General features: G+C 38.0%; 2 protein-coding genes, 1 long non-coding RNA gene and 1 other non-coding gene across 5 annotated transcripts; 2 read left to right on the top strand and 2 right to left on the bottom strand.

The window, feature by feature from the left end:
- Positions 1-16,285: 16,285 nt before the first annotated feature.
- Positions 16,286-19,175, bottom strand: LOC114307580 (uncharacterized). The gene is made up of 3 exons (XR_014362269.1): positions 18,816-19,175; positions 17,756-18,095; positions 16,286-16,948 (listed from the first exon to the last, which is right to left on the bottom strand). It is a non-coding gene; the product is annotated as an uncharacterized LOC114307580 (transcript).
- Positions 19,176-19,178: 3 nt separating this feature from the next.
- On the bottom strand, positions 19,179-64,476 carry LOC114307581 (T-complex protein 1 subunit alpha). The gene is made up of 11 exons (XM_082913332.1): positions 64,097-64,476; positions 62,084-62,173; positions 61,889-61,975; positions 61,697-61,756; positions 61,520-61,570; positions 60,851-60,920; positions 55,979-56,043; positions 53,222-53,287; positions 46,503-46,589; positions 19,408-19,599; positions 19,179-19,310 (listed from the first exon to the last, which is right to left on the bottom strand). The coding sequence occupies exons 1-11, from the start codon at positions 64,265-64,267 to the stop codon at positions 19,179-19,181; spliced, it is 1,071 nt and encodes a 356-aa protein (XP_082769458.1). The 5' UTR covers positions 64,268-64,476.
- Positions 30,711-33,169, top strand: LOC145819778 (uncharacterized). Of its 2 annotated transcripts, XR_014360552.1 has the most exons (3): positions 30,711-30,979; positions 31,835-31,927; positions 33,048-33,169. It is a non-coding gene; the product is annotated as an uncharacterized LOC145819778 (long non-coding RNA). The 2 variants fall into 2 exon arrangements; XR_014360553.1 differs by lacking the exons at positions 30,711-30,979; positions 31,835-31,927 and adding an exon at positions 32,207-32,587 and having other exon boundaries at positions 33,048-33,156.
- On the top strand, positions 47,887-50,665 carry LOC145820537 (uncharacterized). The gene is made up of 2 exons (XM_082916553.1): positions 47,887-49,249; positions 49,564-50,665. The coding sequence occupies exons 1-2, from the start codon at positions 48,235-48,237 to the stop codon at positions 49,596-49,598; spliced, it is 1,050 nt and encodes a 349-aa protein (XP_082772679.1). The 5' UTR covers positions 47,887-48,234; the 3' UTR covers positions 49,599-50,665.
- Positions 64,477-72,089: the final 7,613 nt, after the last annotated feature.

Below are 72,089 nucleotides of genomic sequence, written 5' to 3'. Positions count from 1 at the left end.
ATCTAACCCTAACCCTAGAACTCAAACCCTAACAATGGCTGTCTAAGCTCTCCAAAATATCTCAAGTGTCTAACCTTAGCAACAAGAGAGAGCCCCTCTCTATATAGAAGCTTTTTTGTCTTGTAAAGCTTACAAGACAAGCTTCATAAGAGGGAGATCCCTTCATACACGTGTATGGAGGGGAGCAAAAGCAAGACAACTGTCTTAAAATATCTGCAAAAGCAGATGCACAGTAGTCGGCCGGCCAAAAATGCCATCTTGGCCAAAAGGAGTGCCGACCGGCACTAAATAGTGCTGACCGGCAACAAATAGTGCCGACCGACAATAAAAAGTGCCGATGGAAGCAAAAACCAGCCAGTGGCCTCTAGCCACTACCGGTGATATGTGGGGATGCCTCACAAGACATTCCCTGCCCCTCCAAGGCAAAACACAAGTGTTTGGTGTAAAACCAGACACTAAACAGTCAAGTTCGGAGATCCTGAGGCAAGGCGCGCGAGCCGAGACCTCCGGGAACTCCAAACGAACACAAACATGGATAATCACCGAGTGTTCAAACGGTGACGTCCAAGTCTTGAGGATGGTCAAAAATGGGGTGTCTACAGCTGAGGCTGTTCCGCAGAAGAGGACGAAGAGGGCCTCTTTTCCTCGCGCTTGAGAGCACAGATGTTCCTGCTTTATTTGCCTTTTTTACTAGTAGTTGTAGCACATTGCACATTATTAGGCAGTTTTTATTTTCTGTAAAATTTGTACCCTTGTTGTAAAATGTTGTAACAAAGGAAACATGATGGAATGAAACAACTTTTGTTCAAAAAAAAGTGTTGTATTTTATGTTCTTGCATCGCATCGCATTATTTTGCACAAAAATGAGATTGAATGAAAATCATGCATTGAAAATTGCCAAGTTAGGTAGTGAACTGACGCAACCAACAAAGCAACTTAACTTACTAAGAAATAACAGAACCTTAGCAAGTTTACAACTCGATAAACAAAACACAACAATGTTGATTAAACTTACAACTCGATAAGCAAGACACAACAATGTTGATAAACAAAGAGTAACAACTCAAAACACAAAACTCGTCAACTCGACAAAACTTAACAACTTGGTAAGCTTAACAACTCGGTAAGCCAAGTAACAACTCGATAAGCAAAAACAACAACTCAATAAGTCGGATTTAACAACAACTCGATAAACAAATGCATTTCGGACGATCTGGGTGATGGAACGCATCCGAAACAGAGGAAAACTCACACCTTTAACGCTCTCAAAGCATGGAAATGCTTGGAACTTTCTTCTAGAGGCTAGAACAAGACTAAAGCCACCTTCCTCTTGATGGCCGACCACCTAAGGGAGCTGGCCGACCAGCTTTTTGCATTGGAGGGGAGAGGGGTGGTTGGCCTGCCAGAAAAGGTGGCCGGCCGGCCACCTAGCTTGGCAACCACCAAATTTTCGACACGTGTCCTCCGAACAGTGCCTTATCCTCTTTAAAAACTCCAGCCTCGTGTTTCTCTCATTTCATCTTAGTTTTGCACCAAAATGGAAGCATTTCTCACCCAAAATCTCACAGCTTGGATTGCTTCTCTAGATGGCTCGGAAAAGTTGAACTTCCAGGGTTTTGGCTTGAATGCACTATTTACGCTGAGCCGTACTTCGCTGCACATTCCGTTCCTTTATGCCGCGGCGAGGTTTTGGAATCCGGTAACACACGTCTTTAGCTTCGGCGAGCAAGAGATGTGTCCGATCTTCGAAGATTTTCAAGTTTTGATGGAATCTGAGCGCCATGAAGAGATTTTGTCCCAGCTTCGCTTCGGTCACGCCCAAGCTTTAGGACAGATGTGTGGGCTCACCATGCACGATGCTCGGTCTCTGATCTGCAACGGGGAGCTGGATATCCTTGGATTGATTCATCGCTTTTCTGATGCCGGTAACCGCGGCGACCATCATTGGCAAGGTTTTCGGCAACACGCCATTTGCTTGTGCATGCTATCTTACTTTTTGCTTGCCCAGGGCTTTAGCGGATCTAGCATCCGTCTGATTGAAGTTGCTCAAGGCTTGAAAGAAGGAAAGAGCTGCATTGCCATGACATTGGCCGAGACGCTGATGGGCTTGGATGCTTTCTATCGCCGAGAGATGACCAAATTCGCGGGATGTCCACTACTGCTGCAGGTAATGTTTCCCACATTTTCTCACATATATATTGCTCACATCACTCGACCCTCAGGCTTGGTTTTTCTCACAAAACCCTTTTCTTACTTTTCTCTCATCGTACATCTTTCTATTCTTTATTCTCTCATTTTCAAATCCCTCCCCAGGTATGGCTGATGGATAAATTGCAGGTTGTGGACTCTTGCCTAGCCTACTCAGCTCGCAGCTACTTCTTCCGACAACGACTAGTCAATGCCCTTGATGAGGGATGGTGGTTCGACTGGATGTGCAATTTGTCTGCGGATCGCATTGCTTGGCGCTATCCTTGGCTCAATCTTCCGGCATTGAGCTATAGCATGTCCCGGCAGACCGGGATCCAGTTGATTGGTCTGACTCACTATGTGTTCTACTTTCCATTCCCGTTCCCGTTCCGGCGCCAGTTCGGCCATGATCAGACTTGCCCGCTAGAGGGGATAGAGTATCCTGCTGCATTCCCGGTTCGAGGCGCAGAGCTTGGCCGATATGCCACAGCATGGAGGACTAGAGAGCTCCTGGCCCCTACTCCCACTTTCAGTTGCACCTTGTCTGATGAGTGCTTGGATTGGCTCAATGAAGAGGCACAGGAAGGGCCTACTTTGGCATCAGAGGCTTCGACCAGCTCTGGGAGGGGGCGCAGGAACACCTGACTTAGCTATGCCCCGAATTTATTGCTTTATTAGTACTTCCAAGTTTTCCTTATGAATGTAATAAAAAGCAACTTCAATTTGTATGCAAGAGCAGGAGAACTTTGTATTGAAATCAATGAAATTGAAGGTTGTGGGTACTGAAAATTTTCCGCTTTGGTCCAAAAATGGTCTAAGTTGTAAAAAGATTAATTTTGAACAAAGTCAAATTTTATTAAAACTTTTCAAAACCATTTTCGATATGGATCAAAACTGGGCATGCCTGAAATCTGTCACTGAGATGCACAACCCCGGATCCCAGCAACTGGAAAGCTGTCCCTAGTCTGAAGAGTACCGCGGCACTGCACAGCAACGGAAAGTTGCCCCTAGTCTGAAGAGCACTGCACCGGAGATCATAACCGAACTCTTGAATGCTGAATAGACAAAGATGGCCGAGATGATCAAATGGACAAAGTTGATCGGGAAAAAGTTTATGGCTGAACTTCAGGATGAAGTTGCCTACGTATCCGAAAGATAGGAATCAAGCCTTACATAGTTCAGGCTTAGGTTCACTCGAGTATTTTCACTCTCCTTTTACGCTCTAACTTTTGCCAAGGCTGCCCTTTGTAGGTTTTCAACCTTGCGAGCTCAGTTTTTATATTTTCTACTTTTTCAACGCTCTAACTTTTGCCTAGGTCGCCCTTTCGAGTTTTCGACCTAGCGAGCCTCTCAGGGGTAGTATTTCTTCAACTTGTCCATGTTGATCGGTTGCGAGAACTCCAAGCCATCTAGGTCCATTAGAACCATAGCTCCACCTGACCAGATAGCTTTGATGATGTATGGACCAGTCCAATTGGGTCTGAACTTGCCCTTTGGGTCGTGGATGGGAGCTCGGTTGTCTTTGAGCACCAAATCTCCTTCTTTTAGATTCCTGAACTTAACTTTCTTGTTGAAAGCCCGGGCAATTCTGCGCTGGTAACCTTGAACATGGTACAGTGCTTTTAGTCTTCTCTCATCAAAAAGCATGAGTTCTTCAAATCTGTTATGTTGCCAATCTGCTTCAGCTATCTGACACTCAACCAACACTCGCAAAGACGGAACCTCAATTTCAATAGGTAGAACGGCCTCCATCCCATAAACTAATAAATATGGAGTCGCCCCAGTAAAAGCTCTAATTGAAGTCCGGTACCCCCACAGAGCAAACGACAGCTTGTCTGGCCAATCCCGGTAGGTTTTCACAATCTTCTGCAATATGTGTTTGATATTCTTGTTGGCGGCCTCAACCGCTCCATTGGTTTGCGGCCGGTATGTGGATGACTTATGAAAAGTCACGTTGTATTTCTCTAACAAGTTAATCACTTCTTTCTTGAAGTGGGAACCATTATCTGAAATGACCTCGTTTGGGACCCCATAACGACAGATGATGTTGTTTCTGATGAATTTTGCAACATGCGACGCCTTCAACACCGCATAAGACTGGGCCTCAACCCACTTCGTGAAATAATCTATCACAACCAGGATGAACTCATGCCCGTTAGACCCCTTCGGAGTGACAGCCCCGATCACATCGATCTCCCAAACTGAAATGGCCATGGCGAAGTCATATTGTACAACTTTGATGGTGGGATGTTCATGCGGTTTGCATGGATCTGACATTTGTGGCATCGCCGAACAAAGCCGATACAATCCTCCTCCATGGTGGACCAGTAGTAACCCTATCTAAAGATCTTCCGTGCCAGCATCACCCCGTTCATATGTGCTCCACATTCTCCTCCGTGGATGGCCTTCATCAGGCATTTTAATTTTTCAACTTCAATGCATAGCTTATGCATTCCCAGATGACCTCTCTTATATAATTTACCTCCACAGATGATGAATTGAACGACCATTCTTCTAATTGCCCTTTTATCCTTGGCATTTGCCCCTGGTGGATGCACTTATTTCTCCAAGAAATTCCAAATGTTGTAATACCAGGGGTTCTCATCTTGAACCTCGTTTATAGTAGCAATTGACTCGTAAGCTGGCGCAAACTTCTGGTCAATAATGACTGGACGCATCCGGACTCCAAACGGGATGTCTATCATAGAAGATAGAGTTGCTAGTGAATCTGCGAACCTGTTGTTCTCTCTTATTAGATGAGCAAAGTTTAGCTTTTCAAACAGAGGAATTAACAAATCCAGGGCCTGATGATACATCATCATCTTTTCTTCTTTGACTTTCCAATCTCCTTTCGCTTGAGATACAACAAGGTTCGAGTCCCCGATGACGTCCAACCGTTTTGCCCCTAGTTCCAGGGCTGCTTCTAGACCGGCAATGCATGCCTTATACTTTGCTTCGTTGTTCAAGACTTTGAACCAGAGCTTAAAGGCTAGAGGAATACAGGAATTGTAGGGTGCTATCAGCAACACTCCTATTCCATACCCATACTGGTTGGACGCTCCGTCGAAATACATCGTCCAAAATTCGTCGTCGATATGCAAAATGGCCTCATCTGGAAATAAGTACTCAACTGCTTCACCCCCTTCCACTGGATGGTCGGCTAAGAATTCTGCAACTGCTCTTCCCTTGACCGACTTGCGCGTCACATATTTTAGATCGAATTCGGAAAGCAACAACAACCAACGAGCTAGCCTACCCGTAAGTGCCGGTTTCTCGAAGAGATATTTGATGGGATCTAATCTCGAAACCAACATTACAGAGTAAGCTAACAGGTAGTGTCGCAGCTTCCTGGTAGCCCATACCAAGGCCAAGCAAGCCTTCTCCAAGCCTTCCCGGTTCTGGTGGCGACAACACAGGTGGGTTCTGTAAATATTCTTTGATTTTTTCAAAAGCAGCTTGGCATCGGCCGTCCCACTGGAATTTCTTTCCTTTCTTCAGGAGACCAAAAAGTGGTTCATAAGTCAAGGTTAATTTTGAGATAAACCGTCTTATGAATTGCACTTTACCCAGAAAGCCTCGCACCTCCTTTTCAGTCCTTGGTGGTGGCATTTCTAGGATGGCCTTGATTTTGAAAGGGTAAACTTCGATACCTCTCTGTGTAATGAGAAACCCCAGCATTTTCCCTGTTGTGACACCGAACGTACACTTCTGAGGATTCAGCCGCAACCGGAATTCTCTAATCCTTTGAAAGAACTTTTGCAAGGCGGTGTAGTGGCCCTCTCTTTCCTTGGACTTGACAATCATGTCGTCCACGTACACCTAAACCTCTTTGTGGATCATGTCATGCAATATCGTGGTCGCGCCCCGTTGATATGTGCTCCAGCATTCTTCAACCCAAACGGCATTTCTCTGTAACAGTATATCCCCCACGGGGTGGTGAAAGCAGTTTTTTCTCGGTCTTCAGGTGCCATCACTATCTGGTTGTAGCCTAAGAAGCCATCCATAAACGAAAGCAAAGCATGCCCCGCTGTGAAGTCTACTAACTCATCAATGTGCGGCAAGGGAAAGTCGTCCTTCGGACTAGCTCTGTTGAAATCCCTAAAATCCACGCATACCCGGATCCTACCATCCTTCTTCGGCACTGGAACAATGTTGGCCAACCAAGTCGGGTATTCGGATACCTGCAGGAAACTTGCGTCAATTTGCTTGGTGACTTCTTCCTTAATCTTGAGAGCCCAGTCCGGGTGGATCCTTTTGAGTTTTTGCTTAACAGGTCGGGCCTCGGGGTCAAGAGGGATCCGGTGCTGTACAATCTCAGGATCGATTCCAAGCATGTCTTCGTAGGACCACGCAAAAACATCTTTGAAATCTTTTAATAAAGCGACTAAGCGCTCGCGTTCCTCCAAAGACAATGTGGACCCGATCTGGACCAGCCGCGGATCCTCCTCAGTACCGACATTCATGGTAGTGATTTGATCCATTAAGGGTTTAACAAATCTTTCCTGCTCTTGTTTAATTAAGTGTTGCAAAACCGGAGGAATTTCTTTCTCGTTGTTTTCATCAAAATTTTGAAAGTCTGAATTAATGCAATAAATCAAGGGCACAGAAAAGTACTCAGAAACCACAGCTACTTGATTCTCATTAAGCATATCCAAATCGTCCAATTCTTCGGTTACAACAGACTCAAAAGAGAAAGAAAAAGACGACCTGGACAAGACTGTGGCATCCGGGTTATCATCCCCAGGATTACCAGACTCAGACACAGTCGAGCTGGAACCTGATTCTGACTCATAAGATTTGGTGGAATCAGATTCCGGCTCACTACCTGACCCGGTGCTGCTGGACAAAAATCCCTCTTCATACTGCCAGATGAGAGAGGGTGTGATAGATGCATCCAAAATGTTTGCTGGTAGGCCCGCAGTCGTTCTGTTCCTGATCATGCATACCAAGAAGTTATCCCCCAAGCACTTCTGTTCGATCAGAGGATCTGAAAGTAGACACGCCAGCGCTACTCCCATTTCACTTTCGGCGTCCTCAGACTCCATTTTCTTGCTCTGCTCAACCTCAACTAGTGGATCTGTCTGCTCTCTGACAACGTCATCCCCGGGTAACTGCAAGTCAAAGAAGATCTCAAACCCCGGCACGCGCTTCTTCTCTGCGTTCAGCCACGGCTCTGGGAAGCCACAGAACGGAAAGTCCTCCTCCTCCCGGACGAAGCGTCCGTTTAGGGTACCCTGAATGGGCAGGTGCATTAAGTCAAAAGGCTTCCCCGCCTTCTTCACTCTGGCTCTCCCAACGATCTCCTTACCCCTCCTTATCCAAACCTCTTTGGTGGGCAGATAACCCAAACCAAAGGTATGTGGGTTATGTGGCACCTCGGTCGATGTTGCGACGCCCTTCCGGCCGCTCTTTCCCAATCCCATCCCGGGGATATGTTGAAGCTTGTTCATGAGGTATACCGATTGAGCACTAACGTACACCCCCTCATTAACAGCTAAGATATTCTGCATGACCCGGGCCTCAGCTAGGGTAAAACCGGATAAGAACACATCCTCCATACCGTGCTCAATTTCCAAAACTGGCGTAGATATTTCCGGCGGTGGATGGATCAATGAATTCCCAAAAACAATGGCTACTCCCTTTCCATGGGGGTATTTCACCATTTGATGTAAGGTAGAAGAAACTGCCTTCACTTGATGCAGCCACGGCCGCCCCAAGAGCCTTCACTTGATGTAGCCACGGCCGCCCCAAGAGCAGATTAAAAGTGGCGGGAACCTCTAGAATGTGAAAGTCAATTTCATGCTGCCCCGGCCCAACCTTGGTTTGAATTTTCGCTGTCCCCATGACTTCTCTGCTTGTGTTGTCGTATGCCCGAATCACTTGGGCTGTTGGCACAAAGTCCGCGGTCTTCAAGCCAATTGCATAGGCAGTCTTCGCTGGACATACATTGATGGGTGACCCTGTGTCGACAAGCACCACGAGTATCCATTTATTTCTGCACTCCACGGAGATGTAGAGTGGCTTGTTGTGGTTTGCACCCTCAGGTGGCAGTTCTTTGTCAGAAAAGGTCAACATCGGGGTAGCTTCTCCTGGAAAAACTAAGCCTACCAGCTGTTCGAGCGTGGTGTCTATAGAGAGCTTGGCCTTGTCCATGGCTGATAAGACAGCCTGTCGATGCACTCGCGATCCATAAGCAGTTCCCAGATGGAGATGTCTGCTTGTATTTTCTTTAACTGCTTCAGTACAGCCTCTTCTTCGACTTGCTTCTCTTTCTGTCTCTCAACTTCCTTATCCTTCCCAGATGTCTCCGGCTGGTCTAGGTGCAGGGGCTTGAAATACCGTCCGCTTCTCGTCATATGATCGACCTCATCGATATACCAGGTATCATCTGGCTGATTACTCCCCCAATCCTCATTCGTGTGGGCAAGACATAAATCATCGTCTTCCCACCACATTCCGTCGGCAGCCAACAGACACCTGTCTGGCTCCGGTTCAATTGCACTCGTAGTACTCTCCGTCCACATGCCCGCAGCATTCTTTATCTTCGTGCACATAGCATTCTCAGTCCCCTCAGGGCCCTTTGCTTTCCTAATTCTCTCGGCATCCTCAAACGTTTCTTGTTCCAGCTGCGTCAATACAGCTGGTTGTTCAACAATTCCCGCATTCATAATGCCCAAGTCTCGAGCGGAATTCTTAGCACCGGCGCTCTCCGGCGATTCATTCTGATTTCTGGCCCTTCCGACCACCACTGATATACTTGCCCCTGCTGGGCCCTGTTCTAACTGAGCTTCGTCAACAACGTTTGGCAAGTCATCAAGCCACCTAGTAGCCTCTACTGATTCCTCATAATCAAACCAGTTGACTGCCGCGTCTCCTGGATCTTGGTTGTTGAAAAACTGGAGGTTGGCCAAGTCCTCTTCCACAACCGTCAAACCATCTATCCCCTGCTCAAATCCATCTTCTCGGATCACACACAGCTCTGCCCTCTCTGGCAATTCAATATTAGGCTCAAACTGGCCTGTTGGCAGAATGTAATCACTCGGATCGTAGGCTTCCCCAGCGACACTCCCAGACTACTCAAACCCTAATTAAACAATTCTATCATCTTTTGAAATCTCCTCTGTTCTATCTCTGCCAGTCACCACCATTGGCTCGGGTTGGGTTCTGGAGATGTCCAACATGCACAAAGAGTCAGTGCAGCCAGGAAGGAGCACCTCCGGCTTAGGCAGATGAGAAGGAGTGATATATATGCTAGGATCGTAAGACATGACCCCAGTCTGGATGAAGTTGATTCTTTTGGGAGGTGGAGCTTGGTTGTGCGGTGAGAGAGGGTTTGTTGTGACATTGGGTTTTTCTGGAGGTATAATCACCTGCTTGTCAATGAGGTTTTGAATCTCATGACGCAATCTATAACATTGGTCAGTGTCATGACCGTGTTGTTGGTGATATACGCAGTATTTTGCCGGGTTATGAGAAGGAAGGAGTGGATTTGGCAATGGCCTCGGCTCCAGGGGCTTTCCTCGAGGGCTCGCCCCTCAGGAATGCCGACGCCATTCCTCTTCCATTTCTTCCATCTCTAACTCAATCCGATGACGACTCTGAATCTGAGGAGGAGGTTTTGGTGAGGAAACCAAAGGAGACTGCTGGGATCAAGTCCCCTTCTTTGAATGAGCAGGTCCTGGATTTGACTCAAGATGAGGAGGGTGATGAGGTGCCCAAGGAAGCTACCTCTGAGCAGGCATCATTGGACGTGCCTCTTGCCGACAAGAGCCTTAATCAAACTCTTCAAGAAATTGATTCTGAGCTTGCGGCTGAGAAGGCGGCCGAGATTTCCTCCCAGCAGTCTTACGAGGTCCAGACCCAGCTTGCCAAGGAGCCTGAAGAATCTTAATTTTGGTGTCTTTTTCCTTTGTTTTTCGATTTTTGTATTTCTTTGTTTTTGGAACAATGTAAACTCTTCGTATGGCCGATGTGCTTTCTTATGAATACAACTTCCTTCTTTATTGAATGCTTGTATGTTTGTCTTCCTTTTATTGCTCTTGTATGACTTTCATACTTAGAATAATTTTGTATATTTCTAATATACACTTCAATCTTGTACAACCTTCTCGGGGTGACACACCTCGGTTATACAAACTTTTGATTTACCTCGACAGGTATCCAAGTACCTTTCTAGGCGCGACCTTGGTTTTAACTTGTAAATTTTTCATAAAATTTCAACAAGTATTTAACCTTAGTCTAAATTCGACTTGTAAACTTGTTAAGTTTCAACAAGTGTTAAACATAATCTCGGTTTAACTTCAACTTGTAAACTTTTTAAGTTTCAACAAGTGTTAAACATCATCTCGGTTTAACTTCAACTTGTAAACTTTTCTCAAGTTTCAACAAGTGTTAAACATCATCTTGGTTTAACTTCAACTTGTAAACTTTTCTCAAGTTTCAACAAGTGTTAAACATCATTTCGGTTTAACTTCAACTTGTAAACTTTTCTCAAGTTTCAACAAGTGTTAAACATCATTTCGGTTTAACTTCAACTTGTAAACTTTTCTCAAGTTTACAACAAGTGTTAAACATAATCTCTTATCTCTGCCCCCTAATGTGAACCTAAGTTCCACTTGGGGTCTCATTATGCATGTATTCCAAAAACAACGTTATATATCTTTATCAATCACAAGTGTATAAACGAATAAATCAAGCTAAATCTTTATTTATTTATTTCGACAAATGACAAAAGAGCTAAACTTTATTTATTTACTTCGGCAAACATCTTAATATTTGCTCTTAAAAAAGCTTCAAACTCTTTTCCCTCTTCTTCGGCTAAGCCCGAGCCGAGAAGAAAGAAGCGTTCTTCATCCCATTCCTGGACGAGGATTTTCTTCAGTGTTTCTTCATTCTTCTCGGCTGATTCCTTGCCGACATCTTCTAGGACCTCCACGTCCTCGCCTTCGATCTCTGCCTTCTTTGGTTCTTGAATGCTGTAAGTGGATTTTATTACTGCCGTAGAGCAATTCTTTGTCTGCAGCTGATCTCCTCTGACCTCTTCAATCCCATGCTCTGTTGGGAACCGCAATAGTTGATGCAATGTTGAGGGAACTGCCCCCATTGCATGTAACCATGGCCTTCCCAAAATGATGTTGTAAGGGGAGGGTGTGTCAATTACAGTGAACTCTGTTGTTATATTCCTGGTGCCTGCCTGTACCTCTAAACTGGTTGTTCTCAGTGGCCATGTCGGCGTTCCATTGAACCCGACCATTGGGCTATTGGATTGCTCCATATCGTCTGAGTGAAGGCCAAGCTCCTTGTAATATCGGACGTTCATGATGTCACAGGAGCTGCCTTGGTCAATCAGGATGCGTTTTACTTGGCATTCCCCAACGTAGAGGGATACTACCAAGGCATCATTATGCGGATGCTGTACCATCTCAAGGTCGGTTTCAGAAAAGGACACTACTGGTTCTTGGCACTCCTCTGCCCGATGTCTCTTCTCCCTGACTTGGTAGACATGCTGCAAGTGCTTTACCTTCTGGGTCTTCCCCCTAATTTCGTTCTCGTTAACCTTCGAGTGAATTACATTAATTACCCGAGGTCCTCCTGCTTGAGGTTGTTGTGCTGGGGGAAGTGGAGCTGCTGTCGCCTGAGGCAATCTTACCTGTTCTTTCTTTGTTCTGGCCTCATCGACAAGGTCTCTTAGATGGCCTTGCCTCACCAGGTCTTCCAAGTGTGTTTTCAAGGCTCTACAACCCTGAGTCATGTGCCCATCTTCATTGTGGTAAGCACAATGTCTGCCAAGGTTTCTTCTCATAAGCTCTCCTGGTGCCCTTGCTGGTGTTTTGAAATAGGGTTGATTCCGAATTTGGTCCAGGACTTTGTGAATTGGGATTCGGAACACAGTTGTCATTGTCTGCGTAGCCCTCAGTTCTGTCTCTTGCTTGCTCGATCCATTGTTACCTCGACCTCATTTCGGCGAGCCGTTTCCTTTCTCTTACTTTGCCTCTTTAGTCCCCGATGTATCTTCCTCGGCTCTGACAAACTTCTCGATTCTCGCCATGAACTCTTCCATACTTTTTGGCAATGTCTTTGCCAAAGATTTTTGTAGTGGACAATCGTCTTTTAGGCCTTTCTTGAAAGATACGACCGCCACCTCTTGATTACACTCTGGTATTCGGTTGAACATCTCATAGTACTTTTTTGCATAGGCCCTAAGGCCTTCATCCTTGCTGATCTTTAGGGCCATCAATGCATCCACCCTCAATGGCTGCAGTTTGTTTGTCACGAACCTGGCCACGAACATCTCGGCCAGGCCTTCCCAGGTCTTCACGTTTTCCTTCGGTAGTTTATGAAACCAATCAGATGCAATTTCCCCGAACGATGAGGGGAACACTTTGCAGAGCAAACGGCTCGTTCCCACTATATAATGCCATCGAGTTCAAGTATAATCCAACGTGAAAGTTGGGGTCTGACTTACCATCGTAAATTTGGAACCTCGGCATACTAAATCTCTTCGGCGCCTCAAATTTGTCCAATTCTACCGAGAAGGGTGTTCTCGGCTTAACAAGTGAAGTTACTTCGGCATCGGCATTATGTTGTTTCCTCTTGAGGTAATCTCTCAGGTCTTCCTTGCTCCGCCCAGGAGCTCGGCTATTTCCCGACTTCAGTTTTTTCGGCATACTACTCTCAGCTTCGTTGTGGGCCCTTTTCGACCTTTCTCCATAAGTTGTGTCAAAGCACAACTCCTGCCTTTGAACATGCCGATGTTCTCTTGGGTCTGCTTCTTTAGTGCGATGTGTCCTTCGTGACTCTTCTTTCCTTGACTCTCCTCGCTCGACCTCCCTGGAAGGCTGGTGAGAGTGCTTTTCGCTTCTGGTGTGCTGAGGGGCTATTGGGATTGGCTTCTGTCCTCCCTTTTAGGTATTGACCGCTGGAATCGGCGTGTCCTGCAGCGGGTATGGTGCCTGCATGACATTACTTTGCATCATAAAGTTGACGACTGATTCTAGGTTTGCCAACTTGTTTGCTATCTCTTTCACCTCTTCGTCCATCCGCAGGCATTTATCCTTCCATACCTTGAGGTCGTCCTCGTTGTAGTATCCGCTTCGATCTGGTTTCTTTGGCACGTCGCCACCCTGGCCGACGTCTTTCTTGCCGTGATTCTGGTTCTGAGTCTCCTCATTGCGACCGCCTTCTTTCATGTTTGAGTCAACGTGTTTTCTACTCCCAACAGGGATTTCGTTCCCAACCTTATCCTTCTGTCCGTCACTGGCCATTTATTCTCCTTTCTTTCCCACAGACGGCGCCAAATTGTGTGAGTGATTTTTCGACCACACTGCCAACTTAGTATTTCAGCTGGAGAGCACTGGCAGAATAGATGACACCTGTCTGACCTGCAACAGAAGGAAAAGATTCCGACGGTGGTTCGTCCACCCGGGGGCACTCCGACGATCAAGTCAGTATATCTCTCAAAGATAATCAATAGTGCTAAACTCACTGTTCAGAATATAAATTGCGTACCTTTGACCCATCGGGGGTGCCTTTCTTTTATAGTTACCTCAATCCTAGTCCCCATAGAAGCCTAGCTTCAGTGGACTTCTGCTCTGTGCTTATCCTGGACTCTTCAAGAGATAAAGATAAACTCCCTAAGAGTGTTATCCTTATCCATGCTAAAGTCCTTCCTCATTCAATGACTCTTATCCCTTATCCACTTATCTCGGATTCCGATATCTTCAGAGATAACCTCGGCCTTGCCGAGATCACCTTGGCGTCATAACCTGGACACGTGGCACCTCGGCTGACACGTCGGCGTCACTTTAGCCACGTGTTGGGACTCAGAAAATATATGCCCATAGCTTGAGTACTACTTCATTTGAGATGCCTTGTGTTATTATAAAGATGCAAAAGGAAAATGATAATTGTCACCAGTTATTTCATCTCTTATGTTTTTTTTTTTACATAATAAATTGTACATATATACCTGTGTATGGCCTATTTGGGTTGGCTTTTGGCTATTTTAATCTGAGTTAAAAAGTCGTGTTTAGGTTGAGTTTTTTGGTTTTATTGACTTTATAAGAAAAAAAGTGAAATGATTATGGTTTAAACGTGACAGTTTATTTTATTAATTTTTTAACCTATTTTATCTTTATATAATTATTTTAACCTTTTAGCCTCTTAACCCAATATGACAAACAAAAACTATATACGAAAAAAATAAAATATAAAAATAATGAAAACCATCCTAATAAAATATTTTAATGATAATACCACACAAAAATAAAAAAGTTCGACATATAGGAGGAACTACATGTATATGCTTGATGTCCTGGTGTGGGGCCTTAATGGCCTCTATCCTTCTATTGTGGAGCTTTTGTTGTCCATTTAAAATACATCAAAAATCATCTTTCTAAAAGAGTTTTGTATCCCCCAACATAAACCTTTCATCTATATTTTCTCTATTTCGGCATATTATTTTCCATTTTCTTCAAAGGGTACATGCCTAAAAAAATTAAACATAGAAAAGGAAGATTTCTTCTTTTTATGAGAAAATACATAGCCAATATGGATCTAGGAAGGTGCGGATGGAATGACCGCGCTTCCAAAAATTTTAAAATATCATATATTATATTAAAAAATTTAAAGTAATTAAAAATTATATAAATTTGCACCGCCATATATATATATTTGTACTCCCATACCATACCTAAATCTGTTATAGTTTACCTTCTGCCTGTAATTCAACAATAAGAAAATATTTGGACAATTCAACATTATGGGTTGCTTTGAAAAGTAGGTTAAAAACTATAATTTTTTACTTTTTTTTGAAAAAAAGTGTAAAAAAAATAAAGAAATAATATGACTCAAAAGAGATTAAAAACCAAAAAATTATTTTTAACCTCTATCCCAAAAGAGACCATAGTGTCAAGAAATATATTTTTTTGGATACACTCTTAATTCGTTCACGGATCTAACATGAAAGAAGATCTATTGATTGTAATATATATGAATATTCACAAGCCCAAAAACTGTATATAAATGAATTAAAAAAAATAATAATACTAAAAAAACAGAATATACTAGCATTGCATGAGGAAGTTGAAGCAAAAGCAAACTCATTAAGGATTGAAAATTAAAACAAAAGCTAACCTCAAAGAGTGTGAGGGATGCCACGAGTGTTGGATTCAAGTAGTAAGAGGTTTTCTTCTTACTGAAAGAGAGAGGGTGAAAAATAATTATATATATATATTTTTTTTGGAAGAGATGAAAGAAAAAAAGCAAAAAAATAATTTCCCATCATTAGAGGCAAGGACGGAGGCACATGAGGCCCTGAGGGGTCATGTGCCCCCAACTTTTGAAAAATTATTTTTTTGCTTCTAATAAAAATATATATTTCAATTTAATCCAAGTAATATCTTGAAATTTTTATATCACAAATTTCTTTACTTTTTTTTATAAAAAAAAAATGTTTAATTTATCACTTTAAATGTTTAATTATGCTAAAAAAAATTCTTATAAATTTTATAATAGAGAAATGTTATATATTACTGATATTTTGTCACTATTTTATATCACATCTTATACAACACATAATTATTACACAATTAATGACAACTAATAATATATTGTCATGTAATTCAATTATTCAAATGGTGAAAAAAACAAGTAATATATAATAGTCTCTGTATATTATTTATTCATCTTTTTCTCATTTCTTTCTCTATCCTCACTATATCTCTTTATGTGTGTGCATCTTCATATAATTTTATTTTTGTATTTTATAAGAGTATATGTAATTATTTTTTAAACTGTAATGATTATCATATATAAAATAAATTAATAACAATAAAAATAATGATTAGTTAACTTGACCTTATATTTAAATATAACTTTTGTGTCGCACTAATTTTTAATCTTACCATCAAATAAAAATCAAGTTAAATTACGATTTTTGTTAAGATTTTAATTCAAAGGTGCCCCTTCTGAGCCAAAATCCTGGCTCAGCCCTTGATTAGAGGAGATTGATATAATTATAACCATACAAATAATCCTTTGTAATGTGAAAAGCAGATCTTAGATGACAGAATGATAATAAATCACCCCACATATCTCACATAGCATTTGAATGAGTTGACCGTGTTACATGTATTACACTCACTATGTATTTACAATAAGCTCCAAAAAATAAATAAAATTGTAATTGTTTATTGCAATGATAGAAGGTGAGATTTTCTTCCCATTTTCCATTGTAATCACAAGTGCAGAACATCATAAACATTTTTGGACAATTATAGTATATCAAGTCTTCATGTTAGCCCCAACTCAAAATCTAAAGAAAAGAGAACACTCTAAACCAAACAAAACTAGACAAAACATTTTCCTTTAAAAAGCAAAAAAGAAAAAAAGGATTATCCATCAACGCACAAGGAAAACCACGTCAATACATATTAACAAAATTCATTGCATTGCAACTCCCACTCGTCATCAAACAACCGTGGTTCAACCAGGGACTAGAACAACGAAGTCTCAATATAGGCAGAACCTAATCCTCGCCATTTTGACTTTCGTCTTTGAGAAGCTTGATCATGTCATCAAGCTATTTTGAAAGAAAATTTTCATCAGAATTCAGGAAACAATGTCTACTGTCCTCCAAACATGGATATGCATAAACAATAACTTTTTTACCTGTATTATCTTCACTTTGCTCATTGCAGGCTCAATGACGCCAGCTTGTAGATTGTTACGGACAGTTCCCTTCAAAAGATCTACTCCCATGCTGTGCTTTTAATTTTTTTTATTATTTAGTAAAAGAAGCCAACCAAAAGTAATTAGAATAGAGACGCAAAAAAGGTGAGAGAACTTTGATGTTCAGGAACAATGAAGATTTAGCAGTCATTTTTATTCATTTATGTTTATACAAGTATTGGTCTTGCTCGAGATTTTTCTTTTTTAGTATACAATCCTACATAGATCAGTGAATTAAATTGGTCACGTGGCACAACATTGCAAACAAACACATCATGAAGCAAGAGTAGCATCCACCCAATAGTAAATGACAAGAATCACTGTATGCCTACATAGACCCTGACACTAGGTAAATAGAGGCTAGCACGGTATGGGAAAGGGCATGGCACCTTCAACCATGGTAAATTTTCTATCAGATTCATGCTCCGTTTGATTTGATGGAAAACATATTCATATGCTTGAATGTGTCCTTGAAACGAATGTACTAATGGTTGTATTAGCGGTGGGTCATGGCAGAGAGGGGCAGAGGTTGTGGTGGAGGTGGAGGTGGAGGTGGCGGGGTGGCGACAACGGTGATGGTAGCAGTGGTAGTGTGGGGGCATTGGTAACACTTTAGTCCATAAAACGTTTTCCACCTGAACAGGCTTGATTTCCATGGACCACATAAAGCATTTTTCATTGACTTTCGTTTTCTGTTGTACAAACATCAAAAATACAAAAATATTTTCCAGAAAATGTCTTCCACTGAAACAGAGTGTCAGAGTGGATCCCAAAGCTTCTCCCAAGCAAAGCAAATAGAACTGGACATGGGATGTACAAAAGAAGAGAATCCAAATACCTAGACAGATGCTTTTTATTTGGCTTCGTTTGTGCAGTGTGGTGATAAGCACGTAGTTTAGCAACTAATTCAGTTGCATCCTTTGCAGCATTGACAGGTAGAATCTGCACTAGATGAATGTCACTAAAGAGTAATGACTGTATAAAAATTCACTAAGTAAAAGGATGGGAGTGATGGAGAAAATATAATCAACTCATCACATTTTCAGAGCCTTTGGTATGATTAACAAAGATTCAGCAAATTCTGCAATTGCCAGCTGCTCCCGAGATCCTAATGTTGTGGCAAGATACTCCAAATAGACAGATAAGGCAGCCTCAACTGCACCTCCACCTGCAACAACCTGTTTTGCCACGATTCACGACAGTAAGATAGACAGTTGGGCAGGATAACAATTATAGTTGCTACTAAAAACCTTGCTGGAAGCTATTTTTCCTTTCTCGTACTTCCATTAGAAAAGGAGGAGCCGGGGGATTCTCAAAATTATGACACCGTGCAGAGAATGATCGTAAAGATCGAGAGACCAATTTAATAACAAAACCATCAGATCTGAATATCAAGCTCCTGCAGGTGCAATGTACCCCAATCCCCAAGTGAAGAAAGCTCAATAAACACACATGGACACAATGCAGGACATAGCATAAATGAGACCACTAATCATTTCATAAAACATATATGCTTGACATTTCAAATTGAAATGAATTTATATTGTTTCTCATCTAATCGAAGTGAGCAAAAGTTTTAACTTTACAATAGTCAAAAGATTAATATTTTAATGACATCAGTTAAAAGGCCCCTTTTGGTATTACAGTATTAATCAATAAGCTCAAGCTTACATGAAGATTAAAAAAGGTTGAAAATGAAGCTGGTGCAACATGCTCAGGGAAAAAAAAGAATTGCAGTCCAACATTATTTTGGATAACTGACATCTTGAATTCTCCTCAAGCAGCAAGATAATACTATACTTAAGGTATACAACAGCATGCAAACTTAAAAATGAATTTTTTGAATCTTACAAAACATGAAAAAAAAGAAGACATGGTCATCAATTGCTGAGGCTTACAGTATTGGATTCCAGGGTCCTCTTGGTAATGCACAAGGAATCATGCAAAGCTCTCTCCATTTCGTCAAGCATATAGTCATTTGCACCCGAGTATTAATGAAACCTGGAGAAAACATACGAAGAAAAATCCGAGAATAACATAAGTGACCATACTTGAACTAGTAATAAATTCTAAACTACAGTCTAGTTATACACCTTCATACTGATCATATCAATTTCGTTCAATATTGTTTTAAAACAAGTTCAATAGAGATGAGCCAAATGAAAGCGCTACAGTATTTGTAACAATGCCATGAACCTCAAAGGGTTGGCCTAGTGGGAAAAACTTGTGGCCTAGAGGTGTGCTCCCACTAGGTCTCAGGCTCAATACCCACTAGCAGCAATAAGCTCCCCGGGGCCATGTCCATACAGGGCAATTGTCCTGGCTTTAAATGGGAGCCCCACAAGTGGGCGGTGTGGGATTAGTCTCCCGGGATTAGTCGAGGTGTGCGTAAGCTGGTCCGGACACCCAATTATCAAAATTTTGTTTTTTTGTAACAATGCCATGCATGGTCCAACAGCTACAAGTAGTCAACAACGATTTAAAGTAAACCAGCTCCACAGTTGAGCAGTCAAATTTCAACATTGTGAATAAAACAAATGACATACCGCATTTGAGTTTTTTTGTCCCTTTTATCATGATCACGTCATCATCAGTAATGCGCTCCTCAACTACTTCATCTGCATGACCAAGAAGTGATGAATCAAATGTTTCCTCTCCTTCCATATCAGCAAATGATGAAACCTGCATACCACCAAAGGATAAAAACAATGTACATTGGATGAGCTGTTCACAGTATCCACTACAACAAAAAAGGTCTATGGTGACGAAAACGCGTGACGAAAAAATATTTAGTCTCAAAATATGCATGTTTTAATGATGAAAATAAGATTTCGCCTCCAATTATATTATTTTCAGAGAAGAAAACCAAATTTCATCACCAAATGCTTAAAATCAAATAAAACAATAGGTGACGAAAATTTTATTCGTCTCTAAATTTTATTTTTCGTCACAAAACAATTTCCCGCCCTTAGAAAATTTGGTGGAAGATTTGGCGCCATTTTGGAGACGAAATTTGTCGTCACCATTGTAAAAAATTTTAGAGAGGAAATAATTTCGTCTCCAAATGTATTATTTTTGGAGAGGAAAACTAAATTTCGTCACCAAATGCTTAAAATCAATAAAAAATATAAGAAATTTAGGCTATTGTGACAAAATTTGGTGACGAAATTTTTTTTGTCTTAAAATTTAACCCAAAGATGACGAAATATTAATTTTGTCGTTTGTTTTAATTTTTCTCAAAAGCATAGGAGACGAAAACAAAATTTCGTGTGCAAAAATGAGGCGCCAATTTTATTTGCATTGGCACGAATTATTTTAGCTCATTGGAGACAAACATTTTTGTCACAAAATATAATTTTTTTTGTGACGAACGTAATTCGTCGCCAATAAATTCCATACCTATTAAACGATGTCGTTGCATATTTCCATTTATTAGGTGACAAATATATTTTTGTCTGCGACGGATAAGTTATGGAAGACGAAAATATTTCGACACCAATAAACACTCCATCATGCAGGCAATGTCATTTCATCTTTCTATTAAATAGGTGACAAATATATTTTTGTTTCAGATGAATAAGTTGTGGGAGACGAAAATATTTCGGCACTAATAAATTCTAATTGATTGTGTGACGAATATATTTTTCGTCTTATAAGGTTAAGTTGTGGAAGACAAAAATATTTCATCACCAATAATAAATTCTTTGTTCTGGTATTGAAGGATACAAAAATATTTTATCACTAATCATTTTTCTTTATTAAAATGTCGTGGTTTTGTGTTTCAAAGCATTGGAACTGTGACCCCAAGAGATACACTCTGATGCTTATCACTCATTTTCATGTACAAGGACCTTGAAGTCGTGACCCAAGAAAACACTTTCTACAAACCCTCATTTCTCTCTCGCACTTGAGTCTACTAAAGTCGTGACTCAATAAGACACTCTGTAAACCATTTCTTCTATTTCGCGCTAAAGCCTATCTCTTCTGTCTCACACTTAAGCCCTTCGTGTATGCCAACATTGAAGCTATTATCCAAGAAGGCACCCTATGCCAACCCACTATTCTTTCTCACAGTGAAGGCCCCTCCTGCACGCAAGCACTTTTTCTCATTGTCTGAACCAACTCTACCCTTTCCGTCTAGAACACCCATTTCAGAAAAATCGAAGGTCAAAACCTCTCTCCAACAAAAAAAAAAAAGAAGAAGATAATTAATGTAGCTATTTTTTTTTTTGTGAGAAAAAATACAGAGAAACAAATAATAAAAAATTTGTAATTTTCAAAATTAATAGAAAATATTACCTTGTTTAGTATGGAGTTTTCAATAATTAATTTTTAAAATTTGGTGATAAAATTTATTTTCGTTTTAGAATGTAACCCAAACATGACCAAATATTACTTTTGTTGTTTCTTTTAATTGTTTTCAAAACTATAGGAGACGAAGAAATAAATTTGTCAGAAAAAAAAGAGGCACCAATTTTTTTTCTTGTTGGCGCCAATTATTTTAGCTCATTGGAGACGAACATTTTTGTCACAAAATTTAAAGTTTTTTGCGACAAAAGGAATTCGTCACCAATAAATTCCAAACTTATTAGACGATGTCGTTTCATTTTTTTATTTATTTGGTGACAAATATATTTTTTGTCTGGGAAGGATAAGTTATGGAAGACGAAAATATTTCATCACCAATAAACCCTTCATGCTCATTTTATCTTTCTGTTAATTAGGCGACAAATATATTTTTTGTCTCGGAAGGATATGTTTTGGGAGACGAAAATATTTCGTTACTAATAAATTCTCCATGTGTCGTGTTGCATTTTGATTGATTGTGCGACAAATATATTTTCGTCTCATAAGGTTAAGTTGAAGGAGATGAAAATATTTCATCACCAATAAATTCTCCATCTCCACACAACATTGTTTTTGTATTTTTGTTGATTAGGCAACGAACATATGAGTTTGAGATGAAAATATTTTCTCACTAATTATTTCTCTTTATTAAAATGTCGTCAGAAACTAAGAGACGCTCTTACCTTAATCACTTACTTTCACACACACACACAAATACTAAAGTCGTGACCCGAAAAGACACCCTCTACAAATCCTCATTTCTCTCTCGCACTTGAGTCTCCTCTCTCACAAGTATTGAAGCTGTGACTCGAGAAAACAATCTCTATAAACCATCTCTTCTATTTCGCACTGAAGTTCTCTATTCTCTCTCACATTTAAGCCGTTTGTGCATGCAAACATTGTTATCCAAGAAGACATTTTGTGCAAAGCTACTATTTGTTCTCACAGTAAACCCCTCTCGACAAAAAGAAAATAATAATAATAATAATAATTAAACAAGGAAACAAAATACAAGAAATCTAGGCTATTGTGACAAAATTTGATGACTTAAAATTTAACCCAAAGATGACAAAATATTAATTTTGTCGTTTGTTTTAATTTTTCTCAAACGTATAGGAGACGAAAAAAAATTTCGTCTGCAAAATTCAGGCGCCAATTTCATTTGCATTGGCGCAAATTATTTTAGCTCATTGGAGACGAACATTTTTGTCACAAAATATATATATTTTTTGCGACGAACGTAATTCGTCACCAATAAATTCCCTACCTATTAAACAATGTCGTTGCATATTTCCATTTATTAGGCGACAAATATATTTTTGTCTAGGAATGCCAAGTTATGGAAGACGAAAATATTTCATCACCAATAAACACTCCATCATGCAAACGATGCCGTTTCATCTTTCTATTAAATGGGCGACAAATATATTTTTGTCTTGGAAGAATAAGTTGTGGGAGATGAAAATATTTCGTCACTAATAAATTCTGATTGATTGCGCGATGAATATATTTTTCGTCTCATAAGGTTATATTGTGGAAGACAAAAATATTTCGTCACCAATAATAAATTCTTTGTTCTTGTATTTAAGGAGACAAAAATATTTTATCACTAATTATTTCTCTTTATTAAAATGCTATGGTTTTATGTTTCAGAGCACTGAAACCGTCACCGCAAGAGACACACTCTGACCTTTATCACTCATTTTCATGTGCACAGACACTCAAGTCGTGACCCAAGAAGACACTTCCTAGAAACCCTCATTTCTCTCTCACACTTGAGCCTACTCCTCTCTCACAAGTATTGAAGTCGTGAAGCAAGAAGACACTCTGTAAACCATTTCTTTTATTTTCGCACTAAAGCCCCTCTCATATGTCTCACACTTAAGCCCTTCATGCATGCCAGTATTGAAGCTATTATCCAAGAAGGCACCCTATGCAAAACCGACTATTCTTTCTCATAGTGAAGGAGCCCATTGCATAAGCACTTCTCTCATTGTCTGAACCAATTCTACCCTTTCCGTCTAGAAGACTCATTTTAGAAAAATCGCAGGTCAAAACCCCTCTCCACAAAAAAAAAAAAAAAAAAAAAATTTTGTGAGAAAAAAAAGCAGAGGAAAAATTAATAATAATTTTTTAATTTTCAAAATTAATAGAAAACATTACCTTGTTTAGTAGGGAGTTTTCAATAATTAATTTTTAATTTTTAATCTATATTTTTTTAGTGAACATTTTTTAATATTATATTTTTTTTTTTTACTTTTTAAATCCCTTTAATTTAAATGAGGGCAAATTGCAGCATTTGTCCCGGTACTTTGGTCCTTGTGTCATATAAATGGTATGTACCATATCTATATCTATCTATCTATCTATCTATCCTATATATTAAGCAAAATGAGGTTTTTAACCCCAAGCCATGCGAGAGCTCCAATCTCCCAATCTAAATTTCCTGATTTTTTTTATTTAAAAAAAAAAAACCTTAGTATTTATTAACTTTTCTCAACCCCCAAGTCTTACCCTCATAATAACTCTTTAATGCATTAAGAACAAACATAAAAAATTCTTTGAAATCCAACGCATGAATTCCTTGAAAAGTCTCAACACATATGATTATTATCCCTCATAATAGCACTTTCATGCATTAAGAACAAGCATAAAAAAAATTTCTTGAAAAGTCCAACACATATGATTATTATCAAAATATTAAACTTTAATATAATATAATAATAAAAAAAAGATATTTAATTCCTTGAAAAGTCTAACACATATGATTATTATCAAAATATTAAACTTTAATATAATATAAAAAAGGAAACAAAGAAGACACTTAAAAAAAAAGAAAAAAAAGAAGACATTTAAAAATCGCAATTCACATATATAGATAATTGTAAACACAATCTGTGCATAGCACGGGTGATATGCTAGTCTATACTATATATTAAGCAAAAGGGGGTTTTAACCCCCAAGGTTTGTGGGAGCTCCAATATCTCAATCCTAATTTTCTAATTTTTTGATTTAAAAAAAAAAAACCTCAGCATTTATTAATTTCTTCCAATCCCCATACCTTTTGGGAGATTTGTTCAAAACCCCCTCATAATTAAACTTTAATGCATTAAAAACTAGCATAAACAAAATTTCTTGAAAATTTCAACACATCTATCTATCTATATTATATTATCTATATCTATATCTATCTATCTATCTATCTATCTATCTATCTATCTATATCTATACTATATATTAAGCAAAAAGGGGTTTTTAACCCCCAAGGCCTGTGGGAGTTTCAATATCCGAATATGAATTTTTTATATTTTTTATTAAAAAAAGAAAAACTCAACATTTATTGATTTGGTCAAAATCCCCTGATCAACATTTATTAACTTTTTTCAATCCACATGTTTTTCCACATGCCTGCATTTATTGATACAATCCCCTGATCAGCATTTGAAATCCCCTCATACAAATAATTATAGATACAATCTGTGTATAGTTACTGCAGTACCCTTTTTAACTTCTCTCATACACTATGCTTAGCGATAAGATTGTTAAATTATTTTTATAAAAAATCTTAAAAACATAATTTATATATTAAAAAAAATCTAATACAAATATAAATATTTATAATTATTTCGTGTTAAGCAAAAGGGGGTTTTTAACCCCCAAGGTCTGTGGGAGCTTCAATATTCCAATATGAATTTCTAAATTTTTTAATTTTTATTTAAAAAAAAAAACTCAACATTTTTTATTTTTTTATTTAACCACCGCTCGCTACCACCCACTACCCGCCACCTACCCGCTACCACCACCCGCCATCCGCCAACCACCCGCCACCACCACCACCACCACCCACTCCCTACCACTCACCACCCGCCACTGTCACCCACCCACCACCAGCTACCTACCACCCACCGTCACTACTTTTCACCACCGTCTTCTGCCGCCACTTGCCATTTCTCACTATTTTTTATATTTTTAAATTTTTTAAACATTTTGTCAATTACCAAACATTTTGCTACTCCACCTCTACGACTATCATTACTACCACCATCACCACCACTCCACTACCACCATTACTACCACCATTACATCTCATCCACCACCGCTACTTTATCTCCTCTACCACTACCACAACTTCACCACTAATCTCATTCGTTATCACCAGCACCACCACTATCACCTCTTATATTCACCACCTTCACCACTACTGCCGCTCCCTATCCTCTACCACAAAAAATTAGTTCCTGATTTTTAGTAACAAAAAAAAATATGGGTCGCAGAAAAATATTTTTCATTGATGACAAAAAATTAACTTTCTCGCTCATCTCTCTTCTTTCTATCTTTCTCTCTGTCTCTCTCGTTCATCTCTTTTCTCTTTATGTCCCTCTCTGTCACTTTAACAAAAAAAATATGGGTCGCAGAAAAACATTTTGTGATTATATATATATTTTTTAATCACACATTCTAATTAAAGTGTGATTATTTATATATTTTTTAATCACATTTTTTAATTAAAGTGTGATTATATATACATTACTACTTTTTAATCACACTTTTTAAATGAGTGTGATTATATATATATATTTTAATCACACATTCTAATTAAAGTGTGATTATTTATATATTTTTTAATCACACCTTCTAATTAAAGTGTGATTATATATACATTACTACTTTTTAATCACACTTTTTAAATATATATATATATAATCACACTCCCTAAATAGGTGTGATTGTATAAAATATTCCAATTTGATTTTTAGATAAAATATACAATTCCCAATTTATTTTTATTTTTTTTTTAAAAAAAGCCCCAACACCAAAACACAAATTTTTTTTAAAAAAAATTCAAAATACATTTAACTCTTTGGCTACTTCTAATCAAAAGGAAAGTAAAAGGCTAGGGTTCATCACAAGGCACACGAGAGAGAGAGAGAGAGAGAGAGCGCGCGCATTCAATATTGTTGGGGGCAAAGTGTTTCTTACGGTCGCCATCTTCGGAGGCCTCTCTCTCATCACCCCCAACCAACATACACTACAACAAAATTGGATTTCTACGGCTTCACATCAACGACATACAGTAAATGCAAGTCGTGGTTTCTCACTTTTACGACTTACTTTTTTTGCATGTTGTAAATAATTTTCCAACCACGACGTGTCTATTGCGTAGGTCGTGAATGCTAATAACGAAGATTTTTTTACGGCTTGCAAAGTTAGCCGTAAATAATAAAACTTTCTATGACGTGCATATGACATGCCGTTAATACATCAATTATACATGACACGCGTATACCAACAACTAAAAATGTTGAATATTTTATGACACAGAAAAAAACCAACCGTTAAAAATTAAACTTTCCACGACACACAATGCTTGGTTATCATTTTTCAAAAACACTTTTAAGAAAATTCTACTTTCTTATTTTTCGTATTTTTTTTTTATTTTTACTGAATTTTTTTAATATTTTGATCAATTTTTTTAATTTTTAGACATACCTAACATAAATATACCTAAAAAGTAAAAAAAAATTGAAAAGACCTTTTTAAAAATTCACTAAATACAAAAAAATACAAAAAAAAAAGACATGAGATTTTAGTATATTTTTTGTATTTTTATGTATTTATTAATTTTTAAAAATATTTTTTCATAAATTTTTTACTTTTTAGATACATCTAAGTAAGGTGCATCTAAAAAAGTAAAAAAAATGTTTAAAATTTTAAAAATATTCATCAAAAACAAAAAAACACAAAAATCAAAAAACTCAATTTTTAAAAAACGTAATTCAAAAAACTCAAACCAATACGTTTTCAATTTTCAGTTTATATTTACAAAAATTTAAAAACCTCAAATAAAAATTTGTTTGATAAATTTTTGATTTATAAATCAGTGGTCTCAGTTTATAAATTTGGCCAAAAATTGTAAACTCAAAAAATGTGTTTCCGTTTTGAGTTTTGAGTTTTTTTTTTTTTTACCACCCAACACTAGCCACCACCCGCCATTATTTTCCACCACCGTCTTCCGCCACCACCACCCACCCCCCACCACCACTCACTACCCACTTGCTACCACCCCCGCTGCCGCCACCACCACCACCACCCACCACCCGCCACTACCATTCATCCGCCCGCCACCTTCCCGTCACCACCACTCACCACCCACCTGCCACCACCATCCACCACCCGTCACTACCCACCTGCCACCACCACCCACCTGCCACCCACGCCGCCACCACCACCTGCCACTTACTCGCCACCAGCCACCACCATCTACTACCCGCCATCAGCAACCACCAGCCACCAGTCACCACCAGCCACCACCCACCACTACCCACCACCCACCACCACCCATTCGGCACCACCCACCACTCGCCACAGTCACCCACCTACCGTCACCACTGCCACCATTACCCACACGCCACCACCAACTGCCACCCGCCATCCACCACTCATCTTCCACCACCATCCACTCACCCGTCACTGCTTTCCACCACTGTCTTCCGCAGCCACAACCCGCCCCTTGCCACCACTTTCCACCACCGTCTTTCGCCATCACCACCCATCCACCCGTCACTTGCCACCACCGTCTTCTGCCACCATCACCCACCATCTATCATCATTTTCCACCACCGTCTTTCGCCACCACCACCCGTCATCATTTTTCACGACCATCTTCCGCCGCCACCACTCGTCACCACCCACCACCCGCCACTACTTGCCATTTCTCACTCTTTTTTATATTTTAAAATTTTTAAAAATATTTTATGTAAAGCAAATACGTTTATAATTTATATTTTTTTAAAAATAAATAAAAAATAAATAAAAATTAATTTATAAAATTTTTATAAATATAAACCGAATGCGTAAACCTTATCAAAACAAGCCCTAAGCTGCTGCTAAAAAAACAAAAGGCGCTAAATAAAAATTAATTAGCGCCAAAACTGAAAAATACGAAACTTTTAGCCAAAAATATTAAAATTAAGAAATTTTCATCTCTTTCAATATACTATCTCGCTCCATCTTCATCCTTCATCACCATCGACATGCTTTACTCTCCTACCCTAAACCTTTCTCTCACTCACGCTCACTGATTGACCTTTCTCTCCCTCTTCTCCAACCCTCTTCACCGACCTCATAGCTAGCGCACACTAATCGCCGCTTCAGTTGCCCCTGGTGAGTGGAAAAAGAGAGAAGCAACGATGTAATGAAACAAAAGGATGAGAGAGTGAAGATTGGAAGGCGGTTTGTTTAGGGTTACAAAGGAGGCCATGGTAGAAGAAGAACGATGATGGAAGTGGAGGACAGACTCTCCCCTTGTTTTCACAAACAGTCAACTCTCTCTCTCTCTCTCTCTCTCTCTCTCTCTCTCTCTCCATCTTTCCCTAGGTATTTATTCCCTCCAATTTTCTTCATATTTATTTGCTTTAGATTGCTTGAGATTTGTTGAAATTTCCTATTTTTTTCATTTTTTTTTTAAAAAATTACTTGATTGCTTCTGTTAATTGCTTCAGATTTGTTGATTTATAGCATAATTTATGTTGAAATTTTTGTTCAAAATTGGTGAAACAATTTCTGTTTAAAAAAAAAATTATTTTAAACAATCTGTTTCTGTAAACAAATTTTTGCTTTATATTTGTATCCTTTTGTTTTTGTTTTTTTAATGGATTTAAAACTAATATGGGTGAGAATATTTTGGTATTTTTGATGATTTCTTATTAATTTTGATGGGTTTATGATTAATTTTGTTTGGTTTAATTAACATAAATCCTTTTAAACTCTAGATTTATTTTTAGTGGGTTTATGATTTTTTGTGCTAGTTTTGAATGCTGAGTTCAATCTTTTATATTGGCCATTTTGGTATTCTGTTTTCTAGATGTCAACTCTTTACAATCTAAGATATTCAGGAGCAAACAATGAAATATTAGCAGGACTTTTGAGAGCTTTAAATGGGTCACGGTCCCTTTTCCACCCCTGGTTCTGCCTTGGTACATGTTACTGCTAGAAAAGGAGAGTTGGAGAGACAGAGAGGCCTCCATATATATCAAAATTAGTGAAAGATAAGATGTGTTTGCCTCAAGGCATCAGTAGAGGGGCTATTTATAGATATTTTCACTTTTGGCTTTGGCTGATGAAATGGTGACACCTGTTTTATGTTTATTAAAGTGATGTAATCTTTTTCCCATCTGGCATCCCCTTGGTGCCTTCCAGTCACTAGCATTACCCTCTTATTCCCCTTAGATGATTAGCTCCTTGAAGCCCTTAGATCAATCCCACAACATAACATGAAAATGGCTTCCTAGTGCTCGCACCTACCTCTTTGATGGACCGTACTAATAAAATTGTCAATTTGTCTAAGGTTCCATTTCATCTTTTGGATGAATTTGCATCACTAGTCTAGGTGATCATCTGTTGGCTGTGCTAGAACCTGTTATAAGTAGTTGCCTTGTTAAGGTAATGTCTGTGAAGTCTTAGAATTAAATTATTTCTTAAATGAATGCACTTTGTTTTGATCATATTAGATGATATGATACTTGGTTATGAGCAACCATTTGTTTTGGAATTTTGGTGCTGTAATAAACTTTAGTTTAATGTTTGTGTGTTTGGGCATCCCTGATAGTTCTTCTACATGTTCAAATGCAAAAGATTTTGAGGGACCCTCTTTTGAATTGTCTAGGCATGGTGCACTACGTCTTAGTGCAATTTGGATCTTTGGATCCCTTTTGGTGTATATTTTCTTTGGATGGGTGCTATATTTGTGTTTTGTAGTTATTGCACCTTCTCTGGTCTTAGTCTCAAAATTGGCAAAAAAATTCAAGGATCTGCTAGAAGTCGTCTATAGCTTACACAACAAACATGGATAAATATAGTCATTTGACAATTCAGATACACATCACACAGAGAAAATTATGTTTGCTGTTACATATACACTCATCTAAATTTTAAAGTAATTATTTTTTAAAATTTTAAAAGAATTAAGTAATTATTTTAAATTTTTTTAAAAGAATTACAATTGAGACATAGCCCAATATGACTTCTAATTTTAACATTTTTTCTTATTAGATAAATAAAGACATTATCAACAAACTTTCTGTAATAAAGTGTGCACACGTTTTTCTTTTTAAGGTTGCGATGGGAGGGTTTTTTGGTACATGGCTTCATCTTAACACTCTTGTGTCTGGAGTTTAAAAAGTCTCTCTTGAGTTCTTTCCCTAGAAGCTCACCTGTCCTAGAAAAATAGTTTGGATTCTGGTTACTAGATTTATTTCTTTAGTAACAAATATAAGAAAAGTGTGATCTTTATCTGTTTTTGTAGTAGTGTTCGTAGGTGGAAGTATGTTGATGCCTCCGTTAAGGAGGCGATGTTTCAACGCTTGAATATAAGTTCGTTGTCTACTTATAGGAGATTTTACTCATTTTTATAATAGGTTAGAAATCTTAATTATTTTATTGTAATTATTTTATTTTTTATAAGAATTATCTATGACTTATCTATTTTTTGCAGGATCAATTTGATTTACAAGGAGACCCTGTTGATATAGAGAAGGCAATGAACACAAAATTTGGTCGGAGATTGAGTAACCATACCTATAGGCTGCACAAACAATTCATGGAGCTGAAGGAGGCTAAAGGGGAGGAGTATGCAAGAAACCACCCACCAAAGAATGTCGATCCTACCAAGTGGATAGATCTTATTGATAAAAAGTGGAACACTAAAGAATTTCTGGTAACATTTTCATCTTTTTTATTATATTAGCGAAGAAAGAATTTGATTAGAATAAGTAGAGATTCTAAAACAACTAGAAAGTACACAATCAATTTGCTGTGAAATTCCATATGTATTCGTTTCCCTTTATCTTCTAGGCATATAAGTGGAACATAATAAAAACCAAATAAGTGGAAAAATGAGAAAGGGAAACTATTAAACATGGATTGGAAGGCTCGCATAATATGAGATTAATTTATGGTTCGTTAAAGTGCATCTTTCACATCATAGAATAAAGAACTAAGATTTCAGTTTCTATGATTGTATTAATTTTCTGTTTGTTCTTGGGTTTGGTCTGAAGTTTCATGATAATGGTAAGCAACTAGCTAAGTAACTAATATAGGGTATTGAGACAGAACTTTAGATTTGATAAAGTTGCGGAAGAAAGAAAGGGTTATGAGTTTGGTATCAGTAATTGTTCCATATCTTGTGAAATGTAAATGGATTTTTTCACAATCTATCTTGCCCATGCTTATATGCCCCCTATTTGTGAACGGTGTAAATTACTCGTTTTTCTTTTTTCGCCCAGAAAAACCATCTTATGATGAAATCTCAACAAGTCCTCTAATCTATTTTTCACAGAATTGAATGAAACTAGTGAATAATTTGAAATATCTTTTAAGTTGAAATGATATATAGGAAAATGATAGAGAGGAACAATGCAATTTCTTTATTATCAACCATTAAATTTGTTTTACTAGTGATACATTTCATTGTTATATTGGTTCATTATTCCTTACAGGAACAATTAAAAGCCAACATATTTGTCTTACTAATGATACATTTCATTGTTATATTGGTCATTCTTCCTTACAGGAACAATCAAAGGCCAACATTGCGAACAGAGAAAGGATGTATACAAAACATAGGTGTGGTTCTAGGTCAATCCCTGTTAGAGTAGAAAAACTGGTACGTATCCTTGCACTTTCAGAATTATATTAGATTCTTAGCTTTATTTATTGAATATTTGGTCTATCGAATTAGGCACGAGAAAAGAAGATGCTACCTGATCTAGCAGAGTTGTACAAGGAAACGCACTATAATGAGAAAACACATGAGTGGATCTCATCTCAAGCTCAGTGTAATTATGTGAGTATATATTGCAATTTTTATTAACAAAATTTTAGAATATTATTTGTTATAATCTTATTTAATTTTCTAATAATTATTTAATTTTTTTAATATTTGATAAGAAAATATGATACAGACACAGGCTGATCACCTCTCACAACCGGGATCAACCCCTTTGACTGCAGAAGAGCTATCAATCAAAGTCTTAAAGCCAAGGTCTGGCTATGTGAAGGGACTTGGCATGAGACCTTCATCCTCTATTAGGAGAGCCACTACCATATATGATGAAACAAATGATTATGTGAAGCGCCTTGAGATGCAAATAGAGACACAAAAGGAACAAATACAAATGCAGAACAATAAAATAGAAGATCTTGAAGAGGGTAAGAAGAAGCAAGGGGAGATAATGGCTGATGTTGTCAACTTTTTGAGGACCAAAGGATTCACTGGACACTTTGGAAGTGGAGGGGACTCATCCACAAGTGGACATACTTCTTGGTAAAGTATATTAACTTTAATATAACAAATTTTATAAAAGAATACATGTTTGAAGAATTAGGAAGTAATGGAAACATGCATATGACATCCAATTTGTACAGGTGCACATGATGTATAAATTGTGAATTAGTCTAAAAAATATATTTTTTTCTCTATACTTAAAGCTTGAAAAAAGGCTGTCGAAATGCTAAATTATCACACAATTATAGATTTGTACAAGAACCAATAGAAACACCTTAGGAGGGACCAATATAAGTTGTATGAACTTACGGCACATTAATGGGATGCACCATTTGTGAATTAGCCTTAAAATTAATTTTTTGTTCTCATAATCTAAAAAAAAGTCTGTTACAGGGATAAATTGTATAATTGATCTAATTGTAAATTGATGAGTTACTAATGTTTTTAATCTTTTGTATAATTAATTAATTACTAAAACTTTTAATTTATTTTTTTGCAGATTGGATTGGGGTGGCATTTTTGACGTGCAACAATGATGTAATTTGTTTGAATGTTCATTTTTGTTTGATAAGGATACACATACTTTTTGGAGTTACACTAGTTATTGTTAGATTTTTGGTGGAATTGAACAAGTTATAACTTTTGGATATTTTGTGGATATTTCATTATTTTATTATATCAGGATGAAATTATTTGTAATGATGAATGGATATTTTCATTTTGTTAATTCGTAAATGTGTTGATAACAGGTTAGGTTAAGTTGTGATGGAATTGTTATATTCAACAGGTTTCAACATGAACAGGGTCATATTTGTTGAACTAAAATTTAGATTTTGATAAAATAGGTATATAATGTGGAAAAAAATATTATGAAATTATTGACAAAATTTTCCATCCCTAAAGAAGGTTTTTTTTGTCTCTTATTTGGCTTAGGTGGATGATTAATTTTGTCATAAATTCTTTATTTCGTCGCTAAATGAATTTGTCATGACAAAAAATATTGTCACATTTTGTCACTATTACCCTCAATGTGTGACGAATTTTTTTTGACATTATTTCATCATTTTTAATGATGAATTTGTTTTTATCTCTATTGGTAGTTTCTTTGACAAAAAATTTTCGTCTTCGTTTATATTAAACGTGACAAAATTATTTTGTCGCTAATTACTTATAAGTATGTTCCCAACAGAGTGTATTGGAGACAAAAAAAATTCGTCACAAATTTATCATTTTTAATGATGAATTTTTTTTTGTCTCTATTGGTAGCTTCTTTGACAATTTTTTTTTTGTCTTCGTTTATATTAAACGTGACAAAATTATTTCGTCTCTATTTTTTATATTTATGACAAAATACTTTTGTCTCTAATTTCTTCTTTAATGACAAAATATTTTGTCGCTAATTACTTTCAAGTATGTTCCCAACAGAGTATATTGGAGACAAAAAAATTCGTCACAAATTTATCATTTTTAATGATAAATTTGTTTTTGTCTCTATTGGTAGCTTCTTTGACAAAAAATTTTCGTTTTCGTTTATATTAAACGTGACAAGATTATTTTGTCTCTATTTCTTATATTTATGACGAAATACTTTTGTCTCTAATTTCTTCTTTAATGACAAAATATTTTGTCGCTAATTACTTACAAGTATGTTCCCAACAAAGTGTATTGGAGACAAAAAAATTCATCACAAATTTATCATTTTCAATGACGAATTTTTTTTTCCGTCTCTAAGACCCTTTAGCGACGACCCTTTGGAGACAAAACGAGTGACGAAAAATGTTCGTCGTAATTAGTTTGGGTGACGAAATATATACATTTTGGGACAAATTTGTTTCGTCTTTAAATCCCAAATTTGTTGTAGTGATCTGGAAATAAAGGAAGGGAAACATTAGATAACCACAATGGGTAACAATTTACAATCATAAGTCAGAAAACTGCTATGACACAAAACATGTTCTAATTGCAATACAAAGATACTTCCATTTAGGGAGAAGAGATAAAAGGACGAGAAAATGTTAACACATTAAAAGAAAAATTATCATTTGATGAGGAACGAAAATAATAAGAGAAATGGAGGAATCTGGACTCAGATAATCTCTCTCCTGACTAACAACTGCTATCACCTCAGCAGCCCAATAACTTGGATGATTTAAAGGAAAAAAGGCTTGTTTTAGGAATTTTATTTGCAACATTTTATTAGTCCTTTCATCTCCTATAAAAGTAAAACCATTATTGGGAGTTAAAGTATAAAGTATGTAGAAATTAGGGTTAGAGAGAGAGAGAGAGAGAGAGAGAGAGAGAGAGAGAAAGAAGAATACGGCTAATAGGTTTCAAGTTTTTTTTCAAATCAACCCTATACCTCAATGTTTATTTATATTGAACATAATATAGCAATATGACAATAGTACCCCTCAATATAGAATTAAATTACACGGAACACACACGACTATTCTAACACTCCACCTCAAGCTGGAGCATAGAGATTGAACATGCCCAGCTTGGCAAACAGGCAGTCAAAGGAAGGGCGACCCAACGGCTTAGTAAGAATATCACCCAACTGATCATCAGAGCAAACATAGGGAGTCACAAACTGCTTCTGCAATAATAAATCCCGAATGAAGTGGCAGTCAACCTCAATATGCTTGGTGCATTCATGAAACACTGGATTATTAGTAATAAAGATAACAACCAGATTGTTACACCACATGTGCATAGGAGTAGGAATAAGAAGGCCAAAATCTTGGAGTGGAGAGCAAACCTAGAGCATCTCAGAAGCAATATATGCCATTGCATGATACTCAGCCTCGGCATTAGGGCAAGCAACAACATTTTGCATTTTGCTACGCTATGTAACGAGGTTATCACCAACAAATGTACAATAGTCAGAAGTAGAATGACGCTCAATTTGATTACCAGCCCAATCAGCATCACTGAAGCCGGTAACAAACAAAGAAGAAGAAGGACGATAGAACAAGCCGCGGCTGGGAGCACTCTTCAGGTAACGCAAAATATGACATACGGCATCAAAATGAGGATGGCGAGTATCATGCATAAACTGACTTACCACACTCACATCATAAGTAATATCTTAACGGGTAACAGTAAGATAAATCAATTTTCCAACCAAACGACGATAATGACCAACATCGGAGAAGGCCTCACCCATGCTCACCATCAAGTTTGGCAGATGAGTCCATAGTAGTATCAATAGGGTGGGAACCCAAAAGGGCAGTCTCAAAGAGAAGATCAAGCACATACTTTCATTGAGAGAAACAGACCTTAGGAAGAACGTGCAACCTCAATCCCAAGAAAATACCAAAGAGTCCCCAAGTCCATAGTATGCAACTGTTGGCTCAAATAGTATTTCAAACCAGCGGTCCCAGTAGAGTCACTACCAAAAATAATAATATCATCCAAATAAACAATCAAGATGACAAAGCTAGTAGATGATTGGTGTACAAAGACGAAATGATCAGAAGTGGATCACTTAAACTCATAGGCAAACACAATAGCACTGAAGAAGTCAAGCCAAGCACGAGAAGATTGTTTCAAGCCATACAACACCTTTTGCAGGCGACAGACAAGGTGCTCAGTACCAGGCACAACATAACCAAGGGATTCATCCATATAGACCTCCTCTTGCAAATCGCCATAGAGTAAGGCATTTTTAGTATCCAGTTGATATAATGGCCAAGAACAACTGATGCAACAGAGAGTAGAATCCAAACAGAATTGAGACGAGCCACTAGAGAAAATGTTTCAACATAGTCCACACCATAGGTTTAGGTATATCCCTTGGCAACCAGGCGAGCCTTAAGGAGTTCAACAGAGCTATCAAGAAGATACTTAATGTGAGACCATGAAATATCCTCTCACATGGATGTTGTAGAGATCCAACGAAGAGAAGAGCTTCACCCCAGTAGATCTGCAATGATAAACATAGTTGGTGCCACCCAATCGGGGTTGCCGGCCAGGAGTACTCCGATGATGAAGTTAGTCCCTGAATCAAGAAGTAAATAGTATATATATATATTAGAAGGGGTGTGTGTTCTGTGGAGGGAGATGAGACATACCTTCCACTTGGGATGGCCCCTATTTATATAGATGGGGAGTATGATATTTGTTTGGACTGGACCCATTGTAGACTTTGTTTGGGTTAGGCCCAATAAGCTAGTACCTATAATTTTCTGGCTCCCACAATTGCCCCAAAACTTTCATTGTCTACGATAGAAGGAATGAGAGTTTTTTCTTGCCAAGTTTCGCTGTTCAAATAGCTGTTAGATTTTTTGATAAAGAACACTTTGGATAAATGAATAAAATGTATGAATCAATGACTGGATGTATGCTTGAATGTATGTATAAATGTATGTATGTCTTGAATGTATATATAAATGTATATGTGTCGATCATAGGATAAGGGGGGTGAGCTAAACCCAGTGAGTAATACTATCTCTATAACGATGGGCCACGGTATTATAACCCCCGGGGAAGGGTGTAGGCCGCGGTATTATAACCCCGGGCAAGGGTGTAGTATATTGTCGAGTGCAAAGATTGCTTCCAAATATGGACTTTCGTGCCGAGCTAGAAATATTTCCATATGCCGAGCACAAAAATGATTGCCTGAACCAAATAAGACAGATTAAATAAGGTAGATATATCAGCCAAAAAATGAACCACGGTATTATTACCCCCGGGTGAAGGAGTAGACCTGCGGTATTACCCCCGAGTGAAGGTGTAGGCCGCGGTATTCTAACCTCCGGGCATAGGTGTACGCCGCGGTATTCTAACCCCCGGGTATGGGTGTAGGCCGCAGTATTCTAACCTCCGGGCGTAGGTGTAGGCCGCAGTATTCTAACCTCCAGGCGTAGGTATAGGCCGCGGTATTCTAACCCCCAGGCATGGGTGTAGGCTTTTGCTAATGGCGCTCCGTGTCAAGTGCAAAGATTACGCTGTACTCGAAGACTTTTATTGATTTTAAGTGGCGACCGAGTGCCAATATGGCAAGGACTTTGAATAATGCATCTTGTACCGAATAAGGTGGACGTTTTAATCACCAATAATATTGCTCTGCTTATATGGAATTGCCAAGTAGATATTGGGCCAACTATTTAATTGCCGAGTTACTCGGTTTGCGTTTAGTCCAAGGTAGACTTGCCCCATTACTTTCGAATGACAGGTGTTAGTCGGAAGGAATACAGATTCCCATTGCCCTATGTTGCAGGGAAGATTCGGCTTTGGTAAAATGACAGCGCACAACAACGTACGAACTGCTGTCAAATGCGAATTGCCAACTGCGAAGTGCTAACGGCCGAATGCCAAGTGTAATGTATTGCCCCAAAACTGGCGCTTGCTTGGAGCGGTGTGAAAAGGAGCGCGAGTGTGTAACTCAAGTAAATGTCGTTGTAATGTTTGTACCAAGTTGGCCGAGTATGAATGCATATCAAAGGTACCGAGATAATGATCGGATGATGTGCCCCAATTGGAAAGCAAAAAATTGACTAAGATGTCCCAGTGGGCAATTGTTTTACCAAATGATGTTGTTAGGCGAATAAAGTTGATGCATGGCCGAATTATGAGTGTTGAATTAATGATGGTGCCGAATAATCTTGCCGAGTAAATTTGATGCACTGCCGAGTAACTAGTGTCAAAACATCGGTGTCCGTTTCATATATAATGTGATCTTGCTGAAAAGTTGGTCAGCTACACTTGGGTCGGTGATTGTGCTGATCTTTTGGTCGTCGATTTTTTTTAGCTTCGCGGTGTGTCGACATCACTTTGGAGTTGGATTTGCTAAAAACTTGGTTGGCAATGGTTGCCAATTTATTGAAGTTGAGATTCTTGTCCAACGTATATTTTCCCCATTCCTTTTGAATAAGATCGGTTATTCGGAAGGAATAAAATTGACTTGGGACAAAATTGCCGAGTAGGCCGATAACAATTTGAAACGGATTCCGTGCCCTTGTTCGGTGCCGTGGCGAAATCGGAATGAAGCCAAGGCAGAGTAGGGTGCTTGGTGATATGCGAAGTGAGTCATTGTGCTCAATTTTTGAATAAAATCTGCAATTATTTATTTATTTATTATTATTATTATTATTTTTTGAGCTGCATTTGCAAATTCTGACTGTACAGATGGACCCAGAATGTGTCAGATAGATGGAAATGACTATGGGATCGCTGTGATCAGAGTCCTGATGGCGTAATTATAGCCAAAATGGATCTAACGGCTCAAATCTATAGGGTGTAATGCAACCGCGAAGCACATGATCATTTCTTTATGTCTTGTTGGATCGACTTCTCTAGAGAAAGAACTCATTTTTCTGGGCAAACTTTGAGCGTCCCGTACGGCTTCGTTTGAGCTCCAATTTTGACGCGGTTTGTTGCGTTGGACTCGTCTCAATGAGTACTTCACGTTGGTATGGGCAAAACTTGAGTTTGACAGCTTTGAAAATTTCAGTTGTCGAAAAATGTGAGCCGTATCACAATTTTTGGCATACTTTGGTTACTTCTGGACTTCTCGGGTTGGTGGGTTTGGACTCTTTGAGCCGATACGAATCCTGTGGTATGTTCAGATGTGGATTTTGGCAAGCCGAGATGCTAGTTCTATGCCGAGATATTAGTGCCGAATAAGTAACAAAGTTACCGCACATTGCTGCGGAATGATATTGCAAACGTCAAAGAATGTGCCGAATAAGAAATGTTGCGGTGTAATTTTTGCTGAATAAGTTATAAGCCAAGTTGATCATATGCAAGTAGCGTTCATAATACCGATGAATTCTATTACCGAATAAGTTGACATATAATGCTGTGAGCCGAATAACGTAGATAATGGGGCGGAATTGTCCGATGAGGTGACGTATGGGCGGCCGAGTAGTCTTGCCGAGTAAGCAATGAGCCAATTAAGTCAGTAAGTTGCCGAATTAATTGTGGATATAAGTTGGTTCGTTGGTTTCTGAATATCCATAGTTGTGATAGTTGAATGTAAAAGAAATTCAAGTTGAGGTGAGTGATCGATGAAGATGGATGATCATGGCCTAGCTCTAGGAGCCTGCTGTTAAAATTGCACGTTGATCGAACACGATCTGACCGGTGAACTATCATTTAATGTTCCCAATTGGCCGACTTATTGATCCCAATACGAGACTCAGAATTTGCAAAATTGGACCTGAAAAATGGATTCTATACGGCGAAAAATGCAAGGGTAGACATTCTCGAAGTTATCGGATCACCCGATTGATCCGAACAAACTAGGATACAACGTAACACTTTGCGCCGAAAAGCGCACAATAAATTCTCATGCCATCTTCATGTAGCACCTTCATGCAGAACTTCGTGAAAAGCATAAATTTTCAAGTTCAAACTCTTCACTTTGAGCCCTGCTAACTCCTTCGTCATAAGTCCGATTTGCCTCATTTTTGCGACGTCGGATTCATCTCTTGGCCTAGTTCTCATTCCATCATGCAGATGCCTCATTCTGTTTTGTTTGGATGCCGTCGGGCCTCCAAAAGTTGACCAAAAATAAGTTTATTCGTTTACTTTTGTTTTTGTTTTTGTTCGGCTCTTGTCTTTAGCTAAGGTGTGGTAGACGGAACAATGTGCTCAGTAGCGAATAATCTAAGCTGCTCGTTGCCAAATGGAGCTCGGGGTTTTAGAGTCACCGAGTAGCTTTGTTGCTTTGCCGAGCAAGTTGCTAGGAATCACTACATTGCTGAAATGCGTATGTAGGGGCCCGAACGCCGAATATGAGTGAGGGCTGTAACGCTAACGAGCAGCCTTGTTGAGTTGTGTTTGTGAGATCATGAAATATGCTCTCACATGGATGTTGTAGAGATCCAACGAAGAGAAGAGCTTCACCCCAGTAGATCTGCAATGATGAACATAGTCGGTGCCACACAACCGGCGTTGTCGGCCGAGAGTACTCCGATGATGAAGTTAGTCCCTGAATCAAGAAGTAAACAATATATATATATATATATATATATTAGAACGGGTGTGTGTTCTGTGGAGGGAGATGAGACATACCTTCTACTTGGGATGCCCCCCTTTATATAGATGGGGGGTATGATATTTGTTTGGGCTGGACCTATTGTAGACTTTGTTTGGGTTAGGCCCAATAAGCTAGTACCTATAATTTTCTGGCTCCCACACTTAACTATATAAATCCAACGACACCCAACAATAGCCTTCTTATGCGGAAGGGTAGTGAGCTCCCATGTTTGATTATGATGAGAAGCACTCATTTCCTCATCCGCTCATCCATATTATGTTTCCAGCTAGGGCTAGACAGGGCCTGCTGATAAAAGGTAGGGACAGAAAGGTAAGAAAAATAGGAGAAACACGAGTATAAAAAACAACTGTAGAAGTGGGATGTTGAGTGCAAGCACGTTTACCTCGACGTAAAGCAATAGGCAAATCAATAGAGGCAGGCGAAGAGGGGGATGCAAGAACCTTTGATGAAGAAGATGAACAGGTTGCGCCATAAGTAACAATGCGTCGAGCTTGGGATTGTTGTTAAACCAGCAATGGAGATGAAGGAAGTGTAGCTAGAGTGAGAGGGAAAAAGGAAGAAGAGGAAGGCATATCCGACACAGGAACAGTAGATGAGGACACATCCCACATAGGAAAAGTAGGCGTTGGAGTGGAAAAGGAAGGCTCCCCCTCACGATAAGAGACAAGATCAGGAGACAATTCTTGACCATGAGAAGAAAAGAATGGTGTATACTCAAAGAAGATGATATCAGCACTGATAAAATACCGACGAGACTCGGGATGACAACAACGATAACCTTTTTGGGTATGAGCATAACCTAAAAACACATACTTACGAGCACGCGGAGACAACTTATCTTGACCAGGATCAAGGACATGAGCAAAGGCTACGCAACCAAAGAGACGAGGAGGAAGTGAGAACAGGGAACGTGTAGGACATAACACGGAAAAAGGTGATTGATTATGTAAAACAACAGATGGCATGCGGTTAATGAGCGAGCACGCAATAAACACAACATCACCCCAAAAATGTTTGGGGACGTGCATGTTAAATAACAAAGTACGAGCAACACTGTATGAGCACAAGAAGTCTCATGAATAATACCATGATTAGCGCAAAAAGAAGTAATAACAGACTAACTATACTCTAAGGCATTATCAAAGCGAAACACTTTAATACGTTTACCAAACTGAGTATGCATTTTATTATAAAACTTTGACAATATGGAAGGCAACTCAGAGCGTTGACGCTTTGAAAACAACTAAGTCATCCGAGAAAAGTCATCTACAAAAACAACAAAGTAAAAAAAAATCATTAAGTGTAGAAGTGCGGGAAGGACCCCAGATGTCCGTGTAGACCACATCAAAAGACTCAGACTTGCGACTAACATTACGACTAGGAAATGAACTACGATGATGCTTTCCAAGTTAACAAGCTTCACACTCGAATGTAGACGCATGACTCAAAACCAAGAATAGCCAGCTTAAGCTTAGATAGGGATGGATGATCCAAATGGAAATGCCACTACAGAAGAGAGATAGTAACACTCAAAATAGAGAATTGGTGAACATGGGTGTGATCAGTATCCAGATAATATTAGCCCTGCTTCTTATGCCCCAAAACAACCATTCTCTTGGTCTTGAGGTCCTGCAAAATACAAGTAGTAGGAGAAAATGTTATGGAACAATGGAGAACTTTGGTTAATTGACTAACGGACAACAAATTAAAGGGAAAATTAGGGACGTAGAGACTCGAAGGTAAAGATAGAGTAGTGGGAGTCAAGGTTGAGGAGATTGAGCCACACAGGCAATATTTACCTAAACTTGCCATGGTAGCAATGGAAGATGAAGGAAGAGTAGACCAAAGGAGTGCAGTTAGCTCATTAAGCTGAGTAGTTAGTGCCTCGTAAGAATCAAACGAAGTAGTGGGAGTAATATGGTCAGAGGAACGAGCAACATCAGTAACCTGGCGCACTTGGTCTGGCTTACCATGCTTCTGCCAACACCAAGGCTCAGTATGACCAGTAGAGCCACAATGATCACATTTCCGGTTACCATGAGAAATACTACCACGAGAAGAAACCCCACGGGTGCCACCATTACGAGAGCCACGATAAGAGCCACTGATCGATGCCTAAATGTTACACATTTAATCCCTTAATATACACTTTACTAGTTTCTTTATTTGTATTATTGTATGATTTTATGTATTTGTATATATTTTAGTGTTTATACATAAATTAGTCTAAATAATACATTATAAATATTTCATAAATTATATTATATTTATTATAAAATAAAAAAATATATATCATCATCAGCCACCACCACGAGAATTATGACCACGAGAACTAGGATGTGAGCCACAAGAACCATAGTTGCCACGAGACCCATTACTACTACCAGAAACCATAGTAGAAGAGGGACCTAAGTGAGTGGTGGAGTTAGACGAAACAAAATGTTGGCCCAATGAAGACGTAACAAGTGGGAATAGGCATTAGCAACCAATGGCAAGGTCTTACTGGCCAGAATTTGATCCTTGAACCCAAGCAAATTGGAATCTAAGCCAGTAAGCGAGAATGCAATCATAAATTCCTCCCAATTCCGCTTTTGCTGGGTCAAATCCATAGTAAAGGGGAATGCTGAAACAACTGATCCCACAAATGCTTAAGACCACTATCATTCTCAAAGGTGGACGACCGGACTGCTTAGTAGCAAAAATCTGCTCATACAGCTTAAACACACAAGAAACATTATTCTGCTGTGAAAAAGAGTCAACTAGAGAGTCCCAAATTTCCTTAGATGTTTCACAAAACTCAACGGTGGTGGCCATGTTAGGTTCCAAACTATGTCAAAGCCAGCTTATAACACCAGAATCCTCACTAGACCAATCATCAAAGGTTGGATCATCATCAGATGCAGGAAGAACAGTAATGAAACGCAGTTTTTTCTTTCCACACAAAAAAACTTTAACTACATGAGCCCATGCAAGATAATTCATGCCATTCAATTTCTTTGTAGTAATAGACTTGGGCAAATCATCATCCTTAACCAATGAGGTGTGTGCTCAGCCTTAAGGTTTGTCTTCAGCCATGAGACTTAGATTGTGGCAACAAACCAACCAAAAAAACACAATTCCAGCACTGCCTTAACAGGAATATGAGGCACAAAACAATAACTCAAATAGGAATCAATCAAGAAGACCCAAACAATCAGCCACAGCAGCAATATGAGGTGCCAGAATCACACAGAGAACAGTTTCAGCACTGTTGGAGAGTGCCGAACAAGAGCAGCAAGTTGATCAAGGCACAAATGGGACCAAATATACTACCCAGGACCTCAAATCATCAAACAAACACCAAAGGAGACCTAAGAAGGTCTAGTCAGCTCCTAGGAAAGAGATTCCAACAACCAAAAATAGAAGAAAAGGCCCAAATCTTGATTCGAACAAAATTGGCCAAAACTTGTCTGAAAATCGTTAAAAAATCACAAACTCATATCAAATGGCTTTGATTAATTTTGTAAAAATCACCATAAGTACTAGGAGGCAAAAACGAGTCGGACCGTGTGTTTTCTGGATCGCGACGTTCCGTACGAACTTGACATCACGCTGACATCATCGTACGGATGATGATGTCAGCACGCCACCGTCACCTGAGAATGATCTCTAGAGTCTATTGAATGCTTGCTTGAGTAGAATCGCCTTAGCCTCCGTTTGGGAAGTGGGTTGGCTTTTTGGCTTTTTTGCTTTTTTGGCTATTTTAGCCTGGGCTAAAAAGCTTGGTTTGGGAAGGGCTTTTTGGCTTTTTGGCTTTTTTGACTTTTTTTGTGAGAGAAGAATGTAATGATTATAGGTTGGATGTGATGTTTTGTTTGTTATGGCTAAAATAGCCTATTTTGTTTTTTGTGGCTAAAATAGCCAAAAAAGCCTAAAAAAGCCCTTGCCAAACACAGGCTTATAGAGAGAGAGAGAGAGAGAGAGAGAGAGAAGAGAAGAATACGGCTAACAGGTTCCAGGTTTTTTTAAAGTCAACCCAACACCTCAATGTTTAGGGTGCCTCTATTTACGCACCACATCTAGTCTCAAGGCACACCACTACTCAGTTCACACCTTTAATAATTTAAAAAAACATATAACTTGTTTGGTTCTGATTTTCAGAAAATTCTATTTTTTTATTTTTCGTATTTTAATGTTTTCAATAATTTTTTTTTAATGTTTTAGCAATTTTTTTTAAAATTTTTAGACACACCTAACATAAATACACTTAAAAAGTATAATATTTGTGAAAAATATTTTTAAAAATTTAAAAATATACAAAAAATACGAAAATTGTATTGAATTTTCATTTTTTTTTGTATTTTTTTGTATTTAGTGTATTTTTTAAATATTTTTTTCATAAATATTATACTTTTTAAGTATATTTATATTAGGTGTGTCTAAAAATTAAAAAAAAATTGATTAAAACATTAAAAAAATTCATTGAAAATATTAAAATACAGAAAATAAAAGGGTAAAATTTTTTGAAAATCTATTTTCTGAAAATCAGAACCAAACAAGGTGTATGTTTTTTCAAATTATTAAATGTGTGACCTAAGTAATGGGGTGCCTTAAGACCAAATATGGTGTGTAAATAGAGTCACCCCAATGTTTATTTATATTAAACATAATATAGCAATATGACAATAGTACCCCTCAATATAGAATTAAATTACACGAAACACACGACTATTCTAACATTGGGTATGCATTCATAAAAAAGCACATAGAAATAGTTTAAGAAATAAAGAATCATCAACGGAACCACATCACATTACATGGATTACACGTGCTGTCATTAGAATCTCACATATAATTGGTCAAAAGCAAGGGATCGGGGTCTAGATATGTTTAATAGGTGGCGTCCAAAATGATATTGACAACCACAACTTGAGTGCTGGATGGATCATCCCGAGTCATTGCTTACTTTCTATGGGAAAGCAAGTGGATCACTTGCACTAGTTTTGAGCTCACATTCTCAAAATATTTGACATGCCTTCAGTCATGCCAAACTTTAAAGGTGGCAGCAGATGATCATCCCCACATTTGGGTTGCAACAACCAAGGATTTCATGCAATAGGAAAATAATCCCTTTCATTATCCCGAGGTCAATATGGAAAATGAGAAATAAAAAGTGAAAATTGGATGGGGAGAATTTTGCACCCCACGTTGCCAACACCATCGTTTATGATCGCTACAAATAAAAAAGTTATGGCGAGTGGAAGACATAAACTGACATGAGATGCTATATAAAAAAATAAAATAATTTAAGGGCATGTTTGATTAGGTGGATTAGAGTATGGGATTAGAATTATTAATCCGTGGGCCCAATTATCCTATGTTTGTTTTAACATTTTGGTTTAGGATTATTAATCCAATGGATAATTAATCCAACAAATTTGTAGGATTATTAGTAATGGGGTAGGGGTGAGATTATTAATCCAATGGATATTAATCCAATTGAATAGTGAATACCACACTAATTTAATAGGATTATTAATACTTCACTATTAATTTTGTGAATCAAACATGACCTAAGTGTATAACTATCAACCAAAAAAAAAAAAGGCAAAAAAAGATTTATGTAACCAACTTCTCTTGAGTGGAACACAATGCTTAGTTTGGTTTGGAACAACCAACTCCATCGCTTCATGGTGTTTTCCACACCACAGTTAAAAAGGTGTCAAGACTTTTTAACTTTCTTAGACGTCGGCATTATTCTGTCTATAATTCATGGATTTTGCTAAATCATTTGTCCTTGTTCAGGGTCTCAAAATATATGTAGGTTGATAAAGCTTCCATGCTCACACCATTCTAAAACATCTACAGCTAGTGCAAGACACATGCTTTTATCAGTGAAATACTATTATTAATTCCAGGAAAGATTTCAAAATAAAATTAAGACATAGGTGATTTCATTTAAAAACATACCACAGTTGCACCTGTTGCCTTGGCAACTTGTCGGATATCCACTTTCCGAACACGTCTCACTGCAATTGCACCGGCCTCCACAAAGCACTGAAGCAGCAGTAAAGTAAACAAAATTACAAAAGGAATCCATATCCACATCACAGAGTTAGTTTTAATTTGATAAATTCTGACAAACCTCCAGAATAAAACTACTCTGATAAAAATCAATAAAGAGCCAGTCTAAGCACACTTGAAATGCAAGAAACCACTGTTACCGTCACATGAACCCAGGGAAGAAAACAAACCTAATACATAAGAAGTCCCGCAATATGTTTCAATATCACATGGAATATTAAAAAAAATATGTGAAATTCCACACAAAGCACATCATGGTCTCTGAACAACTGATTTGCCCCCATTGTTCATAACTACGTTAATTGGATACTTTAGATAATGTATCTGTATCCCTGATTTATGGTGTTTCGGGCAAAAATGGACCTAATACCAATGCATCGACAACCAAAACAGGTATAACATAGCCACAAACACATGAGCAGGGACATCTTCAAGGTGACTACCAGAAACAACCAAGCCATGCATCCCAAACAAGGTTGGGCAGTGGCATTCTAAAGGAAGCCAATGAGCTGATGAATATGGACTATTAGAACCCGGCCATTACAAAACTAAAACTACTTAACCCTACAAAACAGAGAGACACTTGGCTTAAGGGCCATGTCATCAATTCCCTTTGTTGTCAAAACAACATTGGCTCCAGCCTTTAGAAGCTTCCCAATCCGTTTTTTGTCATATCAGCTTCTCTGTAAAGATAGAAGTCCATTTAGTGTTGCTCACCCCAGATAGCCAAAAATAGAGAGAGAAAAAGAAAAAAAAAAAGCGTCATATGCTCTCTCTTTTTTTCTGGATAAATCATTGCAGAGCCACTATGACTCTCTCATAACAAGCGTAAGAAAAGAGTGGGGAAAAAAATATGTCTACATTGTTTGGTTGCTCAGTTAGGCATATGCTCTCTAGGGCTGTCTGTTCCATGTTTTTAATAGTCACCGTTTCTTTCTTTCAATATTTTGGAAAGGTGACATAGCAGCAAAATATTGTTAATTGCACATAGCAGCAATATAGGTGACATGTAATGTAGAAAGGTGAGATAAATGCCCTCACTGTAAAACGACCCGCATAGTAATATCGATTTCTGACATAATAACCTCAAAATAATCTTTAGTTCATAAGACTAATCACCTCTGACAAATCTTTTCAAGCTCCCGTGGATCAGTGACTAAAACTTGGATACCCAATTTCATTTGTCTTCTGAAGATTGAAATCAAGACAGGCAATCCTTGCTGGGGGCAACTCTTAGTGGCATTCCCTGGGCAGCACAGCTAGTATTCAAAGTGCTGGAAATTTGTGTTAATGTATATAATATGATAGTGGTGTTGGTGAAGGATAGTGGCATGTATAGAATATGATAGTGGTGTTGGTGGTAGATAGTGGCATGTATATAATATGATAGTGGTAGATAGTGGTAATATATAATATGTAAGTGGCATATAATGGGTTATAATGATGTTTGTAATATCTCCTATATAAGGAGTGTCATTTGGTCTTGTAAGATAAGAAGTTTTGAATATAACAGAAATATATTCATTTTTCCTCATATTTTCGGAGTTCTTCTTCCTCATATTTTCTAAGTTGGTATCAGAGCAACAAAAAACACAGCAGCCCTAAAACCGTCATAGCCATGTCGGAAGTCACGTCCGAAACCACTTCAACCCCTGCCGCTGCCATTCCGGTGAAAACGTCCAACTCTCACTCTGTCCAAATCACCACCATCCGCCTAAATGGTGATAATTTTCTCCGCTGGTCACAATCTGTTAGGATGTATATCCGTGGGCAAGGAAAGATCGGTTACATCACTGGTGACAAGAAGGCTCCTGCTGTTAATGATCCGCTGTTCGACAGTTGGGACGCTGAAAACTCCATGGTTATGACATGGTTGGTCAATTCCATGGAGGAGGATATAAGCTCTAATTACATGTGCTATACTACTGCACAAGAATTGTGGGATAATGTTAGTCAGATGTATTCTGACCTAGGAAATCAATCTCAAGTTTTCGAATTAACTTTGAAGTTGGGAGAGATTCGTCAAGGAGATGATTCCGTCACCAAATATTTCAATTCGTTGAAAAGGTTGTGGCAGGATCTTGACATCTTCAACACATACGAATGGAAATCGGTTGACGACTGCAACCACCACAAGAAAACTATGGAAGACAGCCGTATTTACAAGTTTCTTGCCGGCCTCAACATTGAGTTCGATGAAGTGCGAGGAAGAATTATTGGCAGACCTCCTCTCCCATCCATTGGCGAAGTATTTGCCGAAGTCAGAAGGGAAGAGAGCCGAAGGAGCGTCATGCTTAAGAAAAAAGGTACTGGTGAATCAATTGAAATTTCTGCTTTAATTAGCGATGCTGCGGCCAACAAGGCTGCAAATTACCAGCGCAGGTTTGATGATAAGCCACGGGTCTGGTGTGATTTTTGCAACAAGCCTCGCCATACACGCGAAACGTGTTGGAAGATCCATGGCAAACCTGTCAACTGGAAAAGCAGCAAACAAGGAGAGAAAAATCGTGGCTTTCCTACCGCTAATGAAGCCGATTCAGGTCCCTTCAACAAAGAGCAGATTGATCAACTCTTAAAGCTGATAAAATCCAACTCCTCATCCGGTACTCCTAGTGTTTTGTTGGCACAAACAGGTAGAAATCCTAAAGCCTTCTCTTGCCTAAACTTCTCTCCGTGGATCATAGATTCCGGTGCCTCCGATCACATGACTAGTTTTTCCCATTTATTTAGTACCTATTTCCCTTGTTCTGGTCATGACAAAATCAGAATAGCCGATGGTAGTTTTTCACCTATTGCAGGAAAATGATTTATTAAACTAACTGAGAAAATTAATCTCAATGCTGTTCTTTACGTCCCCAACTTAGCCTGTAACCTTTTGTCTGTCAGTAAACTATCTAAGGATTCTAATTGTCGTGTTACATTTTTTGAATCCCATTGTGAATTTCAGGACCAGAACTCGGGGATGATGATTGGGCGTGCTAGGATGCTTGAAGGTCTTTACTACTTTGATGAAGTACCTGTTAGTAATAAAAAAGCTCAGAGCTTTAATAGTACTAGTTCAATCTCTGTTCAAGAAAAAATAATGCTATGGCACTATAGACTAGGACATCCTAGTTTTCTTTATCTGAAACATTTATTTCCACAATTATTTAAAGGGATTGATTGTTCTTCTTTTCATTGTGAAAGTTGTATTTTTGCAAAATTTCATCGCTCTACTTATTTGCCAAAACCTTACCAGGCTTCCAAACCTTTTTATTTGATTCATAGTGATGTTTGGGGCCCTTCTAAAATCACTACTCTTTCTGGTAAAAAATGGTTTGTTATATTTATTGATGACCATATCCGCTTATGTTGGATTTATTTGATGAATAAAAAATCTGACGTGAAAAATTTATTCACAAATTTTTACAATATGATTGAAAACCAATTTTAAACCAAAATTGGTATTTTACATTATGATAATGGAACAGAATATTTCAATGAGCAGTTGGGTGAGTTTTTGGAAAAAAAGGGGATTTTTCATCAATCTACATGTCGGGATACCCCTCAACAAAATGGCATTGCAGAACAAAAAAATAAACATCTACTTGAAGTAGCACGTGCTATAATGTTTTACATGCATGTTCCTAAATATTTATGGGGTGAAGCAATTTTAACAGTCTCTTATTTGATAAACAGGATGCCTACAAAGGTGTTAACATACAAAACACCTTTTGATTGTCTCAAAACTTTTTTTCCTGACACGAGGTTGTTTTCTGATTTACCCGCCAAAGTTTTTGGATGTACTGCCTATGTTCATGTTCCCAGTCAATTTCGTTCAAAACTTGACCCCTGTGCTATAAAATGTGTTTTTTTGGGTTATTCCTCAAACAAAAAGGGGTATAAGTGTTTCGATCCTCAAACCAAGAAATTTCATGTGAGTATGGATGTGTCATTTGTGGAAACAAAATCCTATTTCCCCAACACTTCTCTTCAGGGGGAGACAAGTGGAGTAGAAGATCGTTTTTGGGATATTTCTATCCCGCTCCCCAATGTCATTTATCCTACACAAAAACCATATCTGTCTGATAATGATCACTTAGGAGAACCAAGTTCTATGGTGCCTAGTCAAGAAGATTCTTGTTTAGGGGGAGAAGTACTACACAATGATCTAAATCCTGAGCTTCAGGTTTATACTAGGAAGCGATTTCATCTGAGGAATAATGACCCGAATGTCCATCCTAATGACCCGAATGTCCACCCGAGTTCTGGCATCGAAATTTTAGGTAATCCTATTCCTTCTATTTCCGACCTTGATGTTCCTATAGCAATTAGGAAAGGTGTCCGAAATTGCATTAAATATCCTATTGCAAATTACCTCTCCTATCAAAGACTGTCTAAAAACCATAGAGCTTTTACATCTAGGATTTCACACTTGTTTGTTCCAAGGAATATACAGGAAGCATTGGATGATCCAAATTGAAAATTAGCAGTCATGGAGGAGATGAATGCTTTAAGGATAAGTGGTACTTGGGAGATAGTTGATCTACCCAAAGACAAGAAAACAGTTGGGTGTAAATGGGTGTTTACGATAAAATGTAACGCAGATGGAAGCGTTGAGAGATACAAGGCGAGACTGGTGGCTAATGGCTTCACTCAAACTTATGGGATCGACTATCAGGAGACGTTTGCTCCTGTTGTTAAAATAAATTCCATCAGAGTACTGTTATCTCTTGCAGTAAATTCAGATTGGCCTCTACATCAACTTGACATTAAAAATGCATTTCTCAATGGTGATCTTGAAGATGAGGTGTTCATGAACCTACCGCCGGGATTTGAGCAGAGACTTGGAAGCGACAGAGTATGCAGATTGAACAAGTCATTATACGGACTCAAACAATCACCAAGAACGTGGTTTGAACGCTTTGGGAAGGCAGTTATCAGTTGTGGCTTCTCGCAGAGTCAAGCAGATCACACAATATTTTATAAACATTCAAAAAAATAGTAAAATTACAATTTTGATTGTTTATATTGATGACATCATTTTAACTGGTAATGATGATGCAGAGTTAGCAGCTCTCAAAGAGAAACTCGCAAAAGAATTTCACATTAAGGATCTGGGAGTCCTCAAGTATTTCCTCGGAATGGAATTTGCAAGATCCAAGGAAGGTATATTCGTTAATCAGAGAAAATATGTTCTTGATCTCCTTGGAGAAACAGGTATGCTTGGTTGTAAGATGGTGGAGACTCCGATCGAGCCTAACTTGAAGTTACAAGCTGCTAAGGCTGAAGAAAGTCAAAGAGAGGGAACAATATCAGCGACTTGTAGGGAAATTGATTTACTTGTCTCATACGCGGCCTGATATTGCCTTTGCAGTCAGCATGGTAAGTCAGTTCATGCACTCACCAGGGGCAGAGCACTTTGAGGCCGTTTATAAGATCTTAAGATATTTGAAAGGAACTCCAGGGAGAGGCTTACTGTTCAAGAAACATGGGCATCTTCAAGTTGAAGTATACACAGATGCAGACTGGGCAGGAAGTGTTACAGACAGGAGATCAACATCCGGATACTGCTCCTTTGTAGGTGGGAACCTAGTTACATGGCGGAGTAAAAAACAGAATGTGGTAGCTAGAAGTAGTGCAGAAGCAGAGTCCAGAGCTGTTGCCCATGGAATCTGTGAAGTAATGTGGATTAAAAGAATTCTTGAAGAATTAAAGCTTTCTCACCCGACACCTATGAAGGTCTATTGTGACAACAAAGCAGCTATATCTATAGCTCATAATCCAGTTCTACATGATCGCACAAAACATATAGAAGTGGATAAACATTTCATCAAGGAGAAAATCAATGCTGGCATAATCTGTATGACCTACCTTCCAACAGGTGAACAATTAGCTGATGTGCTAACGAAGGGAATACACAAGAAGCAATTTGATAAGCTGACTAGCAAGCTGGCTATGGAATATATCTTCAAACCAGCTTGAGGGGGAGTGCTGAAAATTTGTGTTAATGTATATAATATGATAGTGGTGTTGGTGAAGGATAGTGGCATGTATAGAATATGATAGTGGTGTTGGTGGTAGATAGTGGCATGTATATAATATGATAGTGGTGTTGGTGAAGGATAGTGACATGTATAGAATATGATAGTGGTGTTGGTGGTAGATAGTGGCATGTATATAATATGATAGTGGTAGATAGTGGTAATATATAATATGTAAGTGGCATATAATGGGTTATAATGATGTTTGTAATATCTCCTATATAAGGAGTGTCATTTGGTCTTGTAAGATAAGAAGTTTTGAATATAACAGAAATATATTCCTTCTTCCTCATATTTTCGGAGTTCTTCTTTCTCATATTTTCTAAGTCAAAGCATAGCCATTCAACAGGTATCTTTTGCACTTTTTCCATGAGCTTTGAGAATATTGATTCCCAAAAGAACACACAAGATCATTACAACTTAAATACCTGTCCTCGAAGCTTAAAACAAGCAAGAATTAATTTAAATAAAAATTAAATCAAATTCCTCTTTCAATAGCAAGTAATAAACTAACCCCATCCTCCAAATATATGGGTAAGTTAAAAAAACTTTCATCGATAAAAAAATTATGCAACAACTAACCTTGATTGGATATTTGATTTCACCCCGTGCGTTGGTCATCTTAACTGTTTGAACTGCTTCCACAACCTATAAGGTCAAATTAAATCAATATATCAAAAAAAAAACTAAATACTTTTGAAGAAGATAAGGATTTAAAAAATGCAAAAGGAAACCAGTAACCTAAGAAAAATGAAATCCTAATTTAATGTAAGATTGTGCCAGGTTTACAAAACAAATACAGGAACGGAGGGCATGATATTCGTAATTATATTCAAAAGGGGTTCTAGTTCGGCACTAAAATGCAGAACTGTTAAAGTATAATAAGACACAAAGCTTTAAAATTCCCACTTCTTTTTTTTTGTTCCCGGGATAACTAAGCTTTAAAATTCACTCATATAAACGTTATCCAGTGCAGAAGTAGAGTGAGCTCCTCAAGGGTACACTACTAAAAATATAACTTTTTGCGTCCATTCTTTTGCAACTGATTGGTTGACCGTCGCAAAAAAACACCTTTTATATCAACATCTCATTTAACATAACCCCCAAATCGTGCTCTTTAACTTGAAAAAAAAAAAAAACCAAATCGCATAAAACTTGCCCTAGACCCTTTCACTCTTATTTCCCAAATCTGTGTCGATTTCGCTCTCTCAATTTCGTTCTCGATATTCCTCTCTCGATTTCGCTCTATTTCTTGTTCTATAAATCGCCATGGTCGTCTGAAGAAGAGACCGGCAACGGTATGAACTCCCCTAACTTCTTTATCTGGTAATCTCTTCGTTCTCCTCCTTTCTCTCTTGAATCTCCTCTTTCTTTGTTTCTTCTTATTTTATGATCTGAATCTACTTCTAGGGTTTGAATCGACGTGTTCACCAATTCTTCTGTTGCATGATGTTGCCTGTCATGATTTTGAAGTGGTTATTTCTTTTTCCTCTTTCATCAATTCTGTTATTTGAATTGCTCTGTTCGGTTATGTGTGTTGAATTTAATCGGGATTGCTAGAATTGATCACCTAAGTTTGTTGATGCTCATGCTCTATTTTTTACCTTCTATTGCTTCAGATTCGTACAATTGATGAGAGGTAATTTTAGTGTTTCGTATATATGTTTGTGATGTCATTGAATAGAAACAATGATGAGATTGAATATATCTTAGCAATCTGTGTGTTTTATCCACAAAACCTAGGATGTCTGAGAAATTCTTTGCATCGAAATAGATTGAATTAATTTTTCTTAGGTTTTGTATCTAGAGAAAATGTTGACAATATGAGAACTCTAACATTTTTTGTCACTTTAGTGTTCATCAAAGAACAAGAGAGAGGGGGGGTGTCGGGGGGAATTAGGCTCAATTGATTTGAATGCATTTCTATTTCTAAACTTTGCACATTCTACTAAAATTTTATGATATATAATACTATCTATTACTGTCTATGGTAGAGACTTTGAGCTCTAAAATTATATAAAAAATTCATATAACTCATCAATGAGAGAGTGAGGGTAGGGAGAGGGTGAGACAAAGAGAAGAGAGCAAGAGTTAGAGAGGTCTGACAGAAGGGGAGAGAGACAGAGAGCCTAAGAGACCAGTGAGAAAGTACCAGTGAGAAAGTCAGAGAGAAGTGAGAAGTGCGATGGAGAGATGAGAAGGTTTAGTGACCAAGTGAGATGGTGACTTTCTTTTGAATCAATGAGAATAAGTCATCTATTATTTTTTTACAACAATCAATGAGAATGAGACTTCAGTGGTATTTATGAACAAAAAAAAAAAAAAATGGACCTTCTGTGGGGAGACATATACACCATGTGGTAAAATACTTATGAGTAGAGTTACCTTAAAAAGAGCACCCAAAACTCATCTTAAAAGGAGGTGAGTTTTTTGAATTTATTTCCAGTTGAAAAAGCAGAGGTGTAAAAGTGAAAAGCTGTACCAAACACTAAAAAATAATAGAATTACTGGTTTTGATATTGAAATTTAATAATTTCTGAACTGTGTATGAGTACCAAAGTTAATTTCGGATATATTAAAAAAAAGAAAAGAAAGCTGTATTGTTTTATATTTCATAGATTACAGTTACATGACTTTTTTTTTTTTTTTTGACTTAGATCTTATATTGTTCATTTAAACTTATAGGAATAACTGTAGTATGTTCAATTGTAGCTGGCTGGAGTTATTCTATATTGAATTGCTTTTGTACAATAGTGTATTGATTGAAATCGGGAATTTCATGAGTTTGAAGTGTGTAGGAGCTTCGACAAATTTGATTAGTGTGATGAAATGGAAAAAAATGATTCATAAACCCAATCTACTCGATTTGGACAAAAAACTTAGTTTGGTGTGGTTTGGCTTTTTAAATTGGCGCTTCAGTCTCCATTTCAGAGTTCTTGCTTGTAGATAATGCTATTAGTTTTTGGCGGGGCCAAGAAGGTATAGTTAAGATATCTCTGGTGTCCTCTATGCTTTGAGGCGTGTATAGCTTAAAGATCAACTTCAGGAAGGCTAGTTGATTTTGCTCTTCCATTCTTCATATATTTTCTTGGTCCTCACAATCTTAATCATTCTAGTCAGCCAAACAGTACCATCATTATTTGCCCTCTCGGCCTTACTCATTGGCTTTGAGCTTTGGGCCTTTCTTCTTGGAATGTTATATGACACGTTTTCAATCCTAGCCATGCTTGTAAAGAAGATTAAAATAAAATGCATGCAGTGATAATTTGTTAGATCAATTAAGATTGCCAAACTACAAAACTGATCACTTTATAGTATTATGAATATGTTTAAGGTTACCTGTTTACTCTGTTGCTTGAGTAAAAATCTGACCTCTTCTACGTGCTGTCCTGGAACAAAAGCACCTGATTTAGAAGAAGATGATAAATTGTATGAGGACTTCAATATGGATGAAGTTGACTTGAATATTTAGAACTATGAAGAAATATTTGGTGTAGCTCTTAATGATCCAGAACAACTGTTTGGTAATGATGGAATTGGTAGCTTGTTTGGAGTGAAGGACATATCCGGTGCTGATTTGAACTGTTGAGGCACATATGCAGCTGAGGTACTCTTGCTTTCTCTTATGTTGCTTAATCTTATCCTTATAATTCTCAAGTGTGTTTACTTCAACTCTTCACTGCACAAAATATTTTCTACTGCTTCATGCTCCAGCTTTGATAGCTTTTAAAAAAGAATTAAGGCTTGTTGAATTGGTATTGGGAATGAGGAACTAGCAAATCTTGTCTTCTCATGAAAGGGTAGAGTTACTTAAACTCATTAATGTTTCTTGAAGCTTAGATTCAAGAGGTCAAGCCTCAAGTTAGTACGAGCTTGGCATTCATTAACTTGAGGGAGTGCTTATTGAAATTTTCTCAAGAAACTGTTTTCTCCTTTTACAAATTGTTTAGTTATTTTCAAAAAGATGTTATAAGTTGAACCATTGTAAAGTTAGTATAAATCATGGAATTTCCACTTTCTCTTGATGCTTTGTATCATTAATTTATCACACTTTCTATATATTGGAGAGTATGAATCAAACGCCACCTGTGGGAAGAGATTATCATCTATTGGCCTGGACAACACTAAAGTGAACAGGCAGGCTTATAGACAGCTTTTGTTGACTACTCCTGGCCTGGGTGAGTATATTTCTGGTGCGATTCTGTTTGAGAAGACACTTTACCAGTCAACAACAGACGGGAAGAAGTTTGTGAATTGCTTGCGTGAGCAAAACATTGTACCTGGAATCAAAGTCAATAAGGTATGCTTTCTCGTTCAAGTTAATTACACTAAACCTTTCTTTATATCCTTGTCTTGTTAATTTAACTCTCCCACTTTTTACACATGTTTTCAGGGTTTAGTTCCCCTACCAGGGTCCAACAATGAATCTTGGTGCTAGGGATTAGATGGATTGGCTTCTAGATCTGCCGAATACTATAAGCAAGGTGCTCGCTTTGCAAAGTGGTAAGGCTCCAAAAGAATAGTAGTACTAGTTTCAATTGACATGGAAGAGTAAATGTCATGATTTAATACTTTATTTACATTTCTGTATGAAATTTATAGGCACACAGTGTCAGCATTCCTTGTGGTCCTTCTGCTTTGGCTGTGAAAGAAGTAGCATGGGGACTTGCTCGTTATGCTGGCATTTCTCAGGTATGACCCCTCTCTCTCTCTCTCTCTCTCTCTCTCTCTCTCTCTCAGAGTAAGAAATAGAGGATATTTTGTCTAAATTGAACAGAGGAAGGAAATTGTTGATATAGCTTTGCTGCACAAGTGTATTATGCATTACGGGAAGCTATTAAATGATAACTTCATTTTTTAATTATTGGCAACTATAGAGTGCAAATGGGCTAAGTAAAATTTGTCTTGTAATATATTTGACAAGTGCCTGCTCGGCAATGGATTCAGGATGATGACAGGAATTATTCATCTAAAGCAAGCATAAACATTCATGTCAACTTCACATTCTATCCTGATTGAGTGTTTACATCAGAACCTCCTTATCCATAAGTTATGATTTGTATTGGAGTTGATAAAACAGTGAGAGAATTTTGCAAAGTCTAAGTTTGTTGACTGTTTCTCACATATGTTCATTTAAGTTCTTGTCACAAATTAATTCACCATTTCTGCTTGATTGTGTGTGGTAGAATTCTGAATTATTCTAGTCTTCAATATTTTGGCTTTGATAAATTCATAGAAGTTTTCTATAAGAATATTGTCTTGTCATTCTGCAATTTAGTATAATAAACAGATTAGAAGTGAAGCTAGTAAAGCATAGGGAAATTTTTGTTCGATACAGGTTTGTTTATCACTCTTAATCATTTAGTATATTTTGTTTTCCGATGATAAACTAATTTTCCAGGATAAAATTTTTAAACTTTTTGGTTTCTTGTGTAGGATAATGGTCTTATGCCTGTTGTGGAACCTGAGATTCTTCTTGATGGGGAGCACCCTATTGAGAGGACACTAGAGGTGGCGGAGCGTGTTTGGGCAGAAGTCTTCTACTAATTGGCTGAGAACAATGTGATGTCTGAAGGTATCTTACTTAAGCCCAGCATGGTAACCCCAGGAGCTGAGCATAAGGAGAAAGCTTCTCCAGAGACCATTGCCACATACACTCACTATGCTTAAGAGGAGAGTGCCTCCTTCAGTTCCAGGAATCATGGTGAAATTGCCTGAACCATTTCTAATAAATTTACATGCTTCATTACTTTCCTCTCTGTTTTTGTTACAATTTTGTTCAAACACTTGGAGCTCTTATTCTCAATATTTATTGAACAGAGAATTAGCTTTCCAATTTTTCACACTAAAACCATGCTTCTAGTCTGAGTTCATAAACAAAAAAATGTTCCTTTAAATGATTTTGGTAAAAAATGTAGCTAACATGTGGGCTTGTTTGGTGCAATTTTCTCTCTCTCTCTCTTTCTCTCTCTTAAAGCAGATGATGAAATCAGAAGATGTCTGTAATCTCAAGAGTTGCTGCTCTTCTTCCGGCTCTGTAACAAGACTATGAAGGATTCTTAGAATTAGAACTATGATAACTTCAAATGTTCTTTGTAATTGCAAGAGATGAAAAACCTTTGTAGGATTCTTTCAGGAACTCCTTGTTATTGTTGTACATTGTTTTTTTTTTTTTTGTTGAAGAAAGAGAATTTTATTAAGGGAAGAAATGGAAAATAATGCATGAATGTTGAGGTTTTTGCAAATGTCTTTACGTTTTTGTATATAATATTTGAATATATACATATATGATTGTAGGTATTTTTTTTGTTTTTTTTTGCGACAGAAGATGGTCGCTAATACCTTGTAGGCATTTTTTAAACTCTTTTGCGACGGCAAAATAACAGTTGCTATAAGTAGGTTAGGCGGTTGCAAATAATTTGCGACTGCTGTTTTGCGGTCGCAAAAAGTATTTGCCACCCCCACATTCGCAACCCTCATTTGCCGTCGCATGGGCCGTCGCAAAAAGTCTTTTGCGACTGTTTTTTTATTATTTGCGACGGCTTGTAGCGGTCGCAAAAAGTACTTTTTTTAGTAGTGGTATGAAAGTTCACAGCCAGAACATCAATAGATGTTGAAACAGAATATTAATATGACAGTTAAAGAGCAGCCATGACAACAAATCCATATACTCTAATTGATCATAAAAACTTGATAGAAGACAAAGAAGCCAGATGGAAAATTAATGCTGCCATTTTAAACCGTCTCATTTGTTACACATTATACAAGAAGGATGCATTGATGGTGTTTGGGAAGTGAGTTTTTATGTAGATTTTAGTAGATGTAGGTTTTTATGAGATAAAAAATTTTTAGTGTTTGGGAAGATATTTGGGTTTTTATGTGGTTGGATGTGATGTTTGTGAGAGAAAAAGTGAAATGATTATGGGGTTGGATGTGATATTTTGTTTGGATGTGTTTTTTTTGGTTTTGCAAAACTTTTGTCTTTTAGTAGAAAAAATGAGAAAAAAATTTGGGAACTTACTTCCCAAACACCACCATTATATGGCATAGGATCCTCTGTCCCCAAATCCATCTATTCCCCTTGTCCCAAACACTAACAACCGTTGGATTATGTCTCGAGATTCATGCACCTTGAGTTTCTCACATGATTCAATGGTTGTAAGTATTTTCGGACAAGGGGACAAAAGGATTTGGGAACGGAGGACCTGATGTAGGACGAGTAGGGATTACTTTCCTACAAGTAATGAACTCGAGCTAAGTATACTAGCAGCAGCAACAACAAACTTGTAGGGCTGGATTTGGTGGGAGTTTGTGGCTGCAAAAGTATTTTAAAAATAGGAGTTTAAAGGTTTGTAAAAGTGTAAGATTTTGGGAATGAAAACACAAGTGTTTAGGGGCTGTTGGGCGGCTATTCTAAACACTGTGAACAGTGATTTAAACAGTAACCTTGCTAAATAGAAGAAGAGAGAGAGAGCGAGAGAAAGAGGTGATTCACCCTCACAAGGAATAGGCCAATCACACAAACACAAACTCAAATTTTCATAATATTAAGTCTTCTCCACAATCATTGAGATTACACATGTATATTTATAAGTTAAAGACTCCTAATTCTATAAGGACTATAACTCAAATTTAAAAACTAAAAATATTTCCAATTCTACTTCAATCATAATAGAAAACTTTAATGGCTTCTAATTCTACTTCAATATCAAAATAGAAAACTTAGACTTTTAACCCCTAAGATTATTTTAGACATAATAAAATCCATATATAATGACCCATTTAATAACTTCACCTAAAATGAAATCCGTGGGCAACCCCTACAACCCATGTCTAATAATTATTGGAATTACCATTATATCCTTAATTACTAAAACCTATTATAATGACATGAAGATTCAAAATTATTCCAAATCTTTAATTCTTGATGCCCTAAATGTGTGCTTCATGTGAAATTTTAGATTTGCTCTTTTTCTTCCTTTCATGATCTTCATCAGGGCCCTTGGCCGTATTATATGTCTGCAAATAGTTTTAAATAATAGACCAAAGAAAGGCACAAATAACTTGCTTAATCATTGAATACGGTATGGAAGCTCCTCTGCATTAATTCCATTCGCAAATTAAACAATTTAAGGCCAGAAACCAATTGAACATTGCTAAAAAAAAAAAAAACCAATTAGCCTACCAGATTAGCAAAAAAGTCACTGTTACCAGCTATCAACTTCGAGGACATGCTTGTCTTGGCACAATTTAGAAGAGAGTCTTTTCCAAGCTTTTCCACCTGGAAAAAGAGAAAAGATCTGGTTGAGAGCAACACTACATCACTGTACCCTTGAGAACATGTGATGTGACACAAAACCCCAAATCATGTCTTTGATAGTTTTAAACTCAGGAATCATCAGGGGTTAAGAATCAAATAGTCCATTAACTTTCCGGTTCTATATAAGTTACAAGTCTTCCTAACTGTTCCAAGAATATGCAAGGATGGATCTAGTGGGGTGTGGATGGGGTGACCGCAACTCCAAAAATTTGAAAAATATCATATATTATACTAGAAAATTTAAAATAATTAAAAATTATAAGGATTTGCACCTCAAACATACTTTTGCACCCCCATAGTGATAATCCTAGATTTGTCCCTAAGAATACATCTAGCAGTTAAGACAGGTAATGCTACCTGAGCATATGAGTTCTTTTAATTTGATTTCTGAGATAAAATAACAGAAAATTGTTTCCTATTTAACAAAATACCAAACGAGCGTGCATTATAATTTGAGAAACTAGACACAAGGCTACAGTGCTTCACATGCATGCAGTAACAAACTTAACAAAAGCAGCTTTTTGACAAATTACTATGATCAACTGCATTAGGAGAATTACCTTCACAGCCAATTTGTCATCAACATATTTGTATGCTTCCCTCATCGCAAGCTGCCAAAATAAACAAATTTTTTTAGGTGTTGATAGGTTTTTGAAAATATGACAAAAAATATAAAGCAAACTCATATTTGATATGAGTATAGTGCAGAGAAAAATTAAGGATAACTGAATACTCACTCTATAACTGCTTATTACGGATGTTGGGTGAATCTTATTTCTCACCAAATCATTTGCTCTCTGCAGTAATTAAAGACAAAACATAGATTAAAAATCCCTTTCCATAATATCAATCAGATTTAGCATTCCTCATGGGATCGCAAAACTTACTTCTAGAATGCATACAAGATCAATGTACAAGCTGGATTTTACCTTAAGCAGCTCTGCAGCTATAATGACCACTGAAGTTGTCCCATCTCCAACTTCTCGGTCTTGAAGCTCAGCCAATTCAACAAGTACCTACAAACATAAAAGCAAGAAATTTTAACTGTGAGAATAGCAAAGAAGTTTAAGTTTCATGTGAAGCAAACTTAAACAAAGAACAAAATAGGTGCATTATTCTTCCACCTTGGCAGCTGGATGTTCAACATCTAACATCTTGAGTACTGTAGCACCACCATTAGTAATTGTTACGTCACCAATATTATCAACTAGCATCTGAAATACAAAAACAATAAAGTGTCAGGGCATTTGAAAACCTCTTACCTATGTTCAGTATTTCAATTTTATATCATCAACGTCTATTTTCTTACGTATTTATTTAAGTTCAATGATAGGACATTTTCCCATAAATTCCAATCTCAACTAGCAAATTAAGCAGATCCAAAAGTTTGATAGTACTTGTACATATAATTGTAACAGGAGTTGGCTAGGAAAAGTTGATAATTTCGCAAACATGTGATAAGATGCATACTGAGTGAATATACGTTGTTTTACAATTATGGTGTATTCAATTGCACAAAAGACTGACTAACTTCATACCTATAAAATTTCCGTAAGAATTTGAATTTCAGTAGGCCTGGGAGGGTAGTAGGCAGCCTCACCCCTACTATTTGTGGAGAGGCTGATTTCTGTCCAGTACATCTGTATTTGGTGCTCCTTGGTAATAAACACAAAAATGCTTTAAATTTCACTCAATTGACTCCCAATATAAACATAAGATCCCATGAGGCTTCACACTTAAACACACGAAGTCGTTGCGAATACAAAACCCATTATAGGATTATCGTTCCATACCCACCACACATGCAAACACACAAAGTCATGCACTGCACTATCATACATGATGTTCCAAATTGCAATAAATCCACTAGGGGACACTCAAGTCGTTTATGTTCTTCTTCCTGTACCTTTAATTTCATGCTATTAAATGAAATTTCTCTTTGCTGATCAAAAAAAAAAAAAGTCGTTTATGTCGCATTAGCCCTATAAAGATACTTAAGTTCGAGTCCATTTACATTAGTTTAAATAAATAAAGAAAAAGTTTCAAATTGCAATAAAATATTACTTGTTTGGATTGAGGAGTTTGCAATAGAACATCTCTCATCACTTGTTTGGATGATTTAGTAAGTGTGAAATTGTTAAAAAGGGAAAGAAATGGTGAAAACTTTGGATGATTGAGTAAGTGAGAAACTGTTAAAAAAGGGAGAGAAATGGTGAGAAATAGAAATCCCTTATGCTGTGTTTGGTTAGGGATTTGAGGAGGGATTTGAAAAGGGAAATGGAAAATATAGGTGAAATGTGAATAAAATATACCTATATTTCACATAATTTTACACACATTTTCCTTTTCCCTTTCCCCTTCCAAATCCCTCTTCAAATCTTCCAACCAAACATAGCATTAAATTCATATTTTGTTTCTCACTAGAAGTGGTGAGATTTGATGAGAAACAAAAGTAGTTGATTGTATATAAATTTTTATAACACACACTGTTCATCTAAATACAAAACATAAAAAATTAAATTAAAAAAGAAAATTATAGTTTGACTGTTGTAACAAAATAAACCTCAGTTTTAATTTTATCAATTTAAACTCTACAATTTTGATTTATTTTCAATCTAAATCATTTACCGACCAAACAAATATATATTTTAGTCATTACACTCCACGAAAAATGATATTTGAGGCATTTTATGCACGCTTACACTGAATTTAATAATTAAAATATTCCTTTTCCGTCAGGATTACTTCATGAAAATAGGTTAATAGTGTAGATTGAAAACAAATAAAAAATTAGAGTTTAAATTGACAAAACTAAAAAACAATATTTATTTTATTATAAAAGTCAAACTCTCCTAGTTTTTTTATTTTTATTTTTATTTTTTTGTAACTACCCAAAAAAAAAAAAAAAATTTGCATGTGTCCTCTTCTACGTCTTGTTCATCCAAACAATAGGGTTAAAAATCATATTAATTTATTTTCTCCACTTAAACGAGAAAATCATAATATTAATTATTTCTTTTGTGGCCTACTATACCAAACAACATAGAAATTAAAAGAAGCACACATTAATACAACAACAATGTTGTTTTGAAAAGGATTCTAAATTGAGAATTAGAGAAGAAGAAGAAGAAGAATACCTTGTCAAGCCCAACGGGGCCAAGTGAAGACTTGACAATGTTTGCCACTGCTTGACACGCCATCACTGCACATTCCCACACATTCCCCAAATGACATATACAAATATATATATCTGTATATGTACAGAGAGAGAGAGAGAGAGAGAGAGAGAGAGAGAGAGAGAGTGCCATTTTGAGTTCGAACGTCCTGTCCGTACAGGCGTTCCCCCATAATATCAGGTGTTCGTGCAGAAACCGCCATTTTCTTGCTGAGTCGAGTAGGAGAGAGAATGGAAAGTAGAGAACGAAGGTCGATGTGAAGAAGAAGAGGAAGAGGAAACCCTAGATCGCAAGAGAAGCAGCAGAGTGGTTTTTGTGTCTGGAATGTTCAGATCAGAGAGTGAAGCTTGTGGAAGCGAAGACAAACAAACAGTACCGGGTTTATAAAAAAAAAAAAAAAGGTTTTGAAAATCCCTACGACGTCGTCTTGTGTTTTTTGAGGACAAATAACAAGAGGGATTGAAATTAAGGAAAAATTGTATCTTACCATTATAGCTTAGGAAAAATATTTTTACTCGAAAATAAAAAATTAGCGGGAACAGAATCTACTCCTATGATATCATCACGTTTCGCATGCAACTCTGATGAATGAGCAATGGTGCTAAGGACATATGTTGTGGGTATATGTACGATTCGTTTGAAGAAACTAATATTGTTGTGGCTGATAAACATGCCACCTTGTAAACTGAGTATGAAATTAAGGGCTCATACAAATGGATGGTTTTGTCGAGCATTCCCAATCCAAACTTGAGGTAAAGGGAATCACTCTATATGTTGAGTTTGTGAGCCTATATAATGAAAATTAATTTGTGCTTCATTAATGCAATGTGTATATGTTTGTCTAATGCCATCGGCTATACTGACTAAAGCTGGGATTGTTAAGGGTGAACTCCATCCTGGTGGAACTATATGTTGTTCAATGTATAATTTACTAGTTTCGGTATCTATCATGACATTTACACTAAGAGTTTTTTCTGCAAATTTGATTACACAAGAGATCTCAACTAAATTTACTTTAGGTATAATAGGGTAATTAAATGGTAAATATGTATTGCCAGACTGTGATTGAGAATATTGACTAAAGGGTTAAGAATTAACTAGGTTGATTAATTCTAAAGAATGCATATGTTCTTTAACAAGTTTATCTTTTAAGGGGTATTTAGCATGAAATTGTTCTAATTGCTGTTTAAGCTGTTTATTTTCTGATTCTAAGCATTCTATATCAAAATTAGCCTTAATTTCTATCTTACATATTTGTAGTCTATGTTCTCTTACTTGTATCTCTAATTCTCTAATTGTTTGGTGTAATTATTTGTTTTCTAGACTATGATCTTCTTGCATCCATTCTTTATTTTCTAATGTTATCTTGTGTGTCATGTTTAATTTTTCTAAACAGACTGTACAATAAGTTATCCTGCATAATAAACATTGAACTCTCTTATTTTTAGCTGGAAACCAATTACAATAACTGCATCTAGTGTATAGACGTCCCCCGAACGCCCCAGGAGGGTGAGCTCCCGTTCCGTTCATTTGGGGTCACTACAGCTTAGGACTCTCGAAATTGTCACGGTTCTAAATCTGAACCAAAGAGTCCAAATCCGACAAATCATTTTGAGAAAACAAATTTTTGAAAGAAGTGCCAAACATGGACTGCTTTGCCAGATACAGAGTCGCCACCTAAATATTTTATTTTAGAAAATTTAGGAAACCCTGACTCGTTGCCTAAAGCCACGTGTCCGTCATCACCAAAGTTGCCTCAGCTCGGGAACTTGGGTATGATTGGGGAAGGTCACTTCGTGAGCACCCCCGCTCGCCCGATCAAAGATTGGCCTCTACTAACCATGATATCTATTTTTGAAAACATTGTGTGTTCTTATTCCGGTTATTAGCCTAGATTTACTATGTGATGCGCACAGCATACAAGTATAGACTGGATCGCCTGAATTGGAACAAAACATTTCATGTTTGTTTTTGAAAGATGGTTTGATGGTGCTACTCGCAAGTAGGCTAAGACGTGGATTTGCCACCCTCGGGTGGGCTTAGAAAACATGATTTTGCCACTATCTAGTGGGCTTAAAACACACATTTGATGAATTGTTCCAATCCAAATAACCCAACCTTCACCCACAGGCATTCAGGCAGTTATATCACATAAGCAAATAACCTCATGGTAAGCATGCTATCATGGCAGTCACTCACACACATGCAAGGATGCTAAAGCATAAAACTTACCGAGTACTCCAAGCTAAAACAGAAGCTCATTAGAAATCCATGCATGATCCTAATTATACAGAAATGCCTAATGCAACACATGCAAAATGCAACTATAGCAGGCTCGGCTATTCTAGACATGGCATATGAAATGCTACAGCTAACATGTACTCAACTTGGAATTGAAAATACAATGCAGTTAGTATGATGCGCCGAGCCCAGTGCATGCAAAATAGATGAATGATGTAAACATGCTGTCATACTGTATGCTAATTTAAACATGCCCTAATCTAACCATCATAAGCGGGCAAATAAAAGGGAAGAAAGACGTGGGGTTGGAAGACATACATCACACTCACGCATACTTATTATAACATTGCCCCCCGCGCAGAGGGTCCGAATAAATATACAGTCCCGAATAAAAGAATAGTGCGGTCCAAATAAATATTACAGTCCAAATATGTACAAATTGCTAATTAATTAACAAATTAACTAAGAAAATAAATAAACTAGCATGCAAGCCAGGGACTGCCTTGATTCCATTCCGGATGATGAATGATGCATGCCCGGGTTGCCTTTGCGCGAAAATCCATGACGATGCCCCAATTAGCCTCTGTTTGAACCTGTTCTCGAAATGCGTGCCAAGCCTCGGAAGACCGCTGATTCTTGATTTGCTGCGACAGAGAGCAGGAAAGGGGCATAGCAATGTATTTTCACAAATGTATGCATGCCTCGATCCTCGTGCCACCAATCACGCATCTCGATGCATGATGGCCGAGGGGTCGAATTGCACAATTCAATATAGGATGAATGCACATGAAAACACAACTAAAACCTAACTCCATCATGGACAATCCGGAGTGTCGGTGACTGGGGAATTGAGACACGTTCTGTCACTCGGAGTACGAAATGCATCTCGTTTCCCGTGCCCGGGCTAACTCCTATCCCGAACACGATGCAATATGCATGACATGTATGAAATGCAACTAAGATACAATCCTAACATACACAATGTTATGGAATGGCATACAAGCTGCCCGAGGTAATACACAACCGAGCATACACAATGCTGTGGATGAAATGGCATACGCAATGCAATAATGGGCTTACACCAACATGAGAGAGCCTCAGCCACACTCACATAGGAGGCCATCAGATGAAAACAAGACAACTCGAAATGCATGCACACGTGCACGCAAACCGAGGACCGACCTTCAGGCACCGAAATGCCACTCTAATGAGACATGGCAAAGACATGGAATATGATATGCAAACATGCAAAAATCAGAAGTAAAATGAGATGCAAAACAGCCCCGAAACCCGGTAAAATGAAACCCGATGCATGGAACGAGCCCCGAAACATGAATTTTGGTGCATGAAATGGCTTATAACTATACAATACAAACATAATTTGAACATGAGATGAAAAGACAGAAGCAAGGCAGCCCCTAGACAAGCATTTTTATAGTTTAAAGCATGGCCAAACAGTCAGCACAAGTTGGGCTAAATTAGCATACAAAAGTGGCCCTAAATGTGAGATAATGAAGCAACTCACAGCTGCTGGCCCCAAACAGATTAGGGCCCTTCAACAAAGTTGAAGAGGGGCCCAAAACACGATCTTTTACAATTTATGGAAAACCACACAAACCAGCACAGGTATGGCTAAACTCTCATGCAAGAAATGGGCCAAAAGATGGCCAAAGAAGCAAGTAGTGGTTGCTGGCCTTAAACACAAAGGGGCCCTTCAACAATATTTAAGAGGGGCAAAAAATAATGCATTTTACAGTTGATGGTCGGACCCAAAACAGTATGAAAATATGTCCAAAATGCTATGCAAAATGAGGCCAAAAAGAGGGATATAACACAAAGTATGTAAAAGATGCCTCAAACCATGAAAGACCCTTAATAAAACATGAAGGATGGGTCAAAATAAGACTATTTTAAGTTCTGAAAAGAGCCCAAAAACAGAAGCACAATAGGCTAACAAATCATGCAAAAATGGAGCTAAAATGGAGATATAAAGGCAAGTGGCACATGAAGGTCCCAAACAGTGATGAGCCCTTCTTCAATGTTGAATAAGGGCTCAAAATAAGCCTATCTACAGTTTACATCATGCTCCAAAACAGATCACACATAGGCCAAAAAATACTATGTAAGATTATGGCATACAAAAGGGTAATGAAGCAAGTGCAAGATGGGTGTCCCAAATAGGGTAAGACCCTCAAACAAAAGTGAAAAGGAGCTCAAAAAAATGCCACTTTCAGTTAGGGCCGGAGCTCAAAACAGCAAGCATGTATGACTTATGTATTGAACAAAATATGGACCAAAAGAGGGGAAATGGAGCTTACCCTTGAAGACTTGACTTTGGCACCCTTTTGGCTTGAGATGTAGCATTCCTAGGCCTTGAAGAAGAGCCTCCAGCTGCTGGAAATGGAGTAGTGGAGGTGATGCTAGGTAGTGGTGAAGAAAATGGGGTAGAACTTGGTTGTTTGAGCTTGAAAGAGAGAGATGGAGGGAGATGTGTATACAAGGCTTTTAGGTAATTTTTCCAACCCCCAAACCAGCAGCTGGAGCTGCTGTTATAAAGGCAAAAAAGAGTGGGAAAAGGGGAGAAAAAATGGAGGAAAAACCAACCAAGTTTCCCTCAAAAAAGGCAACCCCCTCCTGGATACCAAATCCGGGGAAAATGAATACATATTTGTAATGTACCAACCCTGAGGATCATGGCCGACCAATTATCCAAGCTGCAGGTGGCTGTAGACACCCCATTTTTGACCGTCCTCAAGACTTGGACGTCACTGTTTGAACACACGGTGATCTTCCATGTTTGTGTTCGTTTGGAGTTCCCGGAGGTCTCGGCTCGCGCGCCTTGCCTCAGGATCCCCGAACTCGACCGTTTAGTGTCTGGTTTTGCACCAAACACTTGCATCTTGCCCTTGAGAGGCAAGGTGGGGCTTGTAGACCATCCCCACCCATCACCGGCAGTGGCTAGATGCCACCGGCTGGTTTTTGCTGCCACCGGCAATATAGTTTGCCGGCCGGCACTCTTTGTTGCCGGTCAGCACTATTTTGTGCCGGTCGGCACTTTGTTTGGCCAAGATGGCATTTTTTGCTGGCCGATTGCTGTTCATCTGCTTTTGCAGATATTTTTGGACAGCTGTATTGCTTTTGCTCCCCTCCATACACGTGTATGGAGGGATCTCCCTCTTGCAAAGCTTGTCTTGTAAGCTTTACAAGAGGCATATAGGGAGGAACTCTCTCCAAGGCAAAAAGAGAGGCTTTAGACATTTTTGAGGAGAGAAGACAGAGGAGAGCTCTGGTTTTTCCTAGGGTTAGGGTTAGATACACTCACCTATCTCTCTTTTCCTCCCATTTTGTTCACTAGGTGTTTTGTGCCTTACTATTGCACACAAACACCTAGTGTTTCACCTTCCTCTTGGAGCTGAGGTTCTAAAGAGTGTGTTTTGAGATTTTGGTGTTGGATTCAAGCCAAAGGAGGCCATTGGAGCATCTTTGTTGAAGAAGGCATCAAGGGTGAGAATCTAGTCCTTTTTTCCCCCTTTTTTGCATTGATTTTATACCTATCTTAGAGCTATTTTTGTGCTTATTGTATAACATAAAAAGTTCTGTTTTTAGGCCCTCTTTATTGTTTATTAAGAGTGTTTTGTTGTTTGAGGGTTGTTGACCACCCTTAGGCCTCAAAAGGCCTCATTTTGAGTCATTTTGTGTTAGCTCCGGGATTTTGGTGTTGAGGTCTCTTCACCACTGAAATCTTGAGGGATTTCAGTGGTGAAGATGATGCTTTGAAGTCCCAAGAAGGAGAGGGCCACCCCCTCTCCTTGTTATCCTTGAAAGGGACACATTTTGGCCTCTTAAGGAAGCCTATGCTTGAGTGTGTGTTGAGCATATTTGGTTTGTTTTTCATGCTTATATATCCATGATATAACATGATTTCAAGTTGGTTTTGGAACTTCATGCATGTTTAGCATAGTTGCCATGTAATACCCTATTTGTGCCTTAACATGTTCTAGGTTGTTAGCCTTTGTTGGAGCATGTTTTAGGCTTGCATTTGTGAAGTTTATGTGCTTATTTTGCCATGTTTTAGCTCTGTCCATAGTCGTTTGGGTTGATCTTTGCATGCATTATATAGCTCTTTTGTATTTGGGCTTGTTGGCCTTGAGTATGTGCATGTGTAGCATGCCATCTTTGCATTGTTTTGGTGATTTGGGATCATTCTACATGCCATTTCAGTCCCATTTCCATGCTTGTTTGATTGCCTTGCATGCCTCTTTAATGCTTTGAAAGCATGTTTTGCAATGCTCCATGTTTTGGTGCCTTTGCATGCCTTTGAATTTGAGCCACTTAGATGCCATCTAAGGAGTCCTTTGGCCTTGTTTTAACATGCTAAAAATCTGTTTTTAGTTGTTTAATGCACGCCATGTTTGGTCATGATAAGTGTAGTTCAATGCCTTATTGATTTGCCTTGAACACTTGGACTATTTGTTGCATGCTTGACTTGATTTATAACTTGATTTGGCATCATTTTATAACATGATTTTAAGGCTCATGTTGCATGCTAATTTGTCCATGTTTCCTTCTTTCAAGTGTGCTTGAATGTTGTTTGATTTATGCTTAAGTGTTGGTCCTTATGTGCATGTGTGTGTGCATGCCATTTACCCCTCACCTTTTAGCACAATGGCTACTGTTTTAGGCCTTTTTAGAGTTGCCTAATTCATGTTTAAGTCCATCTTTGCACTCATTTGTATTGCCATATGCATGCTTGTATGCTTGCATGAGTTAATTGCCATGCCATGTTGCATTCCTAGCTTGTATGCCTAGGTTGCATTGCATCTTGCATGCATGCCTTGTTCCTTGAAATGGTGATAGGAATTAGGCCTAATTTGTTTGATTGGTTTGCATGCATTTGAAATCAAAGTTGCATACTTGGTTCCTTGGGCCATCATGCATGGAAATGCGTGATTGGTGGTCCGAGAACCAAGGCACATGTCCCTTTGAGTCATTACAATGATAAGAGACATGGTTGGTGCATACATGCTTTGAATTGTGCTGCCATGCCTTGTTTTGCCCTCTGTTGCTGTGAGTTGCAGGTTCTGCAGGAATACTCTGCCGACCGGCAGTGTAATGTGCCGACCGGCACTATTTTCTCTGCCGACAGCTTCAACTTTGTGCCGATGGCCATACAACACTGCCGGTGGAAATTTCATCTAGCCGGTGATGATCCCCTCTGTCCAAGGATGTAGTCCTGAGGTTTTGACAACCTCCAGAGGAAGAAAGGGAAGAAAACAGAGGCAGCTTGCGCATGGCGGCGCGCTTCTCGAGACGTTTTACTGTTTTCCTAAATTAGTTAATTTGTTAATTAATTAATTTGTAATATTTAATTAGCTTGCGTAGTTAATTAATTTGTAATATTTATTCGGTCCCTCCGAGCGAGGGCAAATCTGTAATAAGTGTGTGTGGGTGGTGTGTATGTCTTCCAACCTCACTTCTTTCTTCCCTTTTACTTACCCGCTTTAATGGTTAGTATTAGGGCACGTTTAATTTAGCATACCTTATGCTATGCATGTGTGCATCCATGCATTTGTATTACACACGTTAGGCTCGGTACATCATGCTAATTGCATCAACGCTTCAATCAAAAATTGAATATGTGATAATTGTGCATTTTCACATGACATGTTTAGGATAGCCGAGCCTATTCTAACAACACTTTGTATGCGATGCA

Source organism: Camellia sinensis, chromosome 2 (genome assembly GCF_055761805.1).
Source record: "Camellia sinensis isolate YWXY chromosome 2, ASM5576180v1, whole genome shotgun sequence".
NCBI classification, from domain to species: Eukaryota; Viridiplantae; Streptophyta; class Magnoliopsida; order Ericales; family Theaceae; genus Camellia; species Camellia sinensis.
This window is presented reverse-complemented; position numbering and strand designations above follow the sequence as displayed.

Excerpts from the sequence above, each read along its gene's own strand:
- LOC145820537 (XM_082916553.1), top strand. The coding sequence starts at position 48,235 with ATGTCGGAAGTCACGTCCGAAACCACTTCAACCCCTGCCGCTGCCATT. Across the intron at positions 49,250-49,563 it reads TGTTTTGTTGGCACAAACAG|GACCAGAACTCGGGGATGAT; the intron begins GTAGAAATCCTA and ends TGTGAATTTCAG.
- LOC114307581 (XM_082913332.1), bottom strand. The coding sequence starts at position 64,267 with ATGGCACTCTCTCTCTCTCTCTCTCTCTCTCTCTCTCTCTCTCTCTGT. Across the intron at positions 56,044-60,850 it reads GTCCTCGAAGTTGATAGCTG|GTGCTTTTGTTCCAGGACAG; the intron begins GTAACAGTGACT and ends CTTCTAAATCAG. Across the intron at positions 19,311-19,407 it reads ACTGCTCAACTGTGGAGCTG|CTTACGCACACCTCGACTAA; the intron begins GTTTACTTTAAA and ends TGTCCGGACCAG.